Below are 70939 nucleotides of genomic sequence, written 5' to 3' on the forward strand. Positions count from 1 at the left end.
TTACAAACTGTTTTGCACAGGTGTATAAATTAGGGCTGTCAAGCGATTAAAAATATTAATCGCGATTAATCGCGCTGTTAAACAATAATAGAATACCATTTATTTACATATTGTTGGATGTTTTCTACATTTTCAAATATATTGATTTCAATGACAACACAGAATACAAAGTGTACAGTGCTCACTTAATATTTATTTTTTATTACAAGTATTTGCACTGTAAAAAAACAAAAGAAATCGTATTTTTCAATTCACCTCATACAAGTACTGTAGTGCAATCTCTTTATCATGAAAGTTGAACTTACAAATGTAGAATTATGTACAAAAAAACTGCATTCAAAAAATAAAACAAGGTAAAATTTTGGAGCCTGCAAGTCCACTCCGTCTTACCTCTTGTTCAGCCAATCGCTCAGACAAACAAGTTTGTTTACATTCACAGGAGATAATGCTGCCTGCTTCTTGTTTACAATGTCACCTGAAAGTGAGAACAGGTGTTCTCATGGCACTGTTGTAGCCGCGTCGCAAGATATTTACGTGCCAGATGCGCTAAAAATTCCCATGTCCCTTCATGCTTCAACCACCATTCCAGAAGATACGCATCCATGCTGATGAAGCAGTGTGGACTGACACATGTTCATTTTCATTATCTGAGTCAGATGCCACCAGCAGAAGGTTGATTTTCTTTTTTGGTGGTTCGGGTTCTGTAGTTTCTGCATTGGAGTGTTGCTCTTTTAAGACTTCTGAAAGCCTGCTCCACACCTCGTCCCTCTCCGATTTTAGAAGGCACTTCAGATTCTTAAATCTTGGGTTGATTGCTGTAGCTATCTTTAGAAATCTCACATTGGTACAGTCTTTGCGTTTTGTGAAATCTGCAATGAAAGTGTTCTTAAAATGAACAACATGTGCTGGGTCATCATCCGAGACTGCTATAACAGGAAATATAAGGCAGAATCCAGGTAAAACAGAGCAGGAGACATACAATTCTTCCCCAAGGTGTTCAGTCAGAAATTTAATTAATGCTTATTTTTTTAATGAGCATCATCAGCATGGAAGCATGTCCTCTGGAATGGTGGCCGAAGCATGAAGGGGCATACGAATGTTTAGCATATCTGGCATGTAAATACCTTGCAATGCCGGCTACAAAAGTGCCATGCGAATGCCTATTCTCACTTTCTGGTGACATTGTAAATAAGAAGTGGGCAGCATTATCTCCTGTAAATGTAAACAAACTTGTTTCTCTTGGTGATTGGCTGTACAAGAAGTAGGACTGAGTGGATTTGTAGGCTCTGAAGTTTTACATTGTTTTGTTTTTGAGTGCAGTCACGTAACAAAAAAAGTTTACATTTGTAAATTTCACTTTCACGACAAAGAGATTGCACTACAGTACTTGTATGAGGTGAATTGAAAAATACAATTTCTTTTATCATTTTTAAAGTGCAAATATTTATGAGCAAAAATAATATACACTTTGATTTCAATTACAAAATAGAATAAAATATATGTGCAAATGTAGACAGACATCCAAAACATTTAATAAATTTCAATTGGTATTCTATTATTTAACAGTGCAATTAAAACTACAATTAATCCCAATTAATTTTTTTAATCACGATTAATTTTTTTGAGTTAATCGCGTGAGTTATTTGCGATTAGTCGACAGCCCTAGTATAAATATTAGAAGGATCACAATGTCTAAACACAAAATTGCACCAGTTTATCTAAGGTTGGAAATGGACCAAAATAGCTCAAAACTCGTGAGCCAAGGTCCCGACAATCATGAGATTGGCTTAAAAATCAAGAGGGTTTTTTTTTTTTTTTTTTTTAAGTTAGTGTTTTTTATTTGCCCTCTGGGTTTTGAGTCTTTGGAGGAAAACATTTTCAGCTTTTTCTCAGCATCCACAAGAACTGGAAACATAGGGTGAAACCCTGGCCCCATCAAAGTCAGTATCATGAGAGTTGGCAACACCGTATAATTTAGGACACTGATTCAAGAAAACCTCCCTGTTCAGCTTAAACATGTGCCTAAGTCTCATTGAAACGCTTTTGTGCTTTCCTGAAACAGGGTGTTAGGTGCCTAATATGAATTTAAGGCGCCTCGCTTGAGGCACCCACTTCAGAAAATCTTATCCTAAGAAAGTGTAAATATTTATTTAGATTGTATGCGGTTTGGGGCAGGGACTGTCTACTAATCAGTGTTTGTAGCCTAGCGCAATGGGGTGTTTTTTCTTGGTTGGTCCTAAGTGTTATTGCAATAAATGTGATTCATCATAATTAATAAACAATGTCGTCTGGCCTTATAGGAATTCGGCCTTACAAATGTGAGATCTGCAACAAGGCGTTTACCCAGCGATGTTCTCTGGAATCCCACCTTAAAAAGATCCATGGGGTGCAGCAGCAATATGCGTACAAACAGCGGCGCGATAAACTTTACGTCTGCGAAGATTGTGGCTACACGGGCCCAACGCAAGAGGACTTGTATCTGCATGTCAATAACGCTCACCCCGGGAGTGCTTTCCTCAAGAAAACCTCTAAAAAGCTGGCAGCAGTCTTACAGAATAAACTGACCTCTGTCCTGCAGAGGAACCCGGAAGATGATGAGGAAGACGAGTAACGCAGTGGATTACAGCGGTCACATGCAATGAAGTTTACATGTCGGGTATTTTTTCAAACACGAAAGGTATCCGTGTAATAGCAGGCATCTTGTCCTTTTGGTGATGACCGGCTGTGAATGTTACAGCCTCAACGTGAAAGAAATGTTCTCAGCTTAATGCAAATACAAGGCTTTTTTAATCGTGAGAATAAAAGGGAAAATTTTGGAGCCAGCATCGCCTGTGGATAGAGCCCTGCACTGGTACTCGGGAGACTCCACGTCAGTTCCCAGCTCTGCCACTGGACTGCTGTGTAACTTTGGGCAAGTCACTTAACAATTCCATGATTCCGTTTTCCCAACTGTGTAATGGAGATAATGACACTGATCAGCTTTGTAAGGTGCTTTGAAATCTGTGCGTGAAAAGTGCTAGATAAGAGCTAGGTATCCTTAATATTATTCCCAGATGAGAATCTACAGTAAAATGAAGTTAAGGATGAGAGTATATATCATAAGGTAAGAAATGCACAGTAATACACTCAAACAACCTTAACTCTGCCCTGTAGTGAAACCATGCAGAAATAGGGTGACGAGTTGTCCCGATAAAATCGGGACCGTCCCGATTTTTAGGTGTTTGTTCCGTGTCCTGACCAATCTTTGGTTGGGACGCAATTTGTCCCAATATTTTGCTCCACCGGCATTTTTTTTTTTGCTCTGCCAGCAGCACTCAGCGGTTTTTTTTGCTCTGCCGTCAGACCCTCCCCCCCGTGTCCCGATATTTTCTTCCTCTCATCTGGTCACCCTATGCAGAAACCATGTGATTATGATTAAGGTTGTTAGGATTTGTAATCCCAGGTTAGAAAAAAATAAATTTTAAAGATGTTAGATTTTTTTTTCATATCATTCTCTCCCCTCCTCCTCCCCCCCCCGGCATGATTCCAGGGCAGAGTTAAGTTTTTTGCGTGCCTTGACTGTGCATTTCTTACCTTAACATGTTTGGATTTTCTTTTAAGTGTAACCTTTACTCTGAATTGCCTGGTTTTTTAATGCTTAGTTCTGAGATCACTATCACATCCCTGTAGCAGTTATTTAATTACTGAGGCATCTTTTCAACCTTAACTCCATCTTAATATATATTTTTTTGTCTGGGAATTTCCCTAGTTCTAAAATATTTTCATAGATGAACACTAAATAAGAAACCCAAAGGGAATGCTACCAGATATTTCTAAGGACTTGAAGATACACAGCACCAACCTTCAATCATTTTTTAAAAAATTAAACTTCCAAGGGTGGATTCGCTGGGATACCAAAGCAATGCGAAGCAGCCAGAGGGCACTAGCCAGTTCACCTAGTTTTAGAACTACATTGCATTGCCAGAGCGGCACAAATCAACCAAAGCTTACTGGTGAATCTGCCCCTTAGTTTGCCACTGACCTATTGGTTTAGAAGGCTGCGTTAGGGAGACCACCACTCTGCTGTGTGGCGGGAGCAGGCAGAGAAAGACCCCAGGCCCGGAGTCCCAGTGTCTCTGCTTCCTCTTTGCTCCCCCTCTGGTTCCTTTGGCGGTGCTGGCCCAGTGTTCAATGGAGCCAAGCAGCAATGCAAACACTGATGCCCAAACAAGTGTGCAGCCGCCGAATGGAACCTTTGAAGAGCAATGCCAGTTGGGCCAAGCCATCCATCAGTGAGAACTCCTGGCACATGTGTCCAGTCTGCCTTGGTACCACTGAGTCATTACAGCCAATAGTACGCTTGCTTGCAAATTAGCTGGCCAGGAAGGGTGGCGATTGGTGCTCTACTCTGCTAAGATCACTCAGGACAGAGAAAAGACTCATGCCAACACTAATTAATTTCTTAAAGGACCCAGTTTGACTGCATAAACCAATGAATGAATTTACTTGTAAATTATCCAAAAACTCATTCTGTACTCAGGGAGTGAGTGCTGGACGTTTGGGGAGAACACACTCTTATTTTGTATATAAAACAGAGGTTGCATCCCTGCTTTAATGCAAAATGGAACTCAGCCTGAAGTACGGAACTGAACTCAGCAGCACCTCCATGGTTAATATATGAAAATGATGTCAGATTCTGGTTGTGTCTGTAAACTAAATTTTCTTTGTTTGCCTCAGTCCTTGTACAGACATCTGCGAGGGCTTTGGAGGGGAGGGAAAAAGCTTTTGGGTGTTCTTAAGCATTTCTTAATGAAGCAACTATTTTATGCAACAAGACTGAGGGTGCTTGGGGCCTTGAAAGAATCTTAATAAAGTGAAGCTTTGATGTAACGAATAAGAAACTTACTGTCCTATGTAACAGGAAAGGTTGCGAGGGATACTTTCATAAACAGAATTCCAAGTACAAAGTGTCGAGATGAATGACAGAATATTCACTCAGTGACATTTTGGCTGCAGATTATATTTTGACTCTTAGTTATTCCCTGGTCATGACTGTCTTATGCTTCAGAGATGAAAGTCGGCTTGAGTTCTTAGCTAGGGCAAGGATTGGCACAAAACAGCATCCAAAATAAAGATTATTCTTTTCTAGTAAGGTTTGCCTCTCTGCAAGCACACTGATATGTGAGATCGGACAGTGTAAGATCGTAAAGTTTAGGTTTGATCACGTGGGTTAGCAAAATAAAGGTGGATCATTGTATTTAATTCTGTTTTTTTTTAATTGTAGAAATTTTAGGCCAAAATATACTTGACATACCTGTAGCCCAGGAAATAATGTAATTTATTTGGTGGCGAATAAACAGTTCTATATGGCAAGGGCTAACACCATTCTTCCCTGACAACTTTATTAAACAGAAAAACAAAACAACTAAGGATATTTCCTGACAAACTTACTTCTTCAACCCTAACTCTGTCCAAAGTAGCAGGAATGTAAAAGAAAAAAGGCCCGAAGAGAAGTGTCGCTTGAAATGACAAACTTTAGAAAGCCAGGGAATTCTAAAGTGGGGTTACCTATAAAAGTCCTTCCAGGGCATGTTTTTCTCCTCTCACCACACTGCATTTCATTCCCCCCCCAACAGCTACAGTTCAGAGCCAGAGTACAGCAGCTTTATCACATGGGTTGTCCAGAAAGAGTGAACTGGGGATAAGGCATCAGCTGTACTCCAGGGGACCCAGAGGACTGGGTAGTGTTTGATACCCGTTTTGAAATGTTTGAGCTTGTTTTCCTTGAGGCTCAGGCGGAGGCAATGGTAATGGTAGGGTGTGATGGGGTGTTCATCCCACACTAGCCTAGGAGGGGCAGATCAACCAACTAGGCCACAGCTGAGGGGAATTAGGTGGCCCAAGTAATCCCCTGAAAGATGACCGAGCCCAGCTGCGGGGCTAGGATAATGCCAGGAAGCTGGCAGTGAAAAGGGGCTGCAGCGAGGGAACCTGCAGTCACCCTCTGTTAGGCTGTTAGGGTGAGAAACCTAGGGAAAGGATGTAGGAAAAGACTGAGGGAAACAGCAGGAAAGGTTAAGATAGTGCAGGCCTTGGCTGCTGATTAGATGGTCCCTGGTCTGGAACTAGGAGTAGAGGGTGGGCCTACGTTCCCCTACCAGCCACTGGGGCAGTGTCACCAGCTGGGCAGTGAATAAGAAGATTGCTGGAGACAGTTTCTGTGGAAAGACTTTGATACCCCAAAAGGGGGAAACCATTGTGACCTGGCGGGAGGGCCAAGCCAAGAAGGGAGAGCACTTGGAGTCTCAAGGAGAGAGGCCCTCAACAAGTGGCAGAAGGGGGCATTGGACCTGCAAAGAGCTGATCCCCAGAATAACCAGGAGGAGGTGCCCTAGCAGTGAGTAGGACCCCATGACACAGGTTGAAATCAGAATGCTGCCTTGTCCCAGCTGTGCTCAGAGCTCTTTGGAGGGGCATCACCTAGGAGTCATGGACCTGAACAAAAAGAACTTAGAAGCTAGGTATATGCAGCTGTGGGGAAGGGATTCCTGGGAGCCCTTGGCCATCTTGTTTTAGTCTCTCCCTGCTTTACGCAACAGGGGGGTGATTTTCCCTCTTCCCCTGGGAGTGACCCCTCCTCACAGGACTCTCCAATGGGAGGAGGAAGCCTTCAGTAGCGGTGAGTATCAAACTTCATCCTCCCCATTCAAGGACTGTTTTCCCCTCGCTCTCTAGCAGGGGGTGCTGCATTCCCCCTCCACCTAGGCTTGTGGACTGTCTTCTATGCCATGTGATGTATTCATCTCTTAGCGAGAACCCTGTGACGCTCCTTTGAGAAGGCCCGCAGGTGCCACAAACTCCTCAAGTCGACCCTTTTCTGTTGAAATGCTTAAGGTCCATGCAGACAGTCTCTAGAATCAATTCAACTGGCAGAATGGGGATATATTTACCATGGTCTCCTCCCACCTTAGGAAATTAATTACAATATATTGCACCGCCCTTTGCAGCTGCTGCTGTTCATTATTTTTTTTTTTTTACATTTGACTGGGGTTTGTATGTATCTGGTCGTGAGTTTAATGTATTTCCTCTGGAAATAGGAAGCACAGCCGAACGTTATAGTATAACTTAAAAAACAAACCAAAAAAACCCCTCAAGATGAGCATTCCGCTCTTCAAAACGGATGAAGATGAGCAACTACATCATTAGTGCATGTCACAGATCAATTGTAAGGTAACTTTCTCTAGGCTTAGAGTAATTGCTTAAATGTGCCCTATAACCTCAATGTCTTGCTAGACGCCTTTGAAAATGCCAGTCCTTAAACTCTACTGGTCTAGCTAAGGCAGTACAGCTCGCTGTGTGGATGTTGTTATTGGTATAAAACTTTGCTAGAGCTATTCTTGCATGGGAAGAGGAATACGTTATATCGGTAGATGGCATCTTTATATTGGTATAACCACATCCATGCTAGGGTGGTACTGGTCTAAGTATTTTACTGATGGAAAAAAGTGACCAATATAGTTGTGGTGTTTAAAAAATAAAATAAAATTAAAAAAATCCTGTGTAGACCAGGCCTAAGTGGCTAGAGCTTGAAAAGTCCTGAATAACCTTTCCTGCCACCCTACTGACCACTTTGGTGTAGTGCTGGTCATGTGCCTTTTAACTTCAGTGGTGCAGCATCAGATCCTAAATATGGCGTTAGAAACTGTCTTAAGAATGGCCATACTGGGTCAGACCAAAGGTCCAGCTTGCCTAGTATCCTGTCTTCTGACAGTGGCCAATGCCAGGTGCCGCAGAGGGAATGAACAGAACAGGCAATCATCAAGTGATCCATCCCGTCACCCATTCCCAGTTTCTGACAAACAGAGGCTAGGGACACCATCCCTGTCCATCCTGACTAATAGCTATTGATGGACCTATCCTCCATGAACTTATCTAGTCCTTTTTTGACCCCTGTTATAGTCTTTGTCTTCTCAACATCCTCTGGCAAGGAGTTCCACAGGTTGACTGTGCATTGTGTGAAAAAATACTTCCTTTTGTTTGTTTTAAATCTGGTGCCTATTAATTTCATTTGGTGGCCCCTAGTTCTTGTTATGAGAAGGAGTAAATAACATTTTATTTACTTTCTCCACACCGATCATGATTTTATAGACCTCTATCATATCCCCCTCTTTTCCAAGCTGAAAAGTCCCAGTCTTCTCCTCGTATGGCAACTGTTCCATACCCCCAGTCATTTTTGTTGCCTTTTTCTGAACCTTTTCCAATTCCAATATAACTTTTTTGAGATGGGGTGACCACATCTGCACGCAGTATTCAAGATGTGGGTGTACCATGGATTTATATAGAGGTAATATGATATTTTCTGTCTTATTATCTATCCCGTTCTTAATGATTCCCAACATTCTGTTTGCTTTTTTGACTACTGCTGCACATTGAGTGGATGTTTTCAGAGAACTATCCACAATGACTCCAAGATCTCTTTCTTGACTGGTAACAGCTAATTTAGACCCCATCATTTTATATGTATCAGTGGGTTATGTTTTCCAGTGTGCATTACTTTGTATTTATCAACATTGAATTTCATCTGCCATTTTGTTGCCCAGTCACCCAGTTTTCAGAAATCCTTTTTTAGCTCTTCGCAGTCTGCCTGGGACTTAACTATCTTGAGTAGTTTTGTATCATCTGCAAATTTTGCCACCTCACTGTTTATCCCTTTTTCCAGATCATTTTATGAATATGTTGAATAGGACTGGTCCCAGTACAGACCCCTGAGGGACACCACTACTTACCTCTCTCCTTTCTGAAAACTGACAATTTATTCCTACCCTTTGTTTCCTGTCTTTTAACCAGCTACCAATCCATGAGAGAACCTTCCATCTTATCCCATGACAACTTACTTTGCATAAGAGCCTTTGTTGAGGGACCTTGTCAAAGGCTTACTGAAAATCTAAGTACACTATATCCACTGGATCCTCTTTGTCCACATGCTTGTTGTCCCCCTCAAAGAATTCTTGTAGATTGGTGAGGCATGATTTCCCTTTACAAAAACCATGTTGACTATTGCCCAACAAATTATGTTCATCTATGTGTCTGATAATTTTGTTCTTTGCTATAGTTTCAATCAGTTTGCTTGGTATTGAAGTCAGGCTTACCGGCCTGTAATTGCCAGGATCAACCTCTGGAGCCCTTTTTAAAAATTGGCATCACATTAGCTATCATCCAGTCATTTGGTACAGATGCTGATTTAAATGATCGGCTACAGACTACAGTTAGTAGTTCTACAATTTCACATTTGAATTCCTTCAGAACTCTTGGGTGAATACCATCTGGTCCTGGTGACTTGTTACTGTTTAGTTCATCAATTGAGAGGCAGAATTACCTCTCCTCTTTAAACAGAAGGTGTTTTAGTAAATAAAATCAACTGCAGCCAGATGCAAACAGGCTTCCCACAGCCCCTGTACCAGCTTTGCCTCCTTTGGGCCACCTCCAGAGTGGAACTCCATACTGCATGCAGACATCTAGCGGCTGTGTCATAGCCTATATTCAACAATTTCAGCATTCTAATGTTGTGCATCTGTTTTTGGAACTCTCGGCGCTCTCTTTCCTATTAGCCATTCTCCTGACTTTTGCTGCATCTGTAACAGAGATGATCCAACCTGACTGCAGCTTAGCGCCTGCGGCTTTCTCTCATTTCCTAGTTTAGATGTTCTTCTGTTATGCCATCCCTTTGCTATATACAGGCTCACCCTTCCACAAAATATTGCCCATCAAGTAATGCACTTGAAACCACCCACCTAAACACTGCAGTTCTGACTTGTGGAACATCCTTACATAACAGATAGAATTACTGTGGCAGCCCTGACTACACATCTGCTCCGCCATCTAAATAGAGCTTTTAGGCCTGGCCTGAATGTTAATGTCACATTCTGGGGTGCAGTCCAGAGGGGTTGTATCATTGCCTGTCCTGTAAGCCCAAGTGCCTCAAAAGGATCTGCTGCTATGGTGCTCTTGTCTAGATGCTCCCAGCCAGCATACATGTCTGATCTGAGTGCCTGGGTTAGCTCTAATTCAGCATTTCTGATTCCAGCAGCCAGCTTGTTACCCCTGGCCCCACTCTGGTTACACCTGGTAAGATGACTCCAACACGCCACCAGTCCTGAATGTCCCATGTTGTCTGCCCTCCCGTAGCACACTCAGAACACCAGTAACATTTGTTTGCTCTTTTAAAGAGACAAAAGCACATTACAGCTTACTGACTTAGCTGGGGCAAATGCTCCCTTCCCTTCAAGCACAGCTCAGAGTTGGGGTATCGTAAAAATAAAACAAAAAAATAACACAATGACATAGGTTTTGACACCACGTAGAAGGAAGAAAGTTAGAGTCACAAACAAAAGTAAAAATACACATTCTAATGGCTAAGACCTAACTTAACAAGCTACAGTGTTTGTTCAAGGTTCTTCCCAGTCTTCCAATCCCAGAGACTTTGACTCCCTTGGTCGAAGGAATTCCTCTTTCTTCACTTGCCAGAGCTCTGTTCCCTGGTCTGCCCAGTGATGGGTGCCAACATGGCTTCTCCGTACATCTTCCCAAACTTACTGTTTTGTCCCCTGACTCAGGCTGACTTCCTGGAGTTCTTCCCTTCCTGTGGACTTCCCAACCCCCTGCTGATTTGTATGTAAAAAGGACCTCTATTGTTTGGGATCACAACTTGCTTAGCAGATACACTTTTATAATACAGTAATATTGTATACAATCAGTTGTCTGAATTACTTAACACGGGATCTAAACCTCAAATGATTACAGTCCAGATAAGGTTTCTCTTTCTTGCTGGAATGCAGATGTCAAGCTGTCTTCTCCCCCTCTTGACAGCTTTGTTACCTTTTATGTCATTAGACCTTTGTTGTCTCTGCCTGACAAGCAAATACCCAGTCCTTTGTTTAGGGCACACTGGACTTATGCCCTGCTTGCCCGACACATTTTAAGAAAATAATTCTAGCACCTATTCATAATTCTTTGTACACACCCTGTACGTGCATCATGCAAGAACACTATCAGAGAGTTATTGGTTTACAAATATCTTATGAGACACCATTTAGGTATAGCTCATGACAAGTACTAGGTGCAGTGAGTATGACAGGCCTGAGAAGAGCTGCTGACACAAAGTAGTGAACCACAAATGCGCATCTGGGTCACAGTTGTCCTTTTAGTTATGAAGCTACTTAGCTCTTACATAAACACACAATTCACAGGCAAGATGCGAACAAGGAAGTGTCATAATAGCTGATTTGGAGTTTCACTGCATTGTTTTCCACACTGCTGCGTGCTCTGCAGGAACTGCAAATTCAAGTCTGGCTTTCTATCTACAGCTAGAAGCTTATCCAACTTACCTGAATAAACAATCTCTGTGGATAGAAAGTCCATGCTTCAAGAAGAAGAATATAGCACTAGGAATATACTGCTGACCCATTTCGGCAGGATGGCAACAGTGAAATGCTGAAGGCGATTAGAGAAGCTACACAAACAGAAAACCCAGTGATAACGGGGGATTTCAACTATCCCCCTATTGACTGATACATGTCACCTCAGGAGAGGAAGCAGAGAGAAAATTTCTATGCACCATTTAAATGACTGCTTCTTGGAGCAGCTAGTTACAGAACCCACCAAGGGAGAGGCAATTCCTAATCTAGTTCTAAGCGGAGCACAGGATCTGTAGTGCCGCGGACATCCGCTTTATAGCCACAGATGCAGATACCATGTTTGTGGACCGCGGATGGACGCGGATCCAAATTTTATATCTAGAGCCCTGCAAATCTGTGGATATCTACTTTATATCCATGGGCCAGGTTTACAGATCACATGCAGAGACAAATTTTGTATCCATACAGGGCTCTAAGGATCTGGTCCAAGAAGTGAATATAGCTGAACCACTTGGTGATAGTGCCCATAATTAAATTTAATATCCTTGTAAGGGGGGAAGGGAATACCAAAGAAACCCACCACAATAGCATTTAACTTCAAAAAGGGGAATTACACAAAAATGAGGAAGCTAATTAAGCAGAAATTAAAAGGAACAGTGACAAGTGTGAAATGCTTGCATGGAAACACCATAATAGAGGCCCAAATTAAATATCCCTTTCCCCCCCCAAAAAACCCAACTCCCCAAACAAATAGTAAGAGGTCCAAAAATATGCCACCATGGCTATACAGGAGAGTAAAAGAGGTGGTTAGAGGCAAAAGGCATCCTTTACAAATTGGAAGTGAAGTCCTATTGAGGAAACTAGAAAGAAAAACTCTGGCAAGTCAATTGTAAAAGTATAAAAGTCAGGACAAAAAAGAATTTGAAGAGCAACTGGCAAGACATAAAAAGAGCAAATTTTTTTGTAAAGTACATCAGAAGCAAGAAGTCTGCCAAACAGTCAGTGGGGCGACTGGACAATCAAAGTGCTAAAGGAGCACTCAAGGAAGACAATGCTGTGGCACAGCACCTAAACCGCAGAGGATGTGAGGGAAATTCCCACACCTGAGCCATTCTTTTTAGGTGACAAATCTGAGGAACGGTCCTGGGGCGCTGGAACAATTTTTATAGTGGGGGCGCTGAGAGCCATTGAATCAAACTATAAACCCTGGATATGGTGGAAACCACTTCAAACCAGGTAAGTGCAGCAACACCCGTAGTTCCAGCACCTATGAACTGTCCCAGATTGAGGTGTCATTAAAGGTGGTTTTGGAACAAACTGATAAATTAAACAGTAGTAAGTCACCAGGATGGGATTCACCCAAAAGTTCTGAAGGAGCTCAAATATGAAATTGCAAAACTACTACCTGTGGTATGTAATCCATTGTTTAAATCAGCCTCTATACCAGATGCCTGGAGGACAGGGAACGTAAAACTGATTTTAAAAAAAGGCTCTAGAGGTGATCTTGGCACTCACTGAAGTTAGTCTTAACAGCCTGTACTAGGCACAGTGGTTGAAACTATAGTAAAGAACAGAATTATCATACACCTATATGAACAGGGCTTTTGTAAAGGAAAATCATGCCTCATCCATCTATTAGAATTCTTTAATGGCGTCAACAAGAGTGATCTAGGACTTTCAGAACACCTTTGACAAGATCCCACACCAAAATCTCTTAAGCAAAGTAAGCAGTCATGGGATAAGAAGGAAGGTCCTCTCATGGATCAGTAATTGGTAACAAGATAAGGGGATGGATCACTTGATAATTGTCCTGTTCATTTGCTCTGAAGTGTCTGGCATTGGTCAGTGTTAGAAGACAGGATATTGGGCTACAATTCAGGGGTTCTCAAACTTCATTGTACTGCGACCCCCTTCTGACAACAAAAATTACTACAAGACCCCAGGAGGGGGGACTGAAGCCTAAGCCCCACTGCCCCAGGTGGGTGGGGGGCCCCAAAGCCGAATCCCAAGGGCTTCAGTCTCAGGCAGGGGGCCTATAACTTGAAGCCCTCGGGCTTTGGTCCTGGGCGTTGGGTTTCAGCTTCAGCCTGAACAGGGTTGTGACCCATTTTGGGGTCCTGACCCACAGTTTGAGAACGGTTGAGCTATACGAGTCTGACCCAGCATGGCCCTTCTTCTGTTCAAAAGCAAACCTGTTCAGTCCTTTTCAGGTACTCTCTGGTTGGTAGTCTTTAAAATTATGGATCAGCTGTTCTTAAATATGTAATCCTGAGTGATGACAAGAAAAGTTCAAGTGTATGATTCAAAGGAATGAAACAAATAGGAAATGTTGGCACATACACAAAGCAACACCACCTAAGAAGAAATGTTCAGTGTTTATTCAACATTTACAACACTATCTTGTTACCATCTCTTCTTACAAACTCGTTTTTATGAAATGAGTCTCAAATGTAACTCCTGTATTTTAGGACTAATTATTAATCGATAAACTTGTTATTTAGTCAACTTAACATAGTCAACAGAAAGCCTTTGTAGTCCGTGAAGGATATGGTTGCCGTTTTTACTTGTTTATTTAAGAACTAGCATCGGGGTTCAGTTCTTAAATTTCAAAATCACAAAATAAGGTTTCTGAAAAACATACTGTCATCAATATACATCCCAAGGTTTTGATCCTGCAATTAGTTCTGCATGGGTGGGCCCCCTTAATCTATGCAACACCCCAGTGAAATCAGCGGAGCTGTGTTGGCACAAGAGTCTTTGTATGGAACTTATTGCCCAATTGGGGCCTAAGGTACAAAGCCTCCGTTTCATTCTCACTTTGCTTTATGTGAGAGACCCAGCTTTGTACTGATGCAGAGAAACCTGTACGAGAGAGAGTCGTTAGAGCAACCTCTTGTCTTAGGGGGCTCTTACGGGTCGTCTTCAGCTATGCCAATTACATTTCTGCTCCTCTTCTGGGGGCCACTTCTGCTAAAGCAACCAATTTGTCTTAACATCCTGAGTGATTGCTTAATGCAGGTTTAGTTATAATTCTTAGCACTTGCAGTTTTTCTGGCTTCAGAGGGACACTGTCAACATAATGTTGTAAACAGATGAGAGATTAGCAAGAGCTGAAATGTTTAAAATCCAATCTACTTGTCACTACTTATGCTCTTTATTGTTTGCATTTCACTCAGCTCTGACAATGCAAGTTTTGCTTTGGTTCAGAGTCAATTTCACTTTCATGTTCTCAGTTCAGCAAGGGTTAGGTTTCAAACACTGCAAGAGTGTGATAGTTTGCTTATATAAACTTTTAACTGGATTTTTTCTTTAATTGTGGGAACATTTCTATTGATTTCAGGTTTTATAAAGGCTTGCTGCAAAATGTAAATATCAGCCCAATTTAAGTTGGCCCATTAAATCCTCTTTGCACCTCTGTAAGGTAGGCAAGTATTAGGCCCAATTTACAAATGGGACACTGAGGCAGAGATATTAAGTGATTTGCTCAAGGTCAAAGAAGGTCAGTATCAGAGACTAGATTAAAATTCAGGACTTCCCGCTTCACTTCTGTGCTCAGACCACACCCCTCTAACTTGTCTCAATTGCACGTTTTTTTTTCCTTCTCTGTGTATTCTTCAAGGCGCAGGAGCCATTTGTTCCAATACTGAGAGCACAGATCCGAGTCCATGAAATGTGGATGTGCAGGGGAGCCATCTTTATAAGAAACCACAATGAGTCCACAATTAACCTGCAATGAAAAGCAGGATATCAGTAGTTCAATATCACTATGCAGGTTCAGTTGACTATTCCAAAGATTAAATTGCATTTTCACCATGTAGATCAATGTAAAGCTAAAATAAACCCCACTAACTTTAATAAGCAATGTTATACACAATAAAGCACCAGGAGCCCAATTTTCCAAAGTGTGGAGTGCCCACTGACTTGGAATTGTAGGTGCTGAGCAATCCTGCATATCAGGCCTTAAGGGTCTAATCCTGTGTTCTGGACATTGACAAAATTCCCATTGACTTTGAGTCGATTTTTGCCTGTACCAGTACAGATTCAGGCCCATGCTATTCAGCAAATCAGGCTGTAAGGAAATGGTTACTTCGGCATGTTCCACTACCTAACAGACTTGTCAAATAAAACATAAAAAGTTAACAGTGAAGAATGAAGTGATATCATTGGCCTGTTATCAGAGCCATTTTTTTTTAAAAAGGAACAGAACCATGTAGCTACTTCCTATATTTCTCAATGAAATGATCCTGCCATAGCATTATACAAGTCCTCAGCTTAACTGATCTTTCCTTTCCTAGAAAGTCCTCGACAGGGCCTTGGGGTATCCTGTCATTTTCTCCTGCTTTAATCTTCCCTCTCCAAATCAGGAGCTGCCTTCCTTCAGGCCAAGCAGATCCTCTTTGGAGTCTATAAACACACATCCTTTCCTCAGCTGTTGAGTAATGGGCACCACTTCCCTTCACCGCTAAGGAACGGAGTAATGCTCCCGGATGGTTTAAGGAGAGCATTTAACCACATCCATTCAACTGCCAGTGGACTAAGGCACTCTTCTACGAGGCAATCAGGATGTTTGTTACGAGCTCATTTCCTTGTTTGCCTGCTCTCGAGTTTGATTCCTCTCCACTCCTTTCACTTGCCACGCTCACGCAAAGCAGCATGGAGCTGGATGGTCCTTCTCCCCCGCTGTGCATTGCCCAGATGCTATGTTCTCACTGTAAATTGGCTTGCTGCGTTAGGGTCTGACTTTCCGTAGGGCCGTGCACCTGTAGCTCCCACGGAGTTCAGTTGGAGATTTGGGAGCTCAGCACTTCTCAATAGCTGCGCCATTAGCTAAGGGCCTGAGGAGTGGAAAGTTCCTTGAGTACACTGACAACATACTGCTGACCAAGGGAGGCAGCAGGAGCAGCAATGATGGTGGAATTCACTTAGGTTGGGACAGGTACAAGCGTGTAAATGCTAGCTGCAGTTCTATATTGGATAGGGGATGACTAGAGGACGTGAGTGGGGAAAAATGAAGTTGATGTGAGCACTCCTGCTTGTCTCAGCAGGTAGTAGGCCTACTGACCTGGAAGTCATAATTAGCATCATGGTTTATGGCTCCGATATATGCTGCAACCTGTAGTGGGTTGTCAAATGTGTTCCGGAGATACGGTTTTGATTTCTCTGAAGTCTTCCAGTCAATCACACATAACTGGCCTCTGTAAAACCAAGCAAAAGGGGAGTATTTTAGTAAAACTTAGTGCTAATGAAAAAACATGACATCAGACACGTAAGTCACTCACTTTACTCTATTTCTCCTGTTTCCTGCTGATGAGGTGTCACTTGTAATTATTACATTGCTGGTGACAGCCTAAGTTATAAACTCCTTCTGCACAGGCTGGATTAGATCCAGGGACCAATAAGTACAAATACCAGTGGCAGTTGTAGAGGACACCACTTTGGTTCACTAAGCCCTTTCGTGCTAATGTGATGCTCCAGTGGCGTGCAGAGGTTACTCACTAAAGAATAGCAGCACTGCTGTTAGCAGGGCAATCTGTGATCTCCCCTGTTCTCCTCCTCCCATCCCCATTTCTCATTTTGAACCTGCCTGACCTCCCCTGTTCCATCCCTGGTGCTGCTGCTTTGCCTCTTCAGCGCCACAGTCTCTCTGGCTTCCTCCCCCAGTCCACTCAACCTCCCAGCTGCTACGTGATGTGTCCTACCATCTGAGCCACATAACATCAAATAGGCCAGATCTGGCCCACAAGCCAGCTGTTTGGTCACCAAAGTCATAGAAAACACAGTGGGGTATAATAGGAGAACCAGCATCTCACCGATACTCAGCCACACAATCTACAAGGCCTAAATAGTGAAGAGTCTCATGATGAACTGCACTTTCAAGAGCTTTTACTCCACTGATGTCTCCCAGGACATGCTGCACACTTGCTAAGTAGCCAGAGACAGTGTTATCTTTTTCCTGCTCCTTCAACGGAACCTCTTCAGACAAAAAGACAGATTCCAAAGCTGCATGGAATAGTTTTCCTTGAAGGAAGATGTCTATGAAAGATGACAGAAAAAAGATCTTTAAAACCCCTTTCTTAATAAGCAATGCTCATATATGGAATAAATACGCATTTTAAAAACTACTATGCAATCAGCTTAGCTTAGCTAAAAATCAGACTCTAAAATCAGCCCCATTTTGGTGCTGAGACAGCTTCAAGGGTATAGGAAGGGGAAGGGAACAAATAATGGAATTATTTAAGGTATTAATCTAAATTAGCCTCTGTATTCATGAATTGAGTTGGAGCAATTTACAATATGGTCAGATTTATTCTTTAGTCAAACATATTTGCCATACAATTTCTATGAATCAGTCTTGGCCTGTACAATGCTTGTAAGCAGTTCATTGTATTTGATATCAAAGCTGTGATGGTTAGTTTTAATTGGATGCACCTGTTAACTGACTGAACATAACTCTTAGGATAAGGTTTGAGTTAGGAATGATAGCTGCTTAAAATTTGCTGTTTCTGTAGAACATTCTGGCTAGTATGTTTGTTCATGAAAATATTCAAGAACACAGACGGGACGTGAATACAGCAAATTCAGCTTTTCAGTTGAGCAAAAATTTATGTAAGAAGTGTCAAAGAGCTAGCCAGCATCCCCAAGACTAGGCGTTTCAGCAGGACTACGGTGCCTTAGCTCCACTGACCATGGGGAAATCAGTTGACAGTCTTTATGAATTAAAGACTTCATATGCACTAGGACTTCACAGAAAAACTTGGAATTCACATTAAGGACTTCAATATATCAAGCAAGCTTGGGCAAGTGGCTACCCAAATTCTGGTTGGTTTGGCACACACAGCAGGACCAAAGACACTTAGCTAAAGAGCCTCAGGCTGTTGAGACAGCCAGTGGTCTATAATCAGATAACTGGCCAGCAGGCTTTGAAGTCTGCACTCCAGGTCTGGGTCCCTGAATGCAAATATCAAAGTCTCCAGAACTGTCATCTCCAGTTATCCAAAAATTCTCAGTGTCCCATGACCTTCAGACAATCATTGTTACACTGTGGTGTTATGTAGTGCAGTGAACTACTTTATTCCCAAACACGGAAAAAAAAGATTATTCTATCTGTAGAAGTTCTAGTCAAACTCCATAAATCAGGTGGGAAGTATCAACCTGTTGCAGATTCTAGCAGGTACTTCCAACATAATGGGGGTTGGAGCAAGGAACTCCTAAATTCTAATCCCACTTTACCACTAAGTACTATTAGGTTATTGGTTCAACCCCTGTGGTTCTTGTAGTCAATGGGAGTGTCCCTGAATAAGCAATCAGGGAAGGCCTCAAAATGTGGTCCCTTAATACCAGGCATTCCTGTAAAGTGCTTTGAGATTCTGAAATGAACGCTGCTATATGGATAGGCAACGTGTGTGTCTTCTAGGGCCAGATCCGGCGGCTATGCTGCTGAGAGCCTGGCCCATTATTTTTAGAAGCATTTTGGTTAGACTTACTTTTGGTATATTCTGCAAAACCATCTTTTCCAAGTTCCAGAATCATCCGCTGCTTCCACCTCTTCAGGTAGAATGCCTGGTCCAAAGGCATGGTCTGCTGAAGAACACTCGTCACACTGGGCACCTTGTGCCTTTGTAAACCGATTTTCAGCAGGTGCTTTCGGTCACTGTTTAGAGGAGAAGTTCTTTTATTGGAGTTTACCAGAGGGACCCAATTTTTTGGAATTTTTGCTTCAACATCCTTAACTGGAGACTTACTCACTGGTCCATATATCAGATTATCTTCTTCAAACAATGTTTCTGGTGTCTGAGGGCTGGCTTTGGAAGATATGACAGAACGGACCAAGTTCATGTATCTTTCTTGGTCAACTTGCTCATAACCATTCTCTTTTTTCTTCTTGCTGCAAAGGTAGGAGGAGATACACAGGCACACACACGGGACTTGACTTTTGCAAAAATGTTCTGTCAACAGCATTTTTAGTCTCCCAGATTTTCTGGTTAATAGCTCGAGGGATTTCATTCCCAGAAGCAGCATGTATAGATGGTTAAACAGAGTTTTCTTTCTTCCGTTAGGAGCATTCATAACCTTCCATAATTTCCTACTGTAGAAAAAGAATTTCCATGATTTGAAGAGTTACTGCACTTTAGCATCATCAAGCTATCATCTCACTTTACAAATGAAAGCTGCACAGTATTCATTAGTGCCTTTCATATCAACTGAACTCCTACCACTTTGAGTTAAACAACACAGTAACAGTGAGAAATAATAGCAGATGGAAAGATAAAATAAGAGGTATAGACAAGAGGAAAAAACGTTTTCAGATTTGAAATGCGGTGGAGAGATAAAAGAAGGCTGTTGCAAGTGGGAGAAGCTGTAGTGCAGAAGGCTCTTACAGTAGCAAAACTGTAGGAAGGTACAGAGAAGATGGTACTACATGCAGGGAGAAAGACACAAGCTACATGGGCTAGACAGAAGCAAGGCCCTGCATTAGAATTAACTGACTAGAGAGGGCAGATGAGCTCTTAGGGAATGGTGTGCATGTGTTTGTTCTCTGTACATGTGAGAAGGCAGCCAGCAGTATTATATACAGCCTAGAATCTGGAGAGCTGAGACTTGGAAAAGCCTAAGAGAAGGGAGATTGCAAATATTTTTAGTTTATCTTCAAATACCAGTTTAAGCTCTTTTGGAAAATATATATTTTAAATTAAAGTTTTAGATTCCCCCTCCCCCCCCCAAGCTGAGAATAAAACAAGTCCTCTTTTTAAGCAAAAACATTTTAGGATATTTCTTTAATAGAAGCTGCAGACCAAGATAGTCAGTTTATAGCCTGGCTCTGAAAAGTATGTTGTAGTTGCAATTTTTGGCTCTGACCCGGAGCAGCTGCATTGAAATAAGTGTGTTTTCTAGTATGCTTAAAATTAAACATAGGCACAAGTCCTTGCAGTATTAGGGCCCAAGTTTTCTTCTATTGAAAACTATCCACTTAGCAATCAGTTACTTCACTCCATGTTTTGCAAATAAAACATGCAGGCAATATGTATTATAAGCTAACAGGACTGCTTTGTTCTTGAAACACTTCAGTATTTTTCATTTCATTCACTGCATTTCTCAAACACTCCACACACTGTTCAAACAGTAGGAGTACTAGGAAAAAAAATACAAAGGTCTTGATTTTACAAGTTCTTCTGGATAGGGACATCCCTGCGCTCACACGGAGTCCTGATTAAGTCAATGGGGCTCACAGGACAACTTGCAAGAGCTGTGCCCAAAAGCACTTATAGCTTAGTAGATGGAGCAATCCTAGTGACAAAGGACCTTATGCAGTTCTAGTTAAGGTGCATCCCTTACTATCAGTTCATCAAGGGAATTGCTAGTAATTTTAGGATTACATCGTGAACTGTAAAAGAGAAAGGGGGGGAGGGGGGAAAAACCAGTACAAACTGTTCCAGCCCAGAATTGTTTGCACTTGTTTGTATAATGTAAGTTAACTCCTTTGGGAAACCATAAGGTATGTAGTAGAAATGAAAAATAAATCATAACTTCCTGGTCAATATAGTTATTGTCCTTTTTTTGCTGTGTCCTCTTATATCTGTTCGCTCTTTTCCAGTGTGCAACAATGGGAAATTGACATGAATTTTGCTCTGAGCATCCTGACATTCAGACTCTTGTCAAGTTTAGTTTTCTGTCTGCACACAAGAATAGAGCAGTCAGGTGTAGTAGGGAAGGCAAATCAATCCATTCCAATAATTTTCTTACTAAGACAAGGTGTGCAACTATTGCCAAAATTAGATCATGAGTAGTAATGCTGTAGATTGGTTTTATGCAATGGGCTAAATTCTGCCCAGTTCAATCTCATTGAAATTAATTGCACAGGTTTTGAGTAAAATCTGAATATCAATTTTCATATTACTTCTCATTTTTATTTGGTGGCAGGCTGGTTTTTGCCAGTTTTGCTCTTCCTACAATAGGGGCTTTATCCCTTCTTTTTAGCAATACATTTATTCTTTCTGGTCATGTAAAGAAGTACTATACTTTGCATTAAGTACACATCAGTTTCAGTTCTTCTCAGACAATTTTTAAGTCAGTCCACCTTGGGCTTCTTGTGAGCCTTATAGTTCATGTTTGCTATAAATCACTGAACAGAAGCTTAACAAATAGAGAATTGATTAAAACGATCTGTTCTTGCCAATAAGGCACTCTTCTTTAATCCTGTTGACCACTCTCCATTTTTAATAGAATTATTTCCAGTCTCTGATTTAGGTCAGTTACCTGTCATAATTTGCTACTTGCTAGACAAAGAATAAGAAGTGATGTTTGTAAATTATGACAGAGGTAAACATTCTAAAGACTGTCAAAATGTACTACCTTGTGTGTGAAATGATGGGAAGTGGTGCGCATAGCAAGTTGATATCTAAAGGTCAGACTTTGTTACCAGAAGCAAGTTGTTTCAGGGAAGCACTGTCTCCCTACCCAGGTTTTTACAATGGAACAATCTGTTCTCCCTTGCTCACACTACCATCCTTAGGGATTGGGGGAAATTTCTAACCTACCTGCTAATATGCCCATTGCCCTCTAGTGGCTGACACAAAGAAGAAAGTCTTCTGACTAATAAAAACTAAAGGAATTCTTGAGTTTTTATGGCGGAGAATACTAAGCTCTATGCCCTGAATCACATGATGTTTGTGTGTAAAGAACTCATGATCACTTACAAAGGAAAATTAAACTCTGCCTACACTTGCTGTACAGAGGGACAATGAAAAAAAAATTCTAGCCCTACCCCTTCAAATTCGGTGATGAATCCTGGTCACGTGCTCAGAGTTGACATATGCCAAGAAGACTGCTGCCTACTGGGTAGCAAATACATGCCACTAATTTCACCTCAGTGGTAACTGCAATGAGCATCGTTCAACTTATTTATAACAATAGTATCTAGCTCGGATGTTGTACTTTTCATCGATAGTGCTCAAAGCCCTTTATAAAGAATGTCAGTAACACTAGCCCTTTTCACAGATTGGGGAAACTGAGGCACAAAAAGGCAAAATTATTGGCCCAAGATCCCCAAGCAGTCCAGTGGTCTAACCACTAGGCAACCCGTGCTGCCAGTTTCCACTACATTGGGGTGAGAGTCCCCCTTCCTGGATGTTGATTTTAAACAGCGCAAATTAAAATTTCCCTCCGGGGATGTGTGTTGCAATGAGGCAGCCTGGCCTAGCGACTACAGCAGCAAACTGGGACTCCGGAGAGCTCTGCCACCGGCTTGCGGGGTGGCCACGGCCAAGTCACTTTCCCCGCTCCGTGCCTCAGTTTCCCCATCTATCCAATGGGGGTGATGGCGCTGTGCTCCTTTGCAAAGCGCCGGGAGGTCCAGGGGTGAAGCGCACTGGATGTCTCCTTCCCTGAGGAGAGCTGAGCTCGGTCTCCACGCGGCTTGGGGCAGCTCCCCCAGCCGCCGGCGGCAGCAGCGGGAGGTTGTTGTCCCACCGGGGACCTGGCCATAGGGGGACACGGCTCTGCCCAGCCGGACACATCTCTCTCGCGGAGCTCGTGGCCCTTACCCCGCTCCCCATCCGAGCGCGCGCCCTCCCTCCAGCCAGCCGTTAGTGCCGTTACCTCCGCTCGCTCAGCGCCTGGCCCGCCACTACCTTCCCGCCAGAACAGCGCGACGCCTCTCGGGATTTGTAGTTCTCTCCCCCTGTCCCTCAGCCTATACGCTGTACAGCTCCTGGATCCCGAGAACTACAACGCCCACAATGCATTTCGCCTCCCCCCTCGGCGCGGAGCTCGGCGGTTGAGATTTACGTCGGCGGGAGGCTACGGTTGTGATAGGAGGGGCGGTGTGAACACGTGACGGAGACGGGCGTCTCTCGCTGCCCTCTGACCTAAGGGCAGGGTCACCAAGCGTACGTGCCCAGCTACGCTTTCCCGCCCGGATCCAAAATGGCCTCCCAAAGCCAGGCGAGTGCTCCCCCTGGTGGGAAAGGCTCTTGGATCTCTATGGTGTCGCCCGCCCGCCCGCGTGCTGCTGGGAAGGTGGGGGAGGCGCTGAGGAGGCGGTGCCCGGCCCCGCTCGCGTGGGTCAGGTGGCCTGAGCCTATATGAGCCGCCGCGGGCGCTGAGGGAAGTGGGTGGCTGTGGGCAAGGAGCGGCGGGCGCGATGGCTGCGCTGCCCGAGGCGGTGGAGGAGAAGAGGAAGGTACGAGGGGAGGCTCAGACCCCCCCATGTCTCCGCTTGGGGCTGCTTCCCCCTTCCTGGGGGGTTGTGACCCCCACCCCACGCTCCCTCTCCCTTGGGGCTGCTTCCCCCTTCCTGGGGGGGTTGTGACCCCCACCCCAGGCTCCCTCTCCCTTGGGGCTGCTTCCCCCCTTGGGCTGGATGGCAGAGCCCTGTACTGAGGGGGTTGGTCCCTCTTCCCAGTGGGGCTGTGACCCCAATATCTGCCTCCCTTGCCAAGGGGCTGCTGGCTGAGCCACCCCTGCTGGGGGACTGATTTCCTCCCACTGGTGGGGCTGGCTGCCTTCTTGCGTGTCCTGGAGCTCCTTCCCCTTGGCTGGGCTCTGCCCAGGGGTAGATCTGTTGTTTGCCGCCTCCTTGTGCTGTGCTCTTCGCCCTGTCCCTGTCTTCACTCCCTGCTCTGCTGACTGGCCCTGCTTTAAATTCCCCTGGAGTGTGTGCATGTGTTGGCTGCACCAGTGTCTGTACCATGGTGGCTGGGCTGGTGCTGTAACTAACAACCATGGCCCCTCCCCAGAGTCGGTGAGGACTGACTCCATCCACTTGAGACCTGTGGAGGCAGTACAGAGTAACTGTCCTGGAACTGCTGAGTGATTTTGGTTTCTTTGAAAGCTGAAAACCAAAATGCTTTAAACAAAATGCTCCCTGTACTCTAGGATTTTGTATTTATACAGTAGGGAGGAAAAGGAACTTCAGCTTAATATCCACAGTCCCAATGAGAAGAACAGGAGTACTTGTGGCACCTTAGAGACTAACAAATTTATTAGAGCATAAGCTTTCGTGGACTACAGCCCACTTCTTCGGATGCATATAGAATGGAACATATATTAAGGAGATATATATACACACATACAGAGAGCATAAACAGGTGGGAGTTGTCTTACCAACTCAGAGGCCAATTAATTGCCTCTCAGAGTTGGTAAGACAACTCCCACCTGTTTATGCTCTCTGTATGTGTGTATATATATCTCCTCAATATATGTTCCATTCTATATGCATCCGAAGAAGTGGGCTGTAGTCCACGAAAGCTTATGCTCTAATAAATTTGTTAGTCTCTAAGGTGCCACAAGTACTCCTGTTAGTCTGTATCCGCAAAAAGAAGAACACGGCTGCTACTCTGAATACTTTAAAAGTAACTATTCGGTCAACTCACTTACTTGACCAACTTCACCAGTACTTACCGATTTACCTGATAAATACTGTCCTATAGTGCTCATACTGCCTTATAGCTGGTCAGATATTAGAACAGGAATATATTTAGCAAGTACCAGTGAAACTGATAGGACTGATTCTATTCTGCTGTTCAAACAGTATGTTGCACTTCAAAATAAGCCCTAAATAGAAGGCAAGGCGTGCAACACAACCAGACAGTTACTGTATTGCTTAAATCAGGGGTTCTCAGCCATTTTCTTTCTGAAGTCCGTCCCCCCCAACATGCTATTAAAAACTCCGTGCACCACCTGTAACACAACAATTGTTTTTCTGCATATAAAAGCCAGGGCTGGTGTTAGAAGGTAGCAGTTGCCTGGGGCTGCATGCCACAGGTGGCTCAGCAAAGCTAAGTTGCTTTAGCTTCTGCCACATCTGGTGGGGCTTGGGGCCTGTGGCTTCAGCTTTCTGCCATGGGCCCCAGTGAGTCTGTCAGCCCTGCTTGGCAGGCCCCCTAAAACCTGCTTGCAGCCCCCCAGGGAGCCCCAGACCCCTAGTTGAGAACTGCTGGCTTAAATTACAGGGGATAGTACTTGAGCAGTAGTGTGGTGGTATAGGTGTGATGGTCATAGGTATTAGCAGGCTTAGTCCTTGGGCAGGTAGCTTTTTGGGTACACTTTAATGCCCTAGGTGCCTTTAGGTGAAGAAGTTAACCTTTCTAGGACAAGTGGATTGATTTCAGTCCCCTGATGCCCTGGGTTGATGCTGGTGGAGGATGTGAGTGGCAAGTGTCAGAGGGAAAGTGACTGGGTGCTCAGATAGTTCTCCTAGCAGGAGCCATCACTGTACTAACAGTCCAAGAATAGTGCTGCTCCTAGAGACTAAAGAGTTGCTTCCTTCTGGTGGCTGCTGCTGCTAGGACTTTTCTAGGGGAAATGAGGTTTCTTAAATTCTGCTCCACCTGTAGAGAGCATGGCTGGTAGATGAGGCTACTGGGACCTGTTGCTGAGAGGAAGGGTGGGCAGGTAAGCCCTACTCAGCAGCTTTCTCTCTGCTTGGTGCTGGCTGCATTACGTTTTCATGTGCAATGGAAAGGAGCTTCGTCGTATGGACCAGTTGTTATAAGGCCCAAACCCTAGGACCTGGGTTTGACTGTAGTAATGCTTGAATTGGCTCTGTCTAAAGAGGCTGGCTGTCATAGTTGATTGTGACCCATTCTTTGAGTTGGAGAACTGTACTGCTGAAACACGAATGGGTGATGCATGGTCATCATTTGTACCCATACGCAGCAGCTCTGCAAACATCTGCAGGTTTTAGGGATCGTTGCACCTATTGCACAACTCCTAGTGTAGCTGGAATAGATCCATAACTGCTATAGTATGTCTGGTTGGACAATTACTGTAGTCAAGACTCTTATTGCTTAATGGTTCTGTCCTGCATGCAGATCTGCCCATGCATTGTAAGCCAGGTGTTGCATGCTGCTAGACCCTCAACCATCAGTGCTGATGACAGGATGGAGAGTCTCAAACCTCCACCTGAGCTGCTGTGAAACGAGACTGGGGCCTGTTCTGCTGCTGTTAAATCAGTTCTATACATTGAAGGGCTGTGAGTTTTACTTAATCTAAGGGTGGATTCAATTTAAATCACTAGTCAGGAAGACTCAATTTAATCATTTTCTACAGAAAAGTGCATTCTGTTGGTTGTTATAACCTTAATACATATTCTTCACAACTCAGAGGTAGATGTAGGTTTCATTTTTAGAAGGTACACACTATACATTTTTAAACTTATTTTATTTTGAGAACTTTTCAGATTAGTTTTACAGCTATATCAGAAAATGAATGATTGTTTGGTTATTTCAATTACCGAAGGTAATTGAAGGAGAGAGTTCACCTCGCAATGACTTCATAAATATCTCCAATTCAACAGGCTAATCATTAATATTTGGAGGATTTTCTTGCCATGCTGTTTTAGGAGGAGAACATCACCAGACAGACATTTAAATTGTTTGTTTTAGTTAAATAAATGTTATGTATTCTGGATTTTTTTTGTCTTCAACAGAAAACATATAATTTAATAAAACAAGCATATGTCCCTTGCTTCTCACATTTATCTCCAGACTTCTTCTCCTTGTCCAGATATATTCCACCCCAACAATCTTCTATTCATTGGACTTTTTGAAACTTTGCACTTTTAGAGAGAGAGCTAAGGGACTGACTCTGTACACAAATTTGCAGAGGGACAGCAGAGTTGAGGTCTGTTTCTCACATCTACATATTTATTTTAAAACATTTTTGCTGTTAACAAGCAGGTTGCCTCTGGAGACACAAAACCACAGTCTGAGAACTGCAAAACTTAAGCATCTCTGATGGTATCTTTCAGACTGAGCACTGAGTCTGATTGGGTAGATAGAAAAATTAACCTAAAGCTATACAGAAGCCTGTGGAACCCCATAAAATTGGGTCCCTAATCCATGAACTACTGGAACTCGTTTACAAAACTTTTCTTAAACATTACATGACTATATTGTCTTGTACTATAGAATTTATAATCCCTATTCCATGATGAGCTATCTTTGAGCTATAAAAAGCAACAGAGGGTCCTGTGGCACCTTTGAGACTAATAGAAGTATAATGTATCTTAATTAAAATGACCTTTAGAGAGGTTTTTCCTCAAACATTTGATCAAAAAATCAAATTTTTAAATTAAAAAAATGATTTTTATTCACTCTGCTTAATCTCACTGGCTGGGAGCATTCGTATAGATTGGCTGCCAGCACTCTGCCATGTCGTTCAACCTGAAACACTGGTAGCCCATCAATAACACTACTTCCACTAGTGCTAGCGTCAGTGGAATTATAATAGTGGGATATCTTCAGAACTATGTGGGCACAGCCCTTCTGACTTCTCTTGGAGAACAATCTGGATCAGTAGTAACACTGGTGGGCGTTTGCCCTTCAGTCCAGTCACCTCACTCAGGTGCTTAACAAATAAGGCTAAAATAGTAACACTAAACAGGGGGCAACATCTTCTTGCTCTCCGGGTATGTCTACGCAGGGATAAAAACCCCATGGCTGGCCCAGGTCAGTTGGCTCAGGCTCACAGGGCTCTGGCTCCAGGGCTGAAAAATTGCTGTGTGGACATTTGGGGTCAGGCTGGAGCCTGAGCTCTGGGACCCTGCAAGGGTGGAAGGTCCCAGAGCTTTGAGTCCCCAGACCGAGCCCGACTGTCTACACAGCAATTCTTGGCCCGATGAGCCAGTCATCTGATGTGGACCAGCCATGGCTGTGCTGTGGGTCTTTTATTCCCGTGTAGACCAGTGGTTCTCAAACTTTTTTGTGCTGGTGACCCCTTTCACACAGCAAGCCTCTGAGTGTGATCTACCCCTCTTGTAAATTGAAAACACTTTTATTATATATTTAACACCGTTCTAAATGCTGGAGGCAAAGCAGGGTTGGTGTGGAGGCTGACTCCTCATGACCCCCCATGTAATAACTGTATGACCCCCCCTGAGGGGTCCCGACCCCCATTTTGAGAACCGCTGGTGTAGACCTACCCTCAGTTTCTTTGCTTAAAGTACAGATTAATGTAATTGCAACTCGAAGCTTCCCCAGTTAAAATCCGTAATGGGAAATGCAGCTATTAAAGTATTAATAGCAACACTAACATGCATTGCACACATGTAGTGCATAGTCCTGTTTTTCTGGTTAAATGCCTCACTTAAGACTGCTTATAAAACACATTAAAATTTCAGGACTGATGTGGCAAAGCTAACGCTGCTTTTGGAACGAACTTTTGCGTGTCCTGACTTTATTCCGGTTGCACAACTATTTACAATATTGCATAACCTTCTGTTTCTTTGTACTGTATATACTCTAGTAAATGAAGGTTTTAGTTTTACTAAGGTAACGTACTCAAAGGCAATCAGAAACTGGATGCCTAGTGTTTGAAGCATGCAGCATAGCTCTACTTCTGAATTATTTATATTGGTATCTGCAGGTCACTTAATGATTAAGATTACTGCTAGTGATGTCCTAGACTATTTCAAAGTAAGTTTTCCTGACTAGATGCAGGTAAACCTCATCTAAAGAACATGAGGATCAGAAATTTAAATGGAACTGAGATATTTTTCTTTTAGAACTCTAGAACATAGTGCTATTGTGTGTCCAATAGAAATACAACTAACTGTGAAAGCTTGCTCATAACATTTCTTCTGTATTTGTTTCTTGGCTACAATCTCTAAGATCTAGCAGCCAGCATACATTTCACTGAAGTTAGGTGATCTTGCTTTGCATGAAAAGAGGGGTGGCTTTAAAGATAACTGGTTAAAAACAAAGCCACTTCATAAAATGAGACTCATCCTGTTGACACTTTTAGTAGCAATTGGCTCTTGTTCCAGTGGCCAAGCTAATAACTAAATTTCCTAATCAGGAGCTCTTGCACGTGCTTAAAATTGATGACAGAAGTATGGGTAGTATATTCTTGCTGCTAGTGTCCACATGCTGAGTCTAAGTTCTGCAAAGCAAACGTACTGATGTGGTTATTTAAATAACGGCTTGGCACTAAAGTTTCAAACGATGGGATCATTTATTATTGCAGTAACTTAAACTATAACATCTAATTGTTTGGCATCCTTAATATTGGGAAAATCTACAATGTTAAAAATATGTAGTACTGTATAAAATCAATATCAGAATTCAGGGACTTGCACAATAGCTATGCTACATGGGTTGCTGAAAGCACTTGACTTTGGCATGTGGTGCTTAGGCTGAATTTGCAGCTATGGTAGGCAAATGTATTTGACCTTTGGGAGCCTCACTTGCCCTTGATGGTACCAGTTGACTTTTTGTCTGGAAACCAGGTTTAAAAAAAAAAAAGCATATAAGCTGGAGTCAGAGTTGAGGGAACATATTGCTACTTCTGGGCAAACTTATGGACATTCTGTACCGAAACAGTCACTAAATCCAGGAAATTCAGTTATTCAAAATGTCCAAACACATGAAAGCCTAGAAATACATAATCAAGGCATCTAAGCAACCTTAACTCTGCCCCTCTTGCTAGAGTGCACTCGACAGGTGGCATTTGCCTCTCCACCTGCTGCTCCCTCTACTGGATTGCAGCATGCTGGAGCTGAGGAAACACTAACACCAGTAGCAAGGGGAGGTGAACATGGGCCCCCACTAGCACTAATCACTTCCATCCTCCCAGCCTGCTGTCTTTGCCATTTTCCAGGCAGGGCCATGCAAAGATGCTTCCCCTGCAACTAGTCAGCTACCTCGGGCAACTTTTCCTGCCCAGCTGTCCCAGCATCTTCCACCACCCACTCAGCTGCCTAAAGTGCCACTGTATGGGTGAAGTGATATCTTCCAGCTGTCTCTCCCACCCTCCCTAGAGAGCCTCACTGGATGGAGGAGGCCCTCAGACCATCTGGGTAGTGGGTGTTGGAGAGGTGTGTTTTTTTTTCTTCTCCACACCTGCTCTCATGGTTCATTGCTGGAGGGCAGAAATGGTGAGGTCCTGTTTTTGAGAGCCCTCATACATGGAACAGCCCCAAACACAACAGATTCACTAATCATGGGGGTCTAGGCACTTTAGGAAGGCAAGAGAGACTTTTCCATTGAATGCCTCTCCGAGAGAGCACAGTCCAGTAGTTGAGGTGCTCGTCTGGGACACGGGAGACCTGGGTTCATTTCCTTGCTTTGCCACAGACTTTTTTGACTATCAGCAAGTCACTTAGGGCTAGATTCACGAAAGGACTTAAGCACCAATCTGCCAATTCAGGCATCTAGATCCTAGAATCCAGTCCCACTGGGATTCACAAAACTCCCACTGAGCTGTCCCTGAGCCACGTAGGTGCCTGAACTCCCTCTGTGCTTAAATGTTTACAGTAAAAGTTCCCTGGCTGCCTGCTTCTGCCTCTGTGGATGCACGCTGCGGCCTCGCACCAGGCATCTGGACGCCTAAGCCCCACAGTGATGTACGAACTGGGGAAAGATGGGTGTTCTCTGCCTAACCTACATACATGACAAACGTGCTACATCCTACTCTTTAGCTGACTGTCAGAAATATAGACTTACAGAATTGAGGTTAAGAGCAATTGTACTCAAGGAAGGAATCCCACAGCATTTTATTAATATTGCAGTAAAAGCCAGGAAGAGCACAGCTGGGCCTTGGTCCATCATTGGGTGCTAGGCCCTGAACAAACACAAGATTTAAAATTTCCTGTATTTATTTTTGTCCCTATTCTGTGTGGCTTTTTTTTCTCCCCCTTTCCCCACATCATGATCCACACATCAGACCTCTCAAGCAGCCAAGGCCCACATTGGGGGGAAGGGGAGGGGGAGATACTAGTTGCTTCTTAACAAAAAAAAAGTTTGATGCTCAGATTTATGGGGGATCACGATACCCATTCTTACCAATACATTGATTACTCCAATCACAAGTTGGGGAAGGAAGAGAAGAAGGCTTTGAATGGAAGTTCAGACTTCATCTCAGCAGTTGCATAGCAACTGACCCCTCCCTTAAAACTTTTATAAAGTTAAAGGCTCCCCATTCTGCATTGTTAGCTGGGGCTTTAAGGGCAAAGAGGGCCATCTTAATTAGACTCCAGCTCAAATCACATGTTTGAATTCTTTACTTTGGAAGGAAAAATCTGTTCCACCGAGACTGGAGGGGTGGTAGCTTTTCTTCAGGCATAAGCTATACAAAAGGGATATGACATGCTAGTTATGCAACACGTTGCTTCTACAGGAAGGAGCTCTGCAGGATTTGATTATGGTACAGAGATTGAGTGTGCAACCCCATGCTGATTAAAAAGTCCCTGGGTGTCTTCACATCCCTTTTTTTGAAGGAGAAAATAACTAGATGTCTCTAGAGCCCAAGAGTAAAACAACCTTCATGCTAATTCTTTCTCTTTCCCCCGCTTTCCCCCTTCCACCCTCCCCCCCAGCTGAATCACAGCCTCCTGTTGCTAGCTGAAATAAAGTTGTGTACTGAACAAGGTAGGTCTGCAAATATTTTCACATGCAGATCTTTGTCCAGTCACTTCTCCTCCATAGCCTTGTCTGTACTAGGAAAAGGCATGTCAGCCTTTCAGTGCCCATTCCGCTACAATGGTGTGACCAGCAGTAGAAACTGTAGTGTAGACATCCTAGTAAGCTCCAGTCTACATTAGTACTTTTGCAGCTAACTGTGCCAGCTTGGGGGGGGAGAGGAGAACCTACAAAAGTCTAATGCAGACCTATCTTTAAGTTGCCAGTAGCACTGCTGGCATGTCTGGTTCGGAGATCAAGGCATGTGACTCATTAGCACAGGATTGCATGCACCTGGAATGTGTCCCTGCCCAGTGGAATGAGCTAGCTGTAGATAGACTTCTTTCTGTAAAGCTAAGATGTTTTATTCAGTCTCTAAATACTATAGAGAAACTTGTTGTTAAGTTAAAGCTTAACTAGATTTTTATTTAGAATGAACCATCCACACAAGTTTGAACCATAGGCTTTAGTTAAGATACTACAGTGACAGGTCATTGCCCTTCTTCCCCAGTCTCTCTTGGACCCCTGCACTTCTCTTCTTGGTTACTGTAGTGAAACAGTGAGTCATGTGTTGCAAATGTTCTCTAGTCACCAACTAATGCTAAGGCTTTGTGTCCTCCTCCCCTTTCACTGCAACTTTTCCCCTACAAAATAATCTAAAATGACAGCTCACAACTGTAGGACTGGCTGGGTTGTGCAACATTTTCCTTGAAAACGAGCTGAACGGAAGTTGCTTCCTTTGGCTTATCACACTCTTCACAGACTCAGCAGTTTGTATTGTTTTGCCTGTCAATCCTGTTTGGACAGCAAAGATAAGTAACCTCAAAGAGTAGGCTTTTAAAAATCCGTCCACACCTTGAGGTCCACTTCTATAATACCTTGCCAGTAACTGAAACAAAACTGTTAATCCCGTTTCTCTCCTTGTTAGCTAATGCTGAACAGCTTGTGCTTCTCTCCATGTGCGGCAGGACTGCACTGAGCCCTGGTTCAGTGAACAAGATTGACAGCTGTGCTGTGGTCAGACCTAGTTAAACTGACCCCGCCTGACAGGAACTACTTAGGCAGATATTGATTGAAAACGTTGTCATTGTTAGAGGCTTCAGCTGCTCCTGTTTGAACCAGATGAAGCATGAACAGTTTTTGTGTCCACACTCACTATGTGCTCTGAACCATCAACTTCCCCCTATGTCAACAGTGGTGCTCTCAAACTTTCTGTTGCAGTTTCCTCTGGTTCAAAGCAGCTCTTAGAAACTGTCAATTTTGGAAGATTTGAAAAGACCACTAGTGCAGGGTTCTCAGACTTTTCTACTGGTGACCCCCCTTAAACATTAAAAACACTTGTTATATATTTAACGCCATTCTAAATGCTGGATAGGAAACAGGGTTTGGGGTGGAGGCTGACAGCTCACAACCCCCCATGTAATGATTGGGACCCCTCATGGGGTCATGCAGTTCCCAGTTTGAGAACCCTGCACTAGTGCACTCTGGGAGAGGACGACGACTACTTGCCCTACATGGACAATACAACAGTTCAGACTCCTGGTACTCAGTTGTTGAAGGCAAATTTAAGCCAAACAGTATCTATACCAGGGGTCAGCAACCTTTCAGAAGGGGTGTGCCGAGTCTTCATTTATTCACTCTAATTTAAGGTTTCGTGTGCCAGTAATACAGTTGAATGTTTCTAGAAGGTCTCTTTCTATAAGTCTAAAATATAGAACTAAACTATTGTATGTAAAGTAAATAAGGTTTTTAAATGTTTAAGATTCATTTAAAATTAAATTAAAATGCAGAGCCCCCCCCCCCCCCCGACTGGTGGCCAGGACCCGGGCAGTGTGAGTGCCACTGAAAATCTGCTCACGGGCCCCCTTTGGCATGCATGCCATAAGTTGCCTACCCCTGATCTAGACCATGTGTTGGAGCACTTGACAGTAGCAGGGTGCTACTAGGGGGAACCAAACGGTTCTTAGAGTAGTACATCATCTGTAGACAGTGCCTATAAGTGGCTTGGAGACAGGCCCTCTAACAGATTAACCTGAAAAAATAAGAATGGGGACCTTAAAACTCTTATCCTACAACTCATTCATGTACCTCAAATGTGTTCAGTAAAAAACAAATTCATGTCTGGCTTTAAAATAAATGGTCTTGTGACTATTACGGACATGAAATGGTCAGACTTCCATATAGGTTGGCTTTATGGGGCAGTGAGCCCTTGGGTGTTTTGCTGCATAATGGCTGATTGTACAAGCTTTCTCTGTTAACCTTTTTATCCTTCCATTCCTAAAAGGGCATGGTAGGGCAAGGTGACTTTAATACCCCTTCCTTGCTATTCTACAGAATGAAAGGCAGGGGAAGCACTAGGGTTGCCAACTTGGTAATCTTTAAAAACCAGACATTCCAGTAGGAGTGCTGGAATCTCCCCTGCCCTGCTTCTCTCTCTGAGGCCCCACCCCTGTCCACTCCTTTTACCCCCACCCCACCACCATTTGCTGCTGCCCAGGTCAGGAGGGACTTGCCTGCAGAGACAGGGCTGGGAACTGCAGCTGCCCGACAAAAGTTGGAGGTGGCCCTGGCTGACTAGGGGCTGGAGTCGGTGATGACCCATGGCCTCCCCCGCTCACAGCATCTGGATTTTAGGTGTTGGGTCAGTAGATCTGACAGGACACTGTCAGGTCCCCTTTTTGACTCTCTCATTAGTGCATTGTGGGTAAAAGTCAAGAACATCTGGAAGAGCATCTGCTGCAGAACTGCTACAGTGTTGGAGTGTTGCTTTCTTTCCTGGCGCTGATGTGTTCAGAATCCTGTTTTTCAAAGAAGTATAGCCTTGTGGCTAAGTAGTTGGGCTAAATTACCAGCTCTGCCACAAACTTACCCAAGGTCACACCACAGGAAGTCACTTAACCTCTCGGGCACAGTTTTCCAAGGTCTAAAAGGGGGAATACTTCTGTTGTAATCAGGGCCACCGAGAGCAGGTTCGGGCCTCAGTGAAAAAATTTTTGGGCCCCCCAGCAAGGGTAGACTGGCTAAACAGGGCTGAGGAGGGGAAGCCAGGCCCCAGACCCCCTTCCGGATTGCCAGGCCCCGGTAATTTGTACCAGCTTCCCCCCTCTCGTCAGCCCTGGTTGTAATATCTAATTAGATTGTAAGCTCTCTGAGGACAGGGACTCTCGGTGGTAGTCTATACCACAGCTGGGGCCCAAATTTGATTAGGCTGAGGCCCTGAGATGTTACTGAACTACAAATGAGGACTGCAGCTGGCTAATAACATTTGTGTCTGACTTGCCTGCAGGAGCTTTCACCTCACAATGTGCAGGCATCTGTAACCTGTAAACCCAGCAAAAAGCTACTACAGTAATGTGCTATTCCTGTTTGTCCTGGTGTAGAGACTACTCCCGTGATCTGCTTGCTGAGCCTAAATTGGCAAAAAAAAAACAACAAAAAAACCTAGGCTAAGCAGCAGGAAATTTGCTTTTGTATGTGTCTCTCTTTAAAACGAGAGAGCAACATGCCCCTCATGCCTGGGGTTGTCGGTGGGTGGGGGTGTGTTGAACTGTTACAGTCCCTGCACACTAATCTGGCCTCTTCCTGTCGGGTGTTGGTGGGCAGTGTGGGGAGAAGTTTAATCTGTTTTTGAGTGGGAAACCTTGGGCTTTGTCCTCTCAAAGAATGTCTGAGATTATGGCCTTAGGAATCTAGCATTTACAGCCCACTGCTCTACCAGCTGAGTCGGCTATTCGGCTGCTTAGCAAATTGGCACAACTAAAATGGTGCCTGGTGCTAAAATGTTACATGGAAATGGAAAAGTGTCCTGGAAAGGAGGAGGGAAAAACTAGCTTTATTGCTCCCTTCGCTGCTGTAGGGTGTATGGTACAGGCCTGAGACTGGACTTAACTACAAAAAAGCCACAAATTGTAAAACATCTGGAAGGTGAAGTCTGTCCTCTCCTGTTCTGTTGATGCTCCGACTCAAAATAGTCTGAGAGCACTCTTAGCCCTTAGATTCAACCACCCCCAAATCCTTTCATAGATCATTCCTCCAAGTGGTCAGGTAAATAGTTCTAGGATTATAAAATCACATCCTCACCCCTTGCTTCCACTCCTGATGGTACTTGTGGTGATAGAAACCTGCCAGACCTCCAGTTAGCAATGGTCTTCCAGCGTAGACAGCAAGGTCTGAATTTGTAACGGAGGAGAGGGCAATTAAAATAATATGAAGGCTTGGAAGGTTTTCCTAAGTTGTGAAGAGGGGCCCAAACAGCCTCTTTCTCTATTACCTTTAGTACCCAAAGCACCTTTCATCAGCCTGCTATCTAAAACCTGATGTAACTAGCTGCATCTGAGAGCTCAGTGCAGGGTGTTCTGAAAGCAAGCTTAAATTGAGATGCTATAATACTTCCTGCATCTCTTGCCTGGCCACCTGTGGACCTTGTTCCTGGCCCTAATAATCAAACTGCTGTATCTTTAAATTTGTGTATGAATCTTGTTATAAGACTTCAAACTCTCATCTTCATGGTGTGACCCTAATCTCTGAAGAACTAAGAGAAGTTGCCAAAACAAAACTGCCTGAAATAAATTGCATCCCAATCCTCATGTACAATATTTATGGAAGATGTGGCATACTTCTCAGATATCTGAGATGTGGGGGCCAGTCTTTTTGGAAAGACTTGTGTAATTGGCTCTCCATATTTCCATACAGCTTGGCCTATAAATTTCAATCTCGTCCTAGAGCAGAGCACTGCCTCTGACTTGAAAGGTGGTGGCTGTGGAATTACATATTAACTCGACTTTTCATGTACAGACCAGAACCATATTTTGCAGTGGCACAGTAAAGTGCTAATTAGGATTTGAGTGGTGGGATGGGCAGTGTGGTAGATGCTGTGACCATCCCTGCTTTACAACTTAGGCTAGGTCTACACTACACAGCTTTTAGTGACATGGCTGCATTGCTACAGCCATACCGCTAAGTCACGCAGTATAGCCGCTGTTTGTTGGCTCTCCTGCTGACACAACTTTCACCCCCCCCCCCCAATGAGTGGTGTTTGCGTTCTCGGCAGGAGAGCGCTTCTGCCAACACCGTGCTGTTCACGCTGGTGCTTGTCGCGGGAAAACTTTTGCCTTTCCAGGAGGGTGGGACACCTCTGAAAGATACAAGTTTTGTCGTTCAATTGCCAGTGTAGGCATAGCCTCAGAAAGGAAAGAAACTCTGGAAAGGGCAGGTGAAAAGATGCAAGCAAAATGGTGGGAAGCACATATTCGGTTAGTTACCAGACTTAAATATCTTAATGTTTTTAATAATAAAAATGTTGGGGTTGGTGAAGGGCTTGTTTGATTAAGCGGGGGTGAGGGGTGCAGGTGGGGGAGTGGAATGGCTCAGTGAATGGGAAGTGTGAAGCTGAGCAGCTGAAGGGGGCACTTCTGTGGTATGAGAAGGGTGGCAAGAAGAAGAAACAGACTTCTGTACTCCATACTTATTGTAGCTTATGGTAAATGGTACAGGTAGTCTGTTTATCCAAATGCAGGATGCTCACAAAAGAGTTAAAGACTGTAAACTGAAATTTTAAGGAAAAGTAGTGACCAAAAGGACTGCAGGTTGGAAAAATGGTTCAAGGTGGGGAAGTGCTAGTATGGGGCAGAGTTACCTGACTTCTGTACCCCAAACATCTGCCTTTTAAATGGAACCTTAACTTTGGATCTGCCGGTCTTCCAAAGACCAATTTAATATTAAACTACCGCATTTTAAAAAAAGTGAGCTCCAAAAGCACAACTGGGTTTGTGCCTTCATTTGCTCTCTGATAACCTGCAAAGACGCTTGAGGTTCAGTTTCTTCAGCTTGTTTTTGATTTAAAAAAAGTCTTGTTTCTGCAGTGACCAGAAAACTAGTCAATTGACATCGTAAGAGTGGAAACCGAGCAATGGTGGGAGGTGCTTCCAATTACTTGCTCTTTTTGTAAATACGTCTTTAAAACTTATTGGTGGTTGACTATTGAAAGAAATGATGCCTCCAAGCTTCAACACCCCTGACTTTAAGTTAAAAGTGCAAGACCTTAACAGACATCTGTGGTGCTGCTGTGTGCCTCTGTCCCTGCCCCAAGACCTCCAACAAAATCTGGGAAGAACAGACTTTATTCCTGTTAAACCAGCAGGGAAAACTTGAAAACAGAGCCTTTTATTTTATATATACAAGGTGCAAACCAGGCTTCTGAAAACCCTTTACAGATACCTTTAAGGACTCTTCAAAAGGCTATTTATTATGTCTGTTTAAACTTAACTAAGTTCAAAAGCTTCTTGCTATGTGTTTAGAGTGTGAGGAAGACTTGTAGTTCTTCTGCATCCCTTCAGCTGACGCGTACAGTTAGGTATGACCATGACACATCTGTCTCAAGATTTGAATCTTTTCAAGGTATTCAGAATTTCTGGTTGTGCACTGTCTTTTTATCCATTTTAGATTATTGGCAAGTCAAGAGACTAATTTTGACTTCTGACTTTAGGCTTAAATACTTTTTAACTTGTGTTTCAGGTGAGGGCTGTGTCTGTGGATCTGAATATTGATCCTTCCCTCCAAATTGACATCCCGGATGCCCTGAGTGAAAAAGACAAAGTAAAGTTCACTGTACATACTAAGGTAAGTTCATGGTGAAAGGGGAAGTTGGTTAATATACACACATGCAGGCTTAAAATCCACTTGAATGAGGCAAGTAGGAAACTTTATCCTGTTGTCAAATGGGCCTACACCATTAACTCCTAGATTTTAGGCTTTCATTTAAAAACACTGCAGGCCTTAACCATGAGGCCATCCTGGATCAGAACAATGGTCCATCCAGTCCAGTATCCTGTCTTCCAACAGTGGCCAATGCCAGGTGCTTCAGAGGGAGCAAACAGAACAAGGCAATTGAGTGATCCATGTCCTGTCATCCACTCTCCGCTTCTGGCAGTCAGAGACTTAAGGACACCCAGAGAATGGGGCTGCATCTGTGACCATCTTGGTTAATAGCCATTGATGGACCTATCCTCTATGAACTTGTCTAATTCTTTTGTTGAGCCCAGTTGTGAAGGCCGAAAGTACAACATTCTCCTGGAGTTACACAGGTTGACTGTGCATTGTGTGAAAGAGTACTCCCTTTTGTTTGTTTAAATGTGCTGCCTATTAATTTCATTAGGTGACCCTTGGCTCTTATGTGAAGGGGTAAATAACACTTCCTTATTTACTGTCTCCACATCAGTCATGACTTTGTAGACCTCTGTCATATCTCCCCTTAGTTGTTTCTTTTCCAAGCAGAAAAGTCCTGGTCTCATTAATCTCTCCTTGTATGGAAGCTTTTCTATATCCTTAATCACTTTTGCTGCCCTTCTCTGTACCTCTTTCAATTCTAATACATCTCTTCTGAGATCGGGCAACAGAACAGCATGCAGTATTCAAGGTGTGGGCATGCCATGGATTTATATAGAGGCATTATGATATTTTCTGATCATTAGCTATCCCTTTCCTAATAGTTTCTATCATTCTGTTCAGTCTTTCGACTGCTGCCGCACACTGAACAGATGTTTGCAGAGAACGATCCACAAAGGCTCCAAGGGCTTTTTTGAGTGCTAACAGCTAATTTAGACTCCGTCATTGTGTGTGTATAGCTGGGATTATGTTCTCCAATGTGCATTACTTTGCGTTTATCAACACTGAATTTCATCTGCCATTTTGTTGCCTAGTTACAGGTTTGAGATTCCTTTAACTCTTCAGTGTGCTTTGGACTTGGCTATCTTGAGTAGTTGTGGTGTCACAGATTTTGCCATCCCATTGTTTTGCTACTGTTTTCATAAAATTACCTGAATACTTCAAACACTGGTCCCAGTACAGATCCATTGAAGATCCAGCTATTTACCCCTCTCCATTCTGAAATCTGACCATTTATTCCTACCCATTGTTTCCTGTCTTTCAACCTGTTACTGATCCATGAGAGGACCATCTCCTTTTATCCCATAACTACTTACTTTGCTTAAGAGCCTTTGGTTTGGAACCTTGTCAAAAACTTTCTGAAGTCCAAGTACGTGGTATCTACTGGATTCCCCCTTATCCACATGTTGCCTCCCACCCCCGAATTCTAGTAGATGGGTGGGGCATTTCCCTTTACAAAAGCAATGTTGACTCTCTCAACAAGTTGTGTTCATTTGTGTCTGATTCTGTTCTTTACTATAATTTCAACTAATTTGCCTGGTACTGAAATTCAGCTTACTGGCTGTAACTGCCTGGATCACCTCTAGAGCCTTTTTTATAAAAATTGGCGTTCGCTATTCTCCAGTCATCTGGTACAGAAGCTTATTTAATTAATAGGTTATGTACCCTGGTTGTTCTATAATTTCATATTTGAGTTTCTTCAGAACTGTTGGGTGAATCCCATCTGGTATTGGTGACTTATTACTGTTAAATTTATCAATCTGTTCCAAAACCACCTCTAGTGACACCTCCATCTTAATTTCAATCCACCACTGTCGATTTCCAGAACGCTGCACTGTGGGTAGCTATCCCATAGTTCCCGCAGTCTCCTCCATCCACTGGAATTGTGGGTTGAGATCCCAATGCCTGATGGGGCCAAAAATATTGTCATGGATGGTTCTGGGTACATCCTCCCACCTCTCCAGGGAAGCAACCGCAGACAACTGTTTCGCGCCTTTTTCCTGGGTGAACAGTGCAGACGCCATACCACGGCAAGCATGGAGCCCGCTCAGCTCAAGACAGCAGTCATGAACATTGTAAACACCTCGCGCGTTATCGTGCAGGTTATGCTGAACCAGAACCTGCAAAACCAGGCATCAAGGAGTAGGCTACGGCAGCATGGCGGCGAGAATGATGAGATCATGGACATGGAATTCTATCAAACTGTGGGCCCTGGTGCTTTGGAGATCATGCTGTTAATGGGGCAGGTTATAGCTGTGGAACGCCAATTCTGGGCCCGGGAAACAAGCACAGACTGGTGGGACCGCATAGTGTTGCAGGTGTGGGACGATTCCCAGTGGCTGCAAAACTTTCGCATGCGTAAGGGCACTTTCAGGGAACTTTGACTTGCTTTCCCCTGCCCTGAAGTGCCAGAATACCAAGATGAGAGCAGCCCTCACAGTTGAGAAGCGAGTGGCAATAGCCCTGTGGAACCTTGCAACGCCAGACAGCTACCAGTCAGTCGGGAATCAGTTTGGAGTGGGCAAATCTACTGTGGGGGCTGCTGTGATGCAAGTATCCAAAGCAATCGCTAAGCTGCTGCTACGAAAGGTAGTGACTCTGGGAAATGTGCAGGTCATAGTGGATGGCTTTGCTGCAGTGGGATTCCCTAACTGTGGTGGGGCGATATAAGGATATGGGTTCAATCTCTTGGCACTGGAGCACCAGGGTACCCAGTACATAAACCGCAAGGGGTAATTTTCAATGGTGCTGCAAGCACTTGTGGATCACAAGGGACATTTCACCAACATCAACGTGGGCTGGCCGGGAAGGGTTCATGATGCTCGCGTCTTCAGGAACACTAATCTGTTTAAAGGGCTGCAACAAGGGACTTACTTCCCAGACCAGAAAATAACCGTTGGGGATGTTGAAATGCCTATAGTTATCCTTGAGGACCCAGCCTGCCCCTGAATGCCATGGCTCATGAAGCCATACATAGGCAGCCTGGACAGGAGTCAGGAGCTGTTCAACTACAGGCTGAGCAAGTGCAGAATGGTGGTAGAATGTGCATTTGGCCGTTTAAAAGGTTGCTGGTGCTCGTTACTGATTTGGTCAGACTTCAGCCAAACAATATCCCCATTGTTATTGCTGCTTGCTGTGCGCTCCACAATATCTGTGAGAGTAAGGGGGAGACCTTTATGGCAGGGTGGGAGGCTGAGGCAAATCGCCTGTCTGCTGATTATGCACAGCCAGACACCAGGGCGATTAGAAGATCACACCAGGAAGCACTGAGCATCAAAGAAGCTTTGAAAACCAGTTTCATGTCTGGCCAGGCTACGGTGTGAAAGTTCTGTTTGTTGAAAATCCGCCCCCTTGATTGACTCATTCCCTGTAAGCGAACCACCCTCCCCTCCTTAAATCACAGCTTGCTTTTAAAGGAAATAAAGTCACTATCATTTAAAAATCATGTATTCTTTATTAATTATAAACATAGGGAGAGAACCGACAAGGTAGCCCAGGTGAGGTTTGGGAGGAGGAGAGGAGGGAAGTAAAAGGCCACTGAAAAAATTCAATATAATGACAGCCTTTTGGTTGGACTGTCCACTGGGGTGGAGTGGGAGGATGCAGAGCCCCCCCCCCACATTCTTACACATCTGGGTGAGGAGGGGAAGGAGGTTATGCAGCGGCACTCTGTTATCCTGCTGTCATTCCTGAAGCTCCACCAGACGCCGGAGCATGTCCATTTGATCACGCAGCAGCCCCAGCATTGCAGCCTGCCACCTCTCATCTCGAGCATCCCTCATGACCTCACATTCACTGGCATCTTTCCTGTACTTAGATACCATGTCCTTCCACTTGTTCAAATGAGCTCTTTCATTGCGGGTGCATTCCATTATTTCCGAGAACATCTAGTCTCGTGTCCTCTTTCTCCGCCGCCTTATCTGAGAGAGCCTTCAGGACAGAGGAGGGAGGCTTGAAAAATTTGCAGCTGCTGGAGGGATGGGGAAAAAAGAGGTTTTTAAAAAGAATACATTTTACAGAATAATGCTTATAATCTTTCACAATGAACAACACTATTCACATTACATAGCACATGTGATTTCAGTACAAGGTAGCATTTTCCATCTTAATATTGAGTGCCTGCGGCTTTGGTGTTAGATCACAGATGCAGGTCCGGGCAACAGAATTTGGCTTGCATGCGGCCATGGTAAGCCATTGTCTTTCAGCTTTTGCGCTCTCCTTTCCCACATACCAAGCAAAGCCTGTTGACTGCTGCGGTTTTCCTGTTAACCTTCAGCAGCAGAAAACAAACAAACCCCCTCCTTCCCCCCCCATGAATTATCTGGGATGATCCCAAGTCCTCAGGGCAAATTAATCATTAAACGCTTGCTTTTAAACCATGTTTTATATTTTAAAAGGTAAAGTCACCTGAGGTCCCTTCCATGGGGTTATGGTCTTGGGTACTGGCTTGGGAGGGTACTTCAGTCAGGCTGAAAAAAAGATCCTGTCCGTTGGGGAGAACGGAGTGCTGTGTGCTCTCCGCAAGCTCGTCCTCCTCCTCCTCTTCCCCGTCCGCAGAATCCTCAGGTGTGGCTGATGAGATTACCCCCACCTCGGAATCCACGGTCAGAGGTGGGGTAGTGGTGGCTCCCCCTCCCCCCCGAATTCATGCAGTTCAGCATAGAAGTGACATGTCTGCGGCTCTGACCCGGAGCGACCGTTTGCCTCCTTTGTTTTCTGATAGGCTTGTCTGAGCTCCTTGACTTTCACGCAGCACTGCTCTGAGTCCCTATTGTGGCCTTTCTCCATCATGCCCTTGGAGATTTTTTCAAAAGTTTTGTCATTTCGTATTTTTGAACGAAGTTCTGCTAGCACTGAATCCTCTCCCCATATAGCGATCAGATCCAGTACCTCCTGTATGGTCCATGCTGGTGCTCTTTTTCGATTATCGGCCTGCATGGTTATCTGTGCTGATGAGCTCTCTGTGGTCACCTATGCTCTCCTGTGCTGGGTAAACAGGAAATGAAATTCAAATGTTCGCGGGGCTTTTCCTGTCTACCTGGCCAGTTCATCAGAGTTCAGATCGCTGTCCAGAGCGGTCACAATGGTGCACTGTGGGATAGCTCCCAGAGGCAAATACCATCAAATTGCAGCCACGCTAACCCAAATTCAAAATGCCAATATCTATTTTGGCACTACTGCGCTCGTCGGGGAGGAGTACAGAAATCGATTTTAAGAGCCCTCTATTTCAAAATAAATGGCTTCGTTGTGTGGATGGGTGCAGGGTTAATTCAATTTAACACTGGTAAATTCGAATTAAACTCCTAGTGTAGACTAGGCCTAAGAGCTAGATATCCCTAATTCTGGTCAGCTAAAGTGGTATGGCACACTTGAATATCTTGTTCCTACAAAATTATCTTTTCACTGCTAAGGGAGATATGCAAAGAAGGCTCACCTTAACTGAGGGCTAGCCAACACTAGAAAAGGCAATTAGGTCTGGCCTTTACTAATCAAAAGGGCTTGCTATGGAAACTAATGAACAAAACTGCTTCTAAAAGCACTAGCTTACAAAACAGTAGGACTTCTGTATCTCTTCTCTTCCAGACTACGCTGCCAACTTTTCAAAGCCCAGAGTTTTCAGTTACGAGGCAGCATGAAGACTTTGTGTGGCTACATGATACGCTTACTGAAACTGAAGAGTATGCAGGATTTATTGTAAGTGTTTGTTTTGCTTAGGATTGAATTTTATAATGGGAAAATGTGGTGCACCTAAGAGGAAGTTAGTAAGGATGTAACCCTGCTAAAGTAAATACTGCTAGTATTTTCTGTCTTGGATCTTAACTATGTAGATTCAATGTGGTTGTAACATAGCTTTGCTTTTATCTTCCCTGAACTGTCTGAAAACCCTGCCATACCCTGCCCTCCACTCTTTTAAGCTCACGGTATTGGAATCCTGCAGGTACTGCAGAGTGAATTTGTCCCCATGTTGGTATCATTCCTTACCCCATAGAAGCCTTTATGGAGAGAGAGACATTGATTACCCTGCTGCCAGGACTTTTGAGAACTTGACACTTCAGTGTTTGAGTCCAGGGATAGCAGCTGGTGGAGAGCCTCCGTTAGTATGGCTTCTCCAGGAGCCATGCTGATCGCAGGATAAACAGGCCCATGCCTCCACCTCATATGACACAGGATTTGTGGGTACTCTGGATGAGCCCTATTGCATCCACAAACTGCACTACACAAAACCTGGGTGAAAAGAGCAGTGGTACATTAGTTTACAAGGTAGCTATGGAAACTCCAGGAACCTTCACTACAGAGTGATAGGTACTTGCAACTAATACCATCTATTTTATATTGACTAGATACCTCCAGCGCCTTCAAAGCCTGACTTTGATGGTCCCCGAGAGAAGATGCAGAAACTTGGGGAAGGAGAAGTCTCTATGACAAAAGAGGAATTTGCAAAAATGAAGCAAGAACTAGAAGCGTAAGTATGTGTAGCTGTGTGTAGACACCAAAGTCAGCCTGCATCTTGATGGAGGATCTACTTGCATGGTAGCACCAACCCTGTTTAAAGTAAGGCTCTGGCTTGAGGTGTAACCTCACCATAACATTTTTAACCAGGTCTCTGTTTCTAGAAAGTCTTGGACTTGGTTAGATAAACCATATAAATGCCTAACAACCTTAGTACCTTTCCCAGCCCTGAAGAAGAGCTCTGTGTAGCTCGAAAGCTTGTCTCTCACCAACAAAAGATGGTCCAATAAGAGATTACCCCACCCAGCTTGTTTCTCTAACCTTCATAAGACATCTTTTGGCCATCACTGTGTGAATTCTAAAATATACTGGAAATGGCCAGGTGGAGACAGGAATGCTTGTTCAGAAGCCCGAGGCCAAAACCTGAAGCGTTAAATAAAATTATTTTTGTCAGAGCAACACTTTGTGCAGTGAAGCAGAAGGTACAGACTACACGTCTTCATCAGTGCTTAACTTTGAGATTTTTTTTTTCCCCTTGATCTTCCAGTGAATACCTTGCTGTCTTTAAGAAGACTGTGTCATCACATGAAGTTTTCCTTCAGCGACTTTCTTCTCATCCTGTGCTCAACAAAGATCGCAACTTCCATGTTTTCCTAGAGTATGACCAGGATGTAAGGAATCGTTCTCCATTTCCTCTGAACTTCTGGGACAGGATGTTAAGAATGCAGTCAGTTTCCATGAACTCGTTTATCAATTTTGTTACAACTACTGCAAATTCTAATCTAAACACACAATCCTACATAGGGTTTATACCAGGGGTTCTCAAACTGGGGGTCAGGACCCTTCAAGGGGTCATGAGCTGTCAGCCTCCACCCCAAACCACTCTTTGCCTCCAGCATTTATAATGGGGTTTAATATATTAGTGTTTTTAATTTATAAGGGGGGGTCGCACTCATAGGCTTGCTATGTGAAAGGGGTCACCAGTACAAAAATTTGAGAACCACTGGTTTATACTGTTATCTATGTAGGGTTGAGCAATCAACGTCTCGAATATCCTAGGGCCAAAAATTCCATCTCACTCAAAGCTTTTTTTTTTTCCGGGGTGGGGGTGGGGGTGTCTATATTCATGACAGAAATATCACTGCCTCAAAAGATAAATTGCAACATACAAACCAGGCTCGATTGACTTAAAACGCTGACTTTAAATTAGGACTTAAATCGGCAAACGGGTAACACGGATTTAAATCACTGATTCAAATCTTGTTTTGCATGTGTCCCTTTCAGTTGTCTTCCAAAAGAGGCTGATTCTCATGGGTGGTATAATTTGGTATTACTTTTTGCTAGCTAGGAGGATGCAATAGATCATGATTTGTGTCAAACCTAATTCCAAATTTCCAACTAAATGTGATTTAAAATGCATAAACAGAATTTAAAAATGCTTTAAATAAACCCCTTTAAATATTTTGAATATGTAAGAAAAAAAAATAAGCAAGTCATAAATTAAAAACATTTTGATGAACTTATTCAAGTGAGTGTTCACTGTAGTTAGGGAATTGAATTGACTTTTTGGTCGTCATGTCCTTCAAGATTTTAGACCTTGTAGATCTTTCCCATACCCACTTCTATAGATGGGCGGGGAACAAGCTATCAACCCTCACTTGGTTTCTCCACTTGAATAAACTAGTAATCGAATTGAACTAGTTGAATACACAAAAATGAAGAAAATAATCTCTGCAGAAGAGGCTACTGCTAAGCTGGGTTAGCCCTTCAACAAACTTTGATTCCAGGTGCTTAGCCAGTGACTTCCTTGAAGACTTCAGCAGCAAACATACGTCTCAAATATTCTTGGTTTTTAAGCATTACAGTAATGATAGGCCTTAACAGAGGTTATCATAATTCAGAACCAATTTTAAGTAGGATTATTTTTAAAGAAAAATGTACTTACTTTTTTGCTACAGGGATTTTTTTATCTACCCTGATAAAATTCAGCTTTAGAAAAGCCTGTGCACACCAAATCCTTTGTCTTTCTCCAGCTGTAAGGGCTGTTGTGTAACATGCCCATTACACAGCATCTCTGCTTTGTATGTTCCCTCTTTATTCAGAGAGATTAAATAGAAGCTGTTAAAATGCACCTTACTTCTAATGCAGCTGTGGGAAAGACTGTTCTAACATCCTTGTTCATAAATTTCTCTTTGTGCTGAATTCATTTAACTCCCATGTTTCTAACAAGAGTCCCTTCATTACAAGAAGACCTCTCTAGTGCTATAACTTGAAAACGGGAATTCTAGAGGAAACTTGCAATTCAGTCACTTTTAAAATATACCTTGATGTTTGTATTGCGCTAACTTCTCTTTGTATGGTGCAATGACAACACCAGTACAACATTAAACTTGAAGCATGTCTTTGAGTTACTTCTTACTCCCCTAAAACGTTTGTTGTTTTAGCTCAGCGTTCGGAGAAAAAATACCAAAGAAATGTTTGGTGGCTTTTTAAAAAGCATGGTGAAGAGTGCTGATGAAGTCCTCTTCTCTGGAGTGAAGGTAAGATGATTTGCTCCCCTTCAATCAGATCCCTTTTCACTCTTGCTTTCTACTATGTAGGATTGCTTTATTCCTGGTGCAGGTTTCGCCTAGCTTTGTCAAGAGTATACTTAATAACTTACCTACCTCATCTTTGCTATCAAGTCTGAAGGATCAGTTAAGCCAATCCATTGCAGAGTTGAGAGCACTTGATTGTGTCTGAATAGGTAAAACCTGCCTACATAGAGGAAGTACATGACTGGCAAGCTGGGGATGAAATTGACAAACCTGGGCTCCAAGGATATAAATACTGGAGTTGGACATCCAAGGAGTCAGTTTTGGTGGTTCTTCTCTCCCCCCTTCTCCCCCACCCCCAAAAAAAAAAAAAATAAAAAAAAACATCTAACTCTTCAGTATACAGTGAAGAGTCACCCAGTAATATCCTGCCAAAGAAACTGCTCTGAGTGTAGTTAACTCTTGAGCAAAAATGTGGTGGTCTGCTGAAACTTCTGCATATCTAATAGTACTAGAATGCCTCCACTCAGCTCCAGAAACAAATACATCCCACTGAAGTAGGGGGTGGGGGGAGATCAGGGGACTACTCCTGCCTGCAAGCACTGCCCCCGCAGCTCCCATTGGACACAGTTCCCCAGCCAATGGGAGTTTTTGGGGGTGGTGCCCACAGAGAGGGTCAGTGCGCAGAGCCACATTTCCTCTTCTCCCCCCCACCCCCCAAGCACATTGGCCCCTTCTGGGAGCAGCATGGGGCTGGGGCAGGCAGGGTGCCTGCCTTAGCCTCACTGAGATGCCGGAGGTAAGTGCTGCCCAGTGGGAGGCCACACCCCAGCCCTGAACCCCCTCCCAGAGCCAGCACCCTTATCTTCTCCCCCCCCACACATACCAACACTGTGCCCCAGGCTCTGCCCAGAGCCCACTCCCACACTGCAAACCCCTTGGCCCCAGCCCAGAGCCCACACCCCACCTCCAATCCACCAGCCCCATGAAAGTGAGTGAGGGTCGGGGGGGAGGGAGTGATGGAGGGCGTGGGGGTGGAGTGAGCAGGGTGGGGGCTCAGGGAAGGGATGGGGTAGATCTTGGGTTGCCCTTAAATTTCAAAGGTGATCTTGGGCATAAAAAGGTTAGAGACCCCTGCACTAGAATAATGGAACTGTTAACATTGAGTGAAACCTTGGGAGACCAGCCACTGAACCTCTGCCCCTTCAGACAGCAATGCTAATCTCCCATGACCTAAGCTTTTTCTAAGGAAATGCCATAAAATCAGATGTAAAGGTTCAGCTCCTGCTGACTGTAAGTAGAGAACTAGTCATCTTTGAAGTGTTCCTAACTTGGAGAGGTGTTGACTAGTGATGGACAGCATGTTGTAGCACAGTTGTTTCCGTAGACAATGAAAAGTTGAGGTAACTCTATACTACATTTCCAGTGTTTCTCCCAACCTTCTGAAGTGCAGAGCAACTGAGGCACGTGCATCGTGTGTTGCAGCTGCACTAATTAAGAGTTGAATGTGAAAGCTTTTTCTTTCCATCCTCAGTGTTAATTTTGCCTCTAAGTTCCTTTTGCTTTTAAGTGGATTACCATGTTAATGAACTTGGTTGCACTAAATACATAGTAAAACACTAAACTTTATAGTACATGCTGTAATACCAGTTATGACTGTAAGAACCATAACTTCTCAACTTTTTGTCATGTTTTAAATTGCTGCCCATCACATACCACTGGCCTGGAGAATCAGGTCTCCACCAAGCTGGGTGGAGGTATGTCAAAAGGAAAATGAAAATTCAGTGCCACCAGACTCTTCTTTTTTAGGAGTCCCTCATCACTTCTGCATAAAGAGAAAATTGTACTAGAGAAACTTTTTAAGCAGCTATGGCTTGTTTCATTGTGTACACTATGAAGGGGAGGCTAGAAATGTGTAGCGACACTTAATGGCCAGATTCACAACATAGGGGCAAAGGTTTAAAGTCTCTTACTGAACTTCTTGGTAAATGAAGGAGATGCTAATGCTCTAGCAGTGCAATCGGTCTAACATCATATTCTCTTTTCAGGAGGTGGATGACTTCTTTGAGCAAGAGAAGATTTTTCTCGTAAACTATTACAACAGAATCAAGGATGCATGCGCAAAGGCAGATAAGATGACAAGATCACATAAAAGTGAAACCTTTTTACAAACCTTTTCTATGTAATGTCAGTGTATGTCACTAGAGACAAAACTGACCGCATTGTCCTTGTTCCTGCAGATGTTGCAGATGACTACATCAGCACTTCAGCTTGCTTAAACAGCCTGGCTCTTGAAGAGCCCACAGTCACTAAAAAGTAAGCAAACCCACTAACTATTCAGTGAATACCTGATCTTGGACTTTTGTATGGAGTACTCCAATTTTCATTCTGTTACACAATAAACTGAGGTCCCCTCCTTGGTAATTAGTATCTCTAGTGTTGGTGTTCAGAGTTTTTCTATTTTATTTTTTTAATGGTGCTGTCAATATGGCACATCTAACTTTTTTTTGATGCCACATATCCACTTCCACTTAATGTTTTTAAATAGAATCCTAGTTGAATCCAGCAGATTTGGACTCTTGGTGCACAGGATGTCTGACCAAGTTTTAGCCTTCTAGAATCATAGAACTGGAAGGTCATCTTGTCCAGTCCCCTGCACTCAAGGCAGGACTAAGTATTATCTAGACCATCCCTGACAGGCGTTTGTCCAACCTGCTCTTAAAAATCCCCAATGATTGAGATTTCACAACCTCCCCTAGGCAATGGATTCTAGTGCTTAACCACTCTGACTGGACATTTTTTCCTAATGTTCAGCCTTAACTGCCCTTGCTGCAATTTAAGTACATTGCTGCTTGTCCTATTCTTGGAGGTTAAGAACAATTTTTCTCCCTCCTCCTTGTAACAACCTTTTATGTACTTGAAAACCGTTATGTCCCCTCTCGGTCTTCTCTTCTCCAGACTAAAAAAAACAAAATTTTGTTTAATCTTCCCTTATAGGTCATGTTTTCTAGACCTTTAATCATTTTTGTTGCTCTTCTCTGGACTTTCTCCAATTTGTCCACGTCCTTCCTGAAATGTGGCGTCCAGAACTGGACACAATACTCCAATTGCAGCCTAATCAGCACGGAGTAGAGTGGAAGAATTACTTCTCGTGTTGTGCTCATAATACTTCTAATACATCCCAGAATGATGTTTGCCTGTTCTTGCAACAGTGACACATGGCTGCCTTCTGGTGATGTCAGAATTTTTAGTGTAGAAGGGACCCCTGACTACCTGTACACAGGTTGGCCAGTCTTCTTCCTAGCTCCTGTAACCAGGTCGCACTGGAGTACATTGCCCTTAGCACATGTAGAGGAGCACCCACAACATGAGACTTGCTATATGCTGTTACTGACCGCTATCCCATGCACCTTCTCTTCCCAGAATGCACTGATACCATTCATTGGTTGGTTGTGGGTTTGGAGAAACACTGACTTACAATTGTCGGCACCAAGGCTCTTTTCTCAATGCAAGTCAGCGATTTGTTAATTTATCAGGCCAGTTTTTCCTGGGAGAACCATTCTGCATATGAGGCCTGAATGACTTGCATAAATAAGTGTGGTGCAATGCAAAATGTCCCGTCGAAGTGGTGTCCTGTAAGCATTATTAAACACTTCTTTGTGGCTCTAGAGCATAAAGACAAGCCCATTGGAACAAAGCTTACAAGTTAAGTAGACTCTCATAGCAGGCTAAAGCTAAAAGTGCCTTGTCTTCTCTCTCTGGTTTCAGTCCGGACACATTTTTTTACTTTAATTTCCTCATTCAAATAAGGACTTGTCTAAACATGCACCTACACCAGTATGCAAACTTGTGTAGGTTTCTGCTCTTGTACCAACACATCTTGTGTTCTTTAAGTGCTACATTACAGGTTTCCATGAAATGTAAGAATTTTTTTTTCTGTTCTTTTAGGTACTTGTTCAAAGTTGCTGAGCTCTTTGAAAAACTCAGGGTAAGAGCTTCTTTGAAGAGCTGTAAATCTAGGTTTCATTGTCTCTTGTTACGTCATTCCTATCTGCTCCTTTCTTCTGTAGAAGGTAGAGAGTCGTGTGTCATCAGATGAAGACTTAAAGCTGACTGAACTGTTAAGATACTACATGCTCAACATAGAAGCAGCAAAGGTGAGCCACCTCTGCCAAAGCTCCTCCTGTATTAGTTACGAACTTGCTAATTAGCACATGAGCTTGTGCATGTGTTTCTCTCTCCCCCCCCCCCCCAAAAAAAACCCCCACAACCAGGAATACAGCCTGAGTCTCTTCCCTGCCTTGTCCCTGGAAAAATAGATGTGCCGTGCATGTTTTCTGGGCTTTAATCCAGCAGAATGGAGTAGAGAAGTTCAGAGCAAAGTGTTGAGGGGACCCTTGACAAGCCACTCCTCCGTCCCCCCCACCCCCCAAAAGCAGGGATCTGCTAGCTGACAGCTTAAATAGCTCAGCGATTGTCAACTGGGGGAGACTCTCAAGTAGTCAAAACTCCCTTTTTACCACTTAATGTAAGAAAGCAGATCTTCAAGGCAGGAGGTCAAGTCTACCAGCCGTTTTAGTTCGAGTCTCTGAAAAGCCCTTTGGGTTTTCTATTGGATTGTGTTGTGCAACATTTTTTTTTTTAAATCTTAGTTTGTAAGAAGATAATCGGATCATAAGCAGCTGTACCAACTTGAGTCTTGCAATTAAAAGCAAGAACAACAATATCAGGCTAGATATTCAGTATGTAACAGCCTTTCATGACGAAAGGCTTTCGTCCCCAATCCTGACAGACACGTGCTGGGACTGGGTGACAGGATGGATCACTTGATTGCCCTTCATTCTCTCGGAAGCATCTGGCATTAGCTACTGTCAGAAGACAGGATACTGGGCTAGCTGGACCATTGGTCTGACTCAGTATGACTGTTATGTCCCAAGTCCCCTGAGGGTATGTCTGCCCAGCAAAGAACCCTGGGGCTGGCCTGTGCTAGCGGACTTGGGCATGCAGGGCTTTCATTGCTATGTAGACTTTGGGACCCTGCACAGCTGGAGGGTCCTAGAACTTCGTTTCCAGCCAGAGCCTGGAAATCTACACTGCAATAAAAGCCCCGTGAGCCCATGTCGGCTGGCCCTTGCCAGCCGTGGGGTTCTCTTTGCTGTGTAGATATACCATGAGCTGTCACCATTCTCATAAAGCTTGAGGGTGGGACTTTCAGAAGTGCTTCGTGTAGTCCTAATGCTGCTCCCATTCAAGTAATGGTAAACCCACTGACCTAAATGGGGAGAGACTTGAACTCAGTGCTAAGTGTTTTTCCCCCTCCCCCCCCCAAGAAACACCCTTTTATGTTTAAGATTAAAAATGGCACCTGCCTCCTACCACTTCTCATTGCTTTGTCATGGATTTGGTATGAACTTGAGTTCAGATTCCATTAGATCAAGTTTATGGTGGGACCTTCTATGTACCTTCAAGAGCAAACTTTATTGTTGGTCAGTGTTCCATTCTGATCATACTGGTGCTGTTACGAAGGAGGGCGCCATGCTGGGCTGGAGAAGATGTTTCCATCTGCACTATTTGCAACCCTAGCATAGCTGTGGTTTGCGTCAGGCTTGTACCGTGGTGTGTCTAGAGTATAATAAATGTTACTGCATTGGATCCTTCAGAGAAATGCAATACAAACACTCTAGCCCCTCAAACAGTGGCCTCAGTATCTTTAGTAGTTTTACAGGGCGTTGTTGATGCCTTAGAACTGTTCTTTTTGCAGAACACTGTTTTGTATAAGTATTTCTAGATTAGTGTAAATACAGTGCTAGTGTATCTTTGGGTGCTTCAAGAGTGACATTAATGGCTGCAGAAAGTCCTGCCTAATTTCTTCCTCCCCTTTGAGCAGAAGTATTCTGCTCAGGATATGAATGCTTGTAAGGAAGGACAGGCAACCCCAGGGCTCTAAGGAGGTGGATAAAATTGGCTTGGATGAAGGAGAGGGGACAATGGCTTCACGTTTTAAAACTCTTGTGTGACTTTAAATAAGTCTAAAGTGACTTTCCTGGAGCATCTATTATAGGCATCCATAAATAGCTGCTCTTGAACTGCAAAGCTACTTTCAGCTTCGTTTTATGCTTCTAAGAGGTAGGATCAAGTGCTCTGTTGGCTTAGAAGAACAGTTTTTGTATGAGGCTGATTGCTTGCCTTACTCGGCAACCAAAGCTCAGAATCCAGCACCAATTTCTCTGGATGTTACTCTTATTTGTATCAACGGAATCTAATCTTTTTATTTATTTTTAATTATTAAAGGATCTCCTATACAGACGTACCCGGAGTCTTGCGGACTATGAAAATTCAAACAAAGCCCTGGACAAAGCTAGATTGAAAAGCAAAGATGTCAGACTGGCAGAAGCACATCAGCAAGACTGCTGTCAGAAGTTTGAAAAGCTTTCCGAGTCTGCAAAGGAAGGTAAAACCTCATCACGGCACACTAAATTCCATTGATCCCCTGCATCCTTTCCAGGCCTCTCTGAGGGGATTTCTCCATAGTAACTCCATGGAGTACTGTGCTCCACAGCTCACCCAAAAATCCCATTTCTCCTAACTCTTCTCTCTAGGCTAGCAAGCTTTGAGTAAGGTAGTCAAGCGAACAACATTTACATCACATGGACAAGTCTCAGCATTTCTAATAATCAGTGACCTCAATTAAACGTTCAGTCATTTGATGTTCAAACTAAGCAGATCATTGTAATACTGAAGAAAGAACAGGGGCCTATCCTTATAGTGCTTTAATGGTCCTGCGTTTTCCTTTTGGGTTGAAGCTTTGTTCTTGCTATCTCCCTCCCCCCCAAGGGTAACTTTGGAACTAAATCCCTTCAGCTACACAAAGTCAAGATGCCCAAATGGGTGTAGGTCAGTGATCTATTTAGAGCAGTATTTGAGTCATGCAGGTCTAGTGTGAGAGGGATCTAAAAACAAGGCAAAACTCTTCTGATCAGAGCCCATGCACTCTACTAAAACATGCAAGAGGAAATTCTTGTTTTCCCAACAATCCTCACTCCCAAGCCTGCTCTACCAGCTAGGAGGGGCATTCTAGGGCAGAGCTTACAGGTCTGCCATACCCTCACCTGAACATCTGTGCATTTCTTACACAAGGGCAGGAGTGATCTGGGAATGCACATGCTACCAGCCAGAACATAAATGTACATGATTGCAGCTTCTCTTATGGCCAAATAATACAACTAGAGAACTGCACGCACCACTTCAGGAGTATAGGACTGAAACTTCAGAAGGTCTCATTTGGAGTGACTCTCTTCTGACTTGTCTGTCTGAAGGAAAAACTTGATTTAAGGGTTTCAGTACATGCATCACAAACTGAGCACACGTTAAGATGCATGACAGTGCAACTCCAGAGCACTAATCTGATCTAGCACCTAGATCAGAGAACTGAGAACTCAGTTCTACTTGGAGAGCTGCCTCTGACTTACTGTCACTTAGGGTATGTCATTTAACCTCTTGGTGCTGCTGTTTTATTGCATATAAAATCATAACCTCCCACCCAGTTAAGTAAACGTTGGATGTAAGGGTCTCTAAGCACTCTGCAAAGTACTTGCTTTGCATAAAAGTTCATGTAGTATTGCAGCATGAATGACTAAAGCTACTCTATAATATACTGCACATTGCATTCACCCACTGCTACTTAGGAGTATGTTCATAAGTCTAGAGTAGGTTTGTGTTTTAAGGAGAGAGGAGAAAACAAAACAGTTGACTCCCATTTCTGCTGGACTGTCTAGAGTATCTAGTCAGTATCTGTCTCTTATTTATCAGAGGGGTAGCCATGTTAGTCCGGATCTGTAAAAAGCAACAGAGTCCTGTGGCACCTTATAGACTAACAGACATATTGGAGCATAAGCTTTCATGGGTGAATACCCACTTCGTCAGACGTATGTTTGAAGTGGGTATTCACCCATGAAAGCTTATGCTCCAATATGTCTGTTAGTCTATAAGGTGCCACAGGACTCTGTCGCGGTCTCTAACTTAGTCCTCTTTCATTTATATAGCAGTCTCTTTTGTGTATGTTAGGGATTCTGCAAAGATGTTAGGTTCCTACTACAAATAGCTTAATCTAGGACTAAGCACAAGGGATTCAAATACATAAACAGATGAGGTGAGAAGCACTGTCTAGTGGGTACTGTGTTGGGGCCCCATGCTTCATGGTGGTTCTCTTGTGCTTCTAGAAGGTCTGGCAGTCCAGCAATGGGTAGTCCCTCTTGTCTGACTTGCCTCCATGCAGCGAGGAGGTGCGACACATTGTCTGACTGCCAGCCTTTCCTAGATGAGGTAAGCCACAATTCCTTTCCTTCTGCTGATTCCTTACACATGGAGTCTAGCCCCATGTTAAGTAGGGTTTAAATGGAGTTAGCTCCCTTTCTCCTGCGGTACCACCCTATAGTCAGTCTCCCTATGCTGCAAAGGCATTCAAAGTGCAGATTCCTGAGCTGTCCACACTATTGGTTTTATACTCTCCTTCTAGGAGGAAACAGGAGGCTGTAAGGGCTACTCCTTGGAGTCCTTGGGTCTACACTCTCCAGAATTTCAGCTTCTTGGACACTGTTCTTCAGAGGAGGAGCTAGGCAGGGGTGTCAAACTTGTTCTGAATGTTGCTTGTAGTCTGAATCACGTTAAGATGGCTTGACTTGCAACCATAAGAATGTAAACTTTGCCAATTAAACCATAAGTTTGGCAGACTGACACCATGTGCATGGGGGTAGAAGTAAAGGGCAAGTCCTTCTGCGTTTCCCCACTTCCCCAGAATTTAATGTTCCTATATTCCCTCCCTCTTGTGTGTAGAACTGATCAGCTTCAAGCGGAAGAGAATAGCAGCCTTCCGTAAAAATCTAATTGAAATGGCTGAGCTGGAAATCAAGCATGGGAAGGTAAGAACCCTCTCCCTAATGTAAAGTGCACAGCTGTAACACCACATCAGGGACCACAAACTCCCAAACCTTTCTCCTGGTGCAGTTGCTTTTTTTTACTCTGGTTGCACATTACAGGATTGGTTTTTCCGTGTAAAGCTAAGAATTACATGCAAAACAATCTTTTAAAAAGGCTAAGTTTGAGTCAAGTACTAAAACTAGGAAAAGCCAGATTGGGTTGGCCCCTGTGTGTATGATGATTGCATACTAATTTTTTTTCAACAGGCCTCTGCAGTATTCTGTATGGCGGATGCTCAGGGATTGAATATCCAGTACGGATAATGAGGCAGCTTGTAGGACCCCTGCCTCATTCGCTGGAGTAGTTGAAAGGCGTAGAGAATGCTGCAGGAAGAAGATAGGACCCAGTTCTCCCGGGTCTCTTCCACAGACTCTCTGTGCCGCTGCACAATCACTTAAATTCAGAGGTGGCCACTGTGTTCCTCATCTTCTGAGAGCCCGGCTTGAGACACCTGAGCGTCATTCATGAGGTGCTGAGCACTCAGACCTCCAAATAGTCCATGGGAGCTGCAAATGCTCAGCGCCTCTGAACAATCAGACTGCGGGTATCTCATGTGGGCCATTAATCATTCAGGCACCCACAGTTAGTGGACACTTGCAAATCCTGGCCTTGAATCTCCCTGTGCCTCCGTTTCCCAGCTGTAAAATGAGGAGGGTACTTCCCATCTCATAAGCTGCACAGACGATCTTGCAAATGCTTGTTCTATAGTGAGCACTGAATGAGATGGACCCTGCGGGTGGAGGAGGATAGTATGTGACTCCATAATTAAGGACTCTATATGCACACTTCAAGGGGCAGAATTAAGGTTGCTTGTGCAACCTTAATTTTGGCACTTCCTAACTTGTTTGCTTGTCTGTGCAACCTTAGCATTCTTCTAGTGGTCTTTGTAGTGGTGATACTAAATGTAGCTTTCAGACAGAGTCCAGAAAATTCAGCCTTTCCATTTTGAGAGCATCAAAAGTGCTAAGCTCACTTGTTTCCAGAATGTGAGAATTAATTTGGTGCCTGTTTTTGATCCCACACTTCTCACTGAGAATTAACTGTCTTCCCTTCCAGAACAATGTCTCTCTCCTGCAAAGCTGCATTGATTTGTTCAAGAACTAAGGCGCCTTAATCGGAAAGAATGTGAAAAACCAGCATCAGTTGCACTCCGCAGCCATTGGAAGATTTATATTTAGCTTGACTTAGGTGAAAATATATAAATAAAGACATTATCTCAAACATTTTGTTTGACTGACTAATACTTAACCATGTTGATGCCAATGTATTGGCTTCCATGGTATAAATGAAAGCTGAATTGCATATGAATTACTTGGATGTAGCCAATTTCCTGTTGAGAGTTAATATCTCAAGGTGGGCAAAAAGTACAAGTACTAGATTCCAGAATGTTGACCAGTTTTCTAATGATAAAAAGGGGCAATTCTCTCCAAGTGTGAATGAAATGTAGGTGGTATTGCAATCTCTCTATAAACGATTTTAAAGAAGTTCATATTTGGGAGGGTCTTGTGTACATTAAGCAATTTTATAAAGTAAAATACATTCCACTTCATAGACAGATTTCTACTACAGTGTATTTTGGATTTCTATAACTACATTCAGTATTTGTACACTCAGCAATACAGCAAAAATAAAGATGTCTAATACTATGAAGTGTGTTTCTATAAACAAAATGGCCTTGTATAATCATCTGTAGATGGGATTTAAACCCCCATGTAGTTTAGGGGAAGATTGTTTTCATATCATGAAAACCTGTTGCACACTGAATACCTAACCTGAATGATTGTTGCAATTAAAGGCAAAAACAAGACTGAAGTTGATACAGCTACTTATGGTCTGATCTTCTTACAAACTAACAAAATTAAAAAAAAAAAAAATTGCACAATACAATACAATCCAATAGGAAACCTGAAGGGTTTTTTTGAGACTCTTGAACTAAAATGGCTGGTAGACTTGATCTCCTGCCTTGAAGATCTGCTTTCTTGCTGTACTTTGCATCCTGGCACTTTCCTTTTCTCTAACTTGTAGCTGAGCTCAGGTTGGTTGTCCTAAAGAAATACAACATCTCAGTATGTTCTGAGTGGCAGGTAAATTGGGTATTGTCCGTGCAAGGATGGGCAAATTGATCTCAGATGTTTACAAAAGAAGGTTGTCCCCATGAATTTCATTATTCCACTGTATACTTTGAGCCTGTATTGTTTTTCATCAGTGCTTTATGAAAGAGTAATATCATTGTCCCCATTTTACAGATGGGGGGGTGGGGTGGGGGGAACTGAGGCATGGGGCTATGACATGCCTTGCCCACTGTTCTCCAACAGGCAAGTGGCAGAGGTGGGAAGAGAACCCAGGTCTCCAGAGTTCCAGTGCAGTAGCTTTAATTTTAATCAGCCACCACATGGCCTAGACAGGATCAGTTTAGCTGGGCAATAAGTGTGGCCCTGTCTAAAATGCAGTTGGCTAGTCATAGAACTAGCCACCTTCCTTTCCCTGCCCTGTTGCTACATCCTGTTCTTGTGTCCCTGCCTTGATCCAGCATTAGTCCTTTCACCTTTCCAAGATGGGTAGAAACTAACACAACAAGCAGTCCAACAGATCTGCTCTGTTGCTTATCTGATAGGCCCTAGAGCAGGACTTGGGGGGGCCTTGCTCTAGATGCTGCCTTAAGACAGTATTGCTGCCTTGAAGAGTTTGCAGTCTGACAAGATGGAGTAAGTAGGTGTAGCACTGCTGGGTGGGGAGGGGTATAGGAAAGGATAAGGCAAGTTCTAAAATGGGCAAAGTATCTGTACACAACTTCTTTTAAAGAAGGAAAATAGACTTGAATGGTCTGTGCTGCCTTATGAGTAGAGAGGCTGAGTAGTCTCTCAAAGCCTGCTTTACTCTTATTATAAATTCAAGGTTTCATTTGCCCATCCTTGCACAGTCATCAGTAAAACACAAGGCATATCCACTACACTGCCTGTAGCCACAGCTCATCTAGCTGCAACTGTTTTGCTACCTCTGGCAAGAGCTGAAGTTGTTTGCTTCTGACTGTCTAAGAGGTTTCCAGGGAAGTGGGACAATAGTACTATCCCCAATGTATCTCTGCTTTTCTGTAAGGTTTAGCCAGAACCTTTCTCCAGCCCTCTCCTGCGTGGGTTCCTGCTGTGGATTTAAAGAAACACTACACTACCCTCTTTAACCCACTTCTTTCCTGTGTAAACCATCTTTAGCAAGAACTAGTATTTAAAACTGTAGATGTAAGTGAGTCAGTGGGGTCAGTAATTGTCTAGATCAGGTGGCCTTGGTGGGTTTTAGCCAGTTGGTTCATGTGAAAATAGCAGACTCCTGTGAAGTAGCATTGATGCTCTATCACCATGGTTATCCCCTTTCTCTCAGGCTCTTGCAGGAGTTCAATTTGGTTACAGGATTCTGTTTCTTCTGCCTAGATCACTTTGATCAGCCTAAACCATGTAGGGTCTCTGTCTGCAGCTCCTTCCTATGGTAAAAGCTACAGCTGTCCAATGCTTTCTCATCAGTTTGATTTGGGAGGGGGTTTCCTGTCTCAAGTTTGGGTATATTTCAGGCTCCATTGTGACTTAGACCATGTCTACAGGAGCACTTACATAGGCAAAACTCTTGTTTCCCAGGGTGTGAAAGAACCCCCCCCCCCCAGCAATATAAGTTTTGCAGGCATAAGCGCTTGTGCGCACAGCGCTACGTTGGCAGGAGACTCTCTCACTGACGTAACTGCCGCTGTTCGTTGAGCTGGTTTTATTGTGTCTACGGGAGAGCTCTTCTGTCAGTATAACGTGGCTAGGTGAGCAATCTTACAGCGGCACAGCTGTGAGCTTGGAAGTGTACACATGGCTTTAGACTAAGCCTAAAGGTCATGTTGTGTCTTGGCCTCCCATCCTCTAAAGCAGGGACCCCTTACTGGGAAAACTTATATAGTTTGCACAGCTTTCCAAGTCCCCAGCCCCCAAATAGTTCAGCTGGGCAACCTCTTGCAACCAAGGGAATGACCCTGTCAGAATTGACAATGGGGCTGTGTGTTGGAGAATTCATAGCAGTCTATACTGCTTTCTCCCTCGTGCTTGGGGGTGGTAGGGGCTAGCAGTGATTGGTTTGAAACCCTATGGGTCCCACCAGCTGACAGCCTAGAGCTGGTGAAATAGCCTGACAAAAGTGTCTTGAAACAGTTCCGTCACCAGCTGAATTGTGGGGCCAGTGGAAAAACAGAATTACCAGGAAAAGTAGCCATTAGCTGCCCATGTCATCTTTCTGTAACCACTTTATTCTCTGAAATAATATCCTATCTAATCCTCCCTCCCCAAAAGCAACCTGCAAGCATTAGTTCCTGGACTCTAGTAGTGTGGGAGATGTGGGGGAGCTGAAGGAGTGGGGCCCTCACTGGTATGAAGGGATGCTGGACTGCCAGATGATTCACCTATTGCCCACAGCCCTTAAGGGGAGTGGTCAGTTGCAGATCAGGCTGTGGGCCTTCCCTGAGCTGCCGCTGTCCGCCTTTAGAGGTCTGTGCTCGGTGGCCAGCAGTTTGCGGCTGGGACAAGCGAGTACAGTATATGCAGTGACTGCAGAACACAATAGCAGCCAGCAGAGGGTGCTATTGTATTTTTTTCTGAGAGCATCTTGAGATGTGCGTGTGCAGATGCTCTGTGCTCCCAGCACCTCACTCCATATACGGTATGTACCTATAGGGAGGGAGCTGACCGGCTTTCAGGCCAGTGAAGGGCACTAGTTCTCCAGCAAATACCCACTGGATGCTCCTGGCTGAGCCTGGTGGCTACTGATCTGACAGCAGTAGTGACTACAGCGAGGCGGTTGCTCCACTGTGGTTAAGATTGTAACTGAGTGTCCACTGTAAAACTGACTTCTGTCCACTCCTAACATTTAAAAAAATTATATTACCCTGAATCTTAATGGGTTAGTTCTGTAACCCTGGGAGACTGTCACCCTGACAACTACTGTGATTCACATTAGGGATTTATTCTGTGGGCCACTTGAAATATATGGTGGGTGAATGCAGTTCCTTAATTCTGTTCTTTTCCTTGTCACTTTCCAACATATAATTGATTGCCCGAGCGGAGATCTAGTGCCTTTTAACACTGTGGGCAAGGACCTTGCATAAGCAGCGTTGCCATCTCTTGCAATATTTGGTGTGTTTCTTAAAGCCTCAGCTTCTGGAATCAGGTGAGTGGGGAGAACTATCTCTCTTACCTCCCCTCCCCCCCCATTTTTTTTTTTGAGCATTTCTAGCCCTCCTGGTTGGGTCACATCTTCAAACTTTCCTCCACAAGTGCATTACAAAGGCTAAAAACACAGAAAGCAAATAAACAGAACCTAAAATGTATTGTTCTTTAGACATCTCCTCAGGAGGTTTTAAGCCAGTCTCGTCATTTTTGAACTCTGGCAGTTGGCAATACCGCGTAACACAACTTGTTTTCTTTTGGAAGCACACTGGGGGACATCCTCTCCGGTGTATTTACTTGCTCTTTTTTCATGGAGTGCTGTATTGTTGTATCATACTGGGGCAGAGTTAAAGTTGTTAATGGCGTGTAAGTGCCTCGTATGAGGAATGTGACCATAACTGCATTTCCTGGGGTTTGAATGTTCTCTTTTAAGCTAGCATTGGAAAGGTTACACATGCTTCAAACCCAGCTATGCGCATGCAACTTTAATGAGGGATTCCCACTTAAAACGACATTGATCAGTCATTGCACTGCTGTAATTTAACTGACTGATTTGCACGTATGTTGTGCTGATGTAGCTGTTTCAGTTAGAGGAGTGTGTGTGTGTGTGTGTGTGTGTGTGTGTGTTTAATAGAAATAAATACTGGTAAAAACCCTCTGGTGGGTGCGGTTCTATCAGTATAAAAATACATTATGCTGGTATAGTTACTCCCCTGCCTGCAGAGTACTAGTTACATCCATATAAAACACACATGAATATCACTGGGGAGGTGGTCCTGCTGTAACTTGATCACAATCAGGTCTTGACATCTGAAAGGGCCCTAGCTCTAAGGATTTCCTGATAGGCTATGGGAATAGAACTGGTTGTAGGTTCCCCTCTGACCCCTCCCAATCCTGTGGGTGGCAGCCTTGGACAGCCTTCTACAGCTGGTAACTAACAATTTGTGGCATGGATTTACAGCAGGACTATAAATAAGTATCAGTGGCCCTGCTGGACAATCCAGCTGTTTAAATGGCACATCTGTTCTGCGTTCATGCAGTAGTTAGAGAAACGTGATGGCACCAAACAACAAGCTGCTGCCCCACAACCCATCCATCCATAAATCTTGGGGGCAGTCGTGCTAAGATGACACAAGACGTTGCCTCAGACTTTCTTTTGTAATTGGCTAATGTTTGCTTTGATTTCATTTCCCTTGGAGCTGGGCCTTGCCTAAGCCTTTGGCAGCACAAATGGACCAAAATGGAGGTGATTCATCTTAAAATAGAGGTTTTAAAAACCCAGCTCTGTGACTCATGGGGTCACACAGAGGAGCGACCAGCTTTCATGTAGGATCCCGCTCAGGAGTGAGTCTGTTCTGGTTGTGCTTATCCACCAGCTAGCCTTTAGGCATGTGCCTAGAGCTAAGCCTTTGCATTGGTGTGAGCAGAGCGGGGCCTTAAATCACATGCGGTAGAGTGAGACTTTCGCTGCGGTGCGTGGATTGTAGCTCGACAGTCACTTCTCTCTCCTCCTTTTCAGCTCGGTGTAGGAACATGGGCAGTCGTCCTGGAGGAGGAAAACTCTTCCTCGCGCTGGTTTTCAACCTCTCCTCCATCTTGCTGGCAGAGACGCTGAACAGATCAGCCAAGCTCTTGGGTCTGTTTTTTTGAGACGAGGTGGATGATTCTTTTGTATTCAGGGAACTACAACTACCACTGAGGTGGACAGGTGTGCAGCAGTGAAAATGAGACCATTAGGGAGGGGATAATGCTGTAGGCATTCACTGACCAGCTGTATGCCCCAGCGTGGTAGTTCTGGGCCTGTGAAATGAGCATCGGGGTATGAGGGGGTCAAATTGTGGAAGGATCAGCTGCAGAACTTTTGGATGGGGAAGGCCAGGTTCCTGGATCTGTGGGTTGAGCTTGTCCCACCTCACCAGTGCAGAGATACTAGAATGAGAGCTGCTTTGGCAGTGAAGAAATGGGTGGCCATCACGCTGTGGACAGCCAGTTTGGAGCTGGGAAATCTCTGGTGGGGTGATTGTCCTCCAGGTGCAACAGGGCCATTCAGCGGGTTCTGCTGCGCAGGACTGCGACTCTGGGTAATATGCAGGAAATAATAGATGGATGTGATGCATCAGGCTTCCATCCCCTGTCTTACCTCTGAATACAGAAATGGGGGACTTCTCCATGGTTACACAGGCGCTGGTGGAGCACCTGGCGTGTTTCACTGATTTTAGTGTTGGCTGGTCAGGGAAGGTGTACGGTGCTCACCTCTTTAAGGATACTGGACTTTTCCAAAAGCAGGGAGATTTTTCCTGGGCTGCCGCGTTCACATAGGAGAGGTTGCAATACCAATTGTGAGTCTCAGGGACCCAGCCTTCCCTTTGGTTCTCTGGCTCCAGAAGCCAAACCCGGGCACATGGACAGCAGCAAGGGAAGATTTCGCTATTGGCTGAGCAGGTGCTGGCTGACCATGGAGTTTGCCTTGGGCTGATTAAAGGGGCAATGGAGATGGCTTTATGGCCAGGCTGGATCGGAGAGAGCCAGCTGTTCCCACAGCTGTTGCTGCATGTTGTGTTTTACAGAATATTTGTGAGGCCAAGGGGGAAATGTAACCAGCATGGTGGAGGGAGGATGTGGACAGACGGTCTGTGCTTGCAAGCAGCCGGGCACAAGGGCATTTACCGGAGCCCACCGGGTGTTGAGCAGATACGGGAGGGAGCCTGAAGCATGCTGTGCCTAGAGAGTGTGCTGCTTTGTGGTGTTGTGTGTTACTTTGTGACTACACAGTCCCTGGCCAGGTTATGAACTGTTCTCAGTCTGATGAGGGGTTACTGACTGGTGGGGTTGCAGCTCTGTACTGTGCGACACAGAAAACCAGTTATGGGGATCACAAAATAGCCTGATGACGAGATAATACACCCCAACCACACTGCTCAAAAGAGTGCACAGTGCTGGCTGCACCACAGGTCACGAGCATGCATTTACTCATAGCAGTTCTCCTTCGTGTCTCTGGGGGGTGAGTGGAAGGTATATAATTGCAGAGCATATAGGATAGGGAGATTATATGTTCCTGGCCCTTGACGTCTATGCAGTATAACGGGTGCTGGGGTGTAGGCCATTGGATGCTTTCTCATCTTGGCCTTTCTGCCTTTCCTCCAGCAAGCGTTTCCTCCGTTCCCTCATCTCAGACTCTGGAGTCGAGACTCGTGAGCGGCTCCCGGAACAAAGCAACCCCGTGCTCTGGGTGTCCCTAAACTCTGACTGTCACAAGCTGGGACTGGACGATGGGATAGATCACTTGCTGATTGCTGTCCTGTTCATTCCCTTTGAAGCATCTGGCCACTGTCAGAACCCAGGCTACTGGGCTAAGTGGACCATTGTCTGACCCAGTTTGCCGTTCTTATGTTCTCATTTCTTTCTTCTCCTTATCTTGGTCAGTCTTTCAGCAGATTTGGAGGGGGTGGCTCTCAAAGATACCATGATCAAGGTCTATTATAAACAACCAGACAAAGTCATTGTTAGATTTTTTTGAGGCTAGCAGACATCAACAGGCCATGACTCCCGAACATTTCCCCCATATAGATCTGCATAAAAATATGACCAGAACAGTGTCCTAGTCACTACCACTTGATTCAGGGCCGTGCAATAGCACAGGCATGGTGAGTATATGGGGGTGCTTTTCAAATCCCATAGTCGTGTCCTGGCTAAGTGCAGGGACAGTGTGGTAAATACTGCTGAACTTATTACAGGCAGTGGTGACCCTTGTGGGTATATCGCTGCGAAGGCGCTAAAGGCCTAGAGAAGGCAGCTGCTCAAGATGGCTCAAGGTTGCCGGGCCCATATACTGCTGAGTCCCTCACAGCAACAGTGACCCCAGAGCTCACTGCAGCGTGGCATGGGAAGTGTCGTACTGTAGTGGGAGAAACAAGGCAGCTCTTCCCAGATACATGCAGGCAAAGTGTCGGAAACTTCAGAGAAATTGTGCCAGAGGACAAAAGGGACGTCCAGACCAGATGACCTGCCAGCAGAGAAGAATTGTTGTCGCCAGCGAGTTCTGGGAGCAAAGTCCCTGAGCCAGCAACAGTTTCTATCTCTTTCCTGAATCCCAGCACAGCATGTGAGGAATTTGTTTGGGGCTTTCAGCCTGTCTGCACTAGAAAAGCTACAGTGGCACAGCTCCTGTAGCACTGACATTTACTACAGCGACAGAGGAAATTCTTCTGTGGCTACAGTAAATCCGCCTGTCTGAGAGGGGGTAGCTAAGTCAGTGTCTACACTGGGCTTAGGTCAACTTAATTACACTGCGTAGGATGTGACTATTTTTTCACAGCTCTGAGCAATGTAGTTAAGCCAACCTAACTCTGTAGGGTAGATCAGCCCAGTTTTGAAAACCAGAATATTGTGTTTTGAGCTAGCAGTCCTGCATCCAGTATGTTCACAACAGGGTTTCAGCAAAACATGCTGCCCGACTACCCAGTCACTGGATGGGCAACTACAAGCATTCCTTTGTATTCCCAATGTATTTAATTTGGATGCCGAAGCACTGGTTTGCATGTATTTCTTTTTGGGGTTGAATGCATTGAATCATAGATTTCTTTTATTGTACTAGAATTTTTTTTTTCCTGTCCGCACTGGCGGAAGTGTCCCGGTAGACGGCGTATATCACTGGGAGGTGGTTTAATTTGAACTTAAGTACAGCCATACTGGATTGGACCAATGGTCCATCTATGGATTTATATAGTGGCATTATGATATTTTCTGTCTTATCTATCCCTTTCCTATTGGTTTCTAACATGCTGTTCGCTTTGACGGCCGCTGCACATTGAGCTGATGTTTGCAAAGAGCTATCCACAATGACGCCAAGATCTTGTTAAGTGGTAACAGCTAATTTAGACTCCATCATTTAAGAACATAAAAACAGCCATACGGGGTCAGAGCAATGGCCCATCTAGCCCAGTATCCTGTCTTCCGTCAGTGGCCAGTGCCAGGTGCCCCAGAGGGAATGAACAGAACAGGTAATCATCACGTGATCCATCCCATCACCCATTCCCAGCTTCTCACATTTTGTATGTCTAGTTGGGATTATGTTTTCCAATGTGCATTACTTTGCACTTCTCAACATCGAATGGGCGGGCAGGAGTTTGTCGGTGGGACTCAAAGTGGAGTGTGGACGCGTGCGAGGCTGTGCTGACCCAAGGCCCGTGTTACCGGCAAAGCTCTGTAGTGAAGACCAGGCCTGAGTTTAATTTTAAAAAACATTGTTTCTCGCCTTTCTGGCTGTGGAGAAAGCCTTCCATGTGGGTGTGAGCTGGTCAATGCTGGTAATTCACTGTACAGCCATGGGGTGGGAAGGGAGACCATGGGCCTCTCTCTCCAAATCCCAGGGCTAAGGAGAAGCAGAAACAAGGGGCAGGTGGGGCTGGTTCACAGAAGCTGGGGATGTTAGTGGAAAAGCCACTAAAGAACTTCACTGGAGTGTTGGGTGCGCTCTCCACTGGCAGGAGGAAGGATAGTCTTGTGGTTAGAGACTGGGCTAGGACTTGAAGAGCTCTAGGTTCAACCCTTGGTGGTTCTTCGAGTGCTGTCCCTGTGGGTGCTCCGCTCCAGGTGACGGTGTGTCCCGGTTCTGTCACAGACTGTGTATGTGACCTTGAGGAGATCAGTTCAGCAGAGGTGCTAAGGAAGTAGGGGGGCTGCCGCACTCCCTGGCTGGCTTGAAGTGGTTTCTATCATGGACAGAGTTTTCAGCTTGATTCAATGGTTCTCAGCGCCCCTACACTTAGGCCCAGATCTTCCAAGGAATTTAGGTGTCTAACTCCCATTGGTTTCATCAATCTCTCTGTGCCTGAGGTCCCCATCTGTAAAATGTGGGTAACGATATTTTTTTCTCCCACCCATAAATTTAATTGTCTGTCGACTGTAAACTCTTTGGGGGCTGGGACAGTCTCTCACTGGAGCAGTGGGGCACTGATCTCCGTCAGGGATCCTACTGTAATATAAATAATTATTTCCAATAACCGCAAACTAGAATTTCCCAGAAAGAACCAGGAGCGGGCTAAGAACATTCTGGTGGGCTTTCATAGAGGATCTGGCACGTGCAATCATCTTAGTGAAATCAATCCTAGCAAGAGGAACAGAGATTCTGCAGAAATCACATGAGCAATGAACTTTGCAGAGCCCCCTTTTGTGGTCTGAGGAATCAGGGCATGACCCAACATTCTGTGATGACAGCCAGCTGTAGTGGAGGAGTTTTGCCGCTCCATGTGGGATAGCGGTACTGAAAAAAGTCCTTTTTCAACTTGTGCTTCTCTGAAGAAATGGTTGAGACGCGACCATGGCCAAGGAGCACTGATCTGCAGTTCATTCATTCAGAGGGATCCCAGACACCAGGAAACCGGTAGAAAATAAAGCTGACTGCACCACAACCAGGATCTTGAAGGTAATTGCTTGTGTGTAGAGCTTTAGATCTCATGCAGTTCACTACCTTTCCTGAAGGTGGAGGTGGTTTGCATCCCAATCCTATCTGCCACTGTAACCTTTTATGTTGAAATGTCCCCAATTAATATTGAGTTGTTCAAGACAAGGGTGCCATAAAATCCAACTTAGGTTTCAGGTTCGAGCCTCTAGGTCGGTTACAGAAAATTTGCCTAGTAGAGGACCACTAGGTGACACTTTAATGCTAAAACTAAACTTTTTTAAAAATGGAAAATCATCAGCTAAGCAGACAGGCGTGCAAATGCCACTTACACAAGACAATTAATGATACTTACACTCCAGGATAGAATGGTGTATCAGTGGGGGACAGGCTTATAATCCTGGAAGCTAAGGGTAACCTTTAGATGGTAAGTGGAGTTCTCCCCCTATTTAGCAAGACTACACTCTTTATAATCCATTATAACACTAATTAACATTAAACTGCCCCTTACCACAATTATATTTTCACCACTTCCTTATTGGCTATTTACAATACACATTATTTCAATGTCCTTCCCATTTGATCAATATTGGTTGTCTTATTAAAATGCTTTCACAATTCTCCAAAACACTCATTTAAAAACCTTGCTCAAACCAGTTTTTAGCAAATCATAAAGGTCACCCAAGCCTGGCTCATGTCCTTGCTAACTCTTACTTGCCCATAACACCGTGTTTCCAACTTATCTGTAACTTTCTCACACTAGCAACTTCAATTTCCCATACCCCTCTACACTCAAGCTGATTTAGGCCCCAATCCTAACTTGAGCATAAACCATCCTATAGGCTACACCCCTTCTACATTGCAAGACCCTGAATTAGTGGAGGTGTTTACTTGTTTCTCGTATTTATTATCATTTGTATTAAATCGGCACCAAGCACCCCCAACTGAGATCCGGACCCCATTGTGCTGGGTTTAGGGCATACATAGGCCCAGATCCTCAAAGGTATTAAGGTGAAGCCAATGGGAGGTAGGCACGAAACTTCCTTTGAGGATTTGGGCCTAAGTGACAATCCTGGCTACGCCAGCTTTACAGATGGGGAACTGAGGTGTAGAGAGGTTAAGTGACTTGTCCAAGGTCCCACAGGCCATCTGTGGCAGAGCTGAGAATGGAACCCAGATCATCTGAGTCCCAGTGCAGTGCTTTAACCAGCTTCCTCTCATCTCTTCTTGCCTCAGCCACTGAAACGGAGGCCTGGCCCCCCTTCCTCTGGGGAGCAGCTGACTTGCTTGGCGCTGTTCGTCACGCAGTCTCAGCATTGTGTTTTGTTTCCTCAGACAGTCTGTAAAGTCTGTCTCGCTTCTGTTTGCAAACCTTCCCAGCCCGTTCTGTTGAGTAAATGCTCTTGTGAGTTGGGGTCAGCGTGTGTGAAAGGAGTGGCAGAAAAGCATTTCACATGCATTTAAAACTAGCCTGCGGCGTGGGTCTGAACTGTTGTCCTATTGCAGGGATCCTGCTGCTAGAAGATTAACACAGCTCAACTTTCCTTTGAATTTGTGAACAAGTCTGTTTAAAGCAGGCTCAAGACTTTCTCACCCCATCTGCTGTCTTCAAAACGCTTAGCCGTTGAATATCTTCTCTCCCCCCTCTCCCCCCCGAGTCTGGAAACCTAGGGTTACCATACGTCCGGATTTTCCCGGACATGTCCGGCTTTTGGGGGCTCAAATCCCCGTCCGGGGGGAAATCCCCAAAAGCCGGGCATGTCCGGGAAAATCGGGAGGGAGGGCTGGGCCGGGGTCGCGGTGCCGCGCGCGCGGTGCCGGGCCGGGGTCCAGGGGCACAGTGCCGGGCCGGCAGCCGGGCCGGAGCCGCGGGGTTGGGCCGCCGAGGGGATGCGCTGGGCCGCCGGGCTGGGGCCGCGGGGGTGCGCTGGGCCGCGGGGCCGGGAGCCGGGGGGGTGCGCTGGGCCGGGAGCCGGGGGGTCGGGCCGGGAGCCGGGCCGCTGGGGGGGTGCGCTGGGCCGCGGGGCCGGGAGCCGGGGGGGTGCGTTGGGCCACGGGGCCGGGAGCCGGGGAGCCGGGCCGCCGGGGGGGTGCGCTGGGCCGCGGGGTCGGGCCGCCGGGGGTGCGCTGGGCCGCGGGGCCGGGAGGGTGCGCTGGGCCGGGAGCCGGGGGGCCGGGCTGGGAGCCGGGCCGCCGGGGGGGTGCGCTGGGCCGCGGGGCCGGGAGCCGGGGGGGTGCGTTGGGCCGCGGGGCCGGGAGCCGGGGGGTCGGGCCGGGAGCCGGGCCGCCGGGGGGGGTGCGCTGGGCCGCCGGGGCCGGGAGCCGGGGGGGTGCGCTGGGCCGCCGGGGGCCGGCTGGCAGTGCTGGGCGGGCCGGGGGTGGTCGGCCGGGGGCCGGGGCCGGCACCCCAGGGCCCGAGCCGACCCAGGCTGGAGCCGCCGGGGGGGCCAGCCTGGGCCGCACCTCCTCCCCCACACCCTCCTTACCTGCCCAGGCTTCCCGCGAATTAAATGTTCGCGGGAAGCAGGGGAGGGGGCGGAGACTTTGGGGAGGGGGCGGAGTTGGGGCGGGGGAGGGGGCGGGGCTGGGGGCGGGGTCAGGGCCCCGTGGAGTGTCCTCCTTTTGGAGGCACAAAATATGGTAACCCTAGGAAACCCTGTGTATACATTCATGGCTCAGCTCAGATTGTACCTTGCTAGGGAGCAGCTGAAAGATATTCTCCTAAGCCGCTACTCATGGACAGTTCTGGTGGTGGAAAGCCCTTGGGCACATGCTTTCATCCATCCCTGCTCTGGAAAGTCCTTTAACAGAGCTGAAGCACATGCCTCAGAATCTTCCTGAACCAGGGCCCAGAAGCAATGCATGCAGGGAGCTCTTGGAGGAGCTCATTCAGTGAGCAGGTTACTTCGGCCGGGCACGCTTTGAGAACACATTGCAG

General features: G+C 44.7%; 3 protein-coding genes across 5 annotated transcripts in view; 2 read left to right on the forward strand and 1 right to left on the reverse strand.

Moving 5' to 3' along the window:
- Positions 1-5352, forward strand: part of OVOL2 (ovo like zinc finger 2) — a 14579-nt gene extending 9227 nt beyond the window's left edge. Inside the window, exon 4 of the mRNA XM_054024051.1 lies at positions 2301-5352. Coding sequence (XP_053880026.1) covers positions 2301-2611 — 311 coding nt within the window. The 3' untranslated portion in view covers positions 2612-5352. The remainder of the gene's footprint in view (positions 1-2300) is intronic.
- Positions 5353-13749: 8397 nt separating this feature from the next.
- On the reverse strand, positions 13750-23031 carry MGME1 (mitochondrial genome maintenance exonuclease 1). 3 transcript variants are annotated; one of them, XM_054022607.1, is made up of 5 exons: positions 22989-23031; positions 18878-19479; positions 17204-17426; positions 16456-16588; positions 13750-15120 (listed from the first exon to the last, which is right to left on the reverse strand). In XM_054022607.1, the coding sequence occupies exons 2-5, from the start codon at positions 19458-19460 to the stop codon at positions 14971-14973; spliced, it is 1089 nt and encodes a 362-aa protein (XP_053878582.1). In that variant the 5' UTR covers positions 19461-19479; positions 22989-23031; the 3' UTR covers positions 13750-14970. The 3 variants fall into 3 exon arrangements, with proteins under 3 accessions (XP_053878582.1, XP_053878581.1, XP_053878583.1); XM_054022606.1 differs by having other exon boundaries at positions 22934-23008; XM_054022608.1 differs by lacking the exon at positions 22989-23031 and adding an exon at positions 22156-22174.
- Positions 23032-23463: 432 nt separating this feature from the next.
- Positions 23464-58058, forward strand: SNX5 (sorting nexin 5). Its single transcript, XM_054023450.1, has 13 exons — positions 23464-23571; positions 38303-38407; positions 44036-44146; positions 44794-44915; positions 45450-45573; positions 47347-47442; positions 49485-49590; positions 49677-49752; positions 51385-51424; positions 51507-51593; positions 53728-53887; positions 56269-56354; positions 57469-58058. Exons 1-13 carry the CDS (start codon positions 23533-23535, stop codon positions 57514-57516), a joined length of 1200 nt encoding a protein of 399 aa, XP_053879425.1. The 5' UTR covers positions 23464-23532; the 3' UTR covers positions 57517-58058.
- Positions 58059-70939: the final 12881 nt, after the last annotated feature.

The sequence above is a fragment of the Malaclemys terrapin genome, chromosome 3 (genome assembly GCF_027887155.1).
Source record: "Malaclemys terrapin pileata isolate rMalTer1 chromosome 3, rMalTer1.hap1, whole genome shotgun sequence".
NCBI lineage: Eukaryota > Metazoa > Chordata > Testudines > Emydidae > Malaclemys > Malaclemys terrapin.

Coding starts and splice junctions, on each gene's coding strand:
- MGME1 (XM_054022607.1), bottom strand. CDS start 19,460: ATGAATGCTCCTAACGGAAGAAAGAAAACTCTGTTTAACCATCTATAC. Junction 17,427..18,877: donor TTTTGCAGAATATACCAAAA/GTAAGTCTAACC, acceptor CATCTTTCATAG/ACATCTTCCTTCAAGGAAAA. Junction 16,589..17,203: donor GATTGTGTGGCTGAGTATCG/GTGAGATGCTGG, acceptor TTGGTTTTACAG/AGGCCAGTTATGTGTGATTG.
- SNX5 (XM_054023450.1), top strand. CDS start 23,533: ATGGCTGCGCTGCCCGAGGCGGTGGAGGAGAAGAGGAAG. Junction 38,408..44,035: donor AGTTCACTGTACATACTAAG/GTAAGTTCATGG, acceptor CTTCTCTTCCAG/ACTACGCTGCCAACTTTTCA. Junction 51,425..51,506: donor AGCTCTTTGAAAAACTCAGG/GTAAGAGCTTCT, acceptor TTTCTTCTGTAG/AAGGTAGAGAGTCGTGTGTC.